We start from the raw sequence: 72,089 nt of genomic DNA, 5'->3' as shown, positions 1-72,089 counted from the left end.
GATCCACAAGGGGAAAGCCCTCTTCTTCGACACGGCAGCGGACGCACAGGACTGGACCGAATTTCACTGCCCGCTGCTCCCTGAGCCCGGACCCCGGAAGGCACGCAATAATGACTCCAGACGATCCAGGAGACGTGGCGCTAACCATGAGCGATCTGGCCACCCCAAGAGCCAGAGGTCCTCCCCGGCAGGCTCGCCCGATCTCACCCAAATCATGCAGGAACGACGAGACGCCCTGCGGGCGGTCACTGAACTACATTCATCACCCCCTGCCTCGGACTTGGAAGGTCAGCCACACCTATTCACCCCGGAGAAAGATCGAGACAGCGATGGAACCATGTCGGGATTCGGCCCGATCTCCTCCCCCCTTGCTGTGGCACGAACTCTGGACGCTGCCCTCACCAACCACCCTGTCACTTCCTCGTGAACAATTGAACTGTCACATGACATATCCTTTTCTTGATTGCCTGTGATGCCGCGCGACGTCTAGAAGCCTAGACTGACCTGCTAGATAAGTGTAAGCGCCAGCGAGCGATAGATATTTCTCCTACTAGAGCCCGACCCGCGCACAGGCCCAGCGAAGACACATGCTGCCACCCCCGCAAATTACTGTTGACCTTCTCCCCTAGTGGGACACTAGTTTGGATATGCCACCCCCAGTGACATATCCTCAGTATTGGGACAGTTACCCACCCGAAGTTCTAGTTCTTGTTCACCTCCCCGGTTCCCCCCCCACGTTTAAGGAAGCTTGGCGCGCAGGAGCATACACGACACACACACGTAGGCGACACGCGGGAATTGTAGAGGGGCCCCTCCCCCAACCACGTCACCCTAGCAATGGCTGTCCCCCACTCTGACATTAGTATCCTTACACTAAATGTACGGGGTCTGCACACACCCAGCAAGCGCTATTCCGTATACTCCTACATACGACGCATGTCGGCCAACATAGCGTTCTTACAAGAGACGCACATCAACGTTACTGAACTCGCTCGCCTACAAACCAAATGGCGAGGGACCATTTGCGCCACGCAATATTCAGCGTTCGCACGCGGCGCATTAATCTGGGTGAGGCCTGGTACTCCCTTCCGGGCGCTCCGACGAGTAGTAGATAGGGAGGGCAGGTACGCGTTTCTGGAGGGAATTCTTGATGGGCAAGGGGTACTACTAGGCAGCATATACGCCCCCAATACAGATCAGGACCGGTTCTGGGATCACCTTACGGGCGTCCTGGCCCAGTTCACCACTGTCCCGTGGGTGCTGGGAGGCGACTTTAACTGCACACTAGACCCCTCACTGGACCGGTCACATCTTCCCCCCGCGCACTCCCCGGCCCCTCGGCAGGCGGCCTTCTTCAGGGCTTGGACCACACACTGGGCGCTCACTGATGCATGGCGACACCTACACCCACTGGCTCGCATTTACTCCTTCCACTCGATTCCGCACAATCTTCGGGTCCGCCTAGACCGTTTCCTCTGCTCTGCTCCGATCCTCCCTAAGGTTACATCTACAGATTATCTGGGGCGGATCCTCTCAGATCATGATGCCCACATACTGCGGCTTACCTGGCGCCCCCCGCATCCGCCGGTTCCCACTTGGCGCCTCCCCAGAGACTGTTTAACGGACCCGGTCTTCAGGGACGCGCACAAAACCAGCATAAGCGACTACTTTATGCACAACGAGAACACAGCGTCATCGGTACTAGTGGAGTGGGACGCGTACAAAGTGGTAGCGAGGGGAGAATGCATCAAACAGATAGTGGGGGTCCGCCGCACCTTGGAACGGTCGCTCTTACAGACGGAACAAACTCTAGCTGCTCTCACTAAACGGCCCGACGACTCGGAGGAACATGCCGTGCTCACGGCAGAGGCCAAAACGGAATACCAAACTGCCTGCGCTGACCTCCGTAAGTATAACTTCAGGGCATATGCCTCGCGGGTGCACAAAGATAGAGACAAAACCGGGGCTCTTTTGGCCTGGATGGCGAAGCAAGACACCGAAATCAAGCCGATCACGGACATTCTCAACCCAGAGGGTGTACTGGTGCAATCGCAAGCGGAGATCCTCCTAGCATTCCAACGCCATTATGCACGAGTGTACGAAGCCCCGACATGCTGTACCGCGTTTACCGTAGATCAGTTTCTGGACCGTCTGACGCTGCCCACGGTCTCGGACTCCGATAAGCGCACACTAGACGCCAAGATAATCCCCTCGGACATTACCCAAGCGATACGCGCCATGTCCCGAAATAAAGCACCGGGACTGGACGGCTTCCCACTAGAATACTACGCAACATTCTCTCCCCTGGTAGTTCCCCGTCTATCACGGGTGTTCGGGGCGTCACTCCACTTGGGGAAACTACCCCAATCACTACGGGAATCCGTGATTGTCACCTTTCTTAAGCCCCACAGAGATCCGCTGCATATGGGGTCATACCGACCTATCACACTCCTGTCGGCTGATTGTAAGATTCTGGGGAAGATCCTAGCTGATCGTTATGCGCAGGTCATACGCCCGCTGGTCCACCCCGACCAATGCGGCTTCGTTCCCGGGAGGAATACCTCCCAGAACCTCCGCCGAGTCTTCCATATCCAAGATCAAGTACGCGACAGATTTCCCCGCGCTGCCTGCCTCATTATGGACCTAGAGAAGGCGTTTGACACCCTCACCTGGCCCTACCTATTTTCGGTCCTGCGGCGTCTTAATCTCGGCCCGACGCTCCTGGCATACACCCGCCTCCTATACACCGACCTCACTACTCGAGTTCGTATCGGGAAACGTATCTCGCCGGCGTTTGCAGTCCGACGAGGCACAAGACAAGGTTGCCCCCTATCGCCCCTCCTGTTCGCGCTAGCGGTCGAGCCGCTGGCGGTTCGACTGCGTCAGGAGGGGATGGACTGGGGAGTGCCGCTTGCAGACGGGACCCACTGTGTGTCCATGTACGCGGATGATCTCCTCATATATGTCCGAGACATTAAAATGGACCTAACCCCCATAGGGGTCACGTTGACGGACTTTGCGACTGCCTCGGGTCTACAAGTCAACTGGGACAAGTCTACGGTTTACCCCCTACACCCGGACCTACCCCCCCGAGACATAGACCTTGGACCGCATAGGCTTTCATGGTCCACGGAGGCTCCCCGATACCTCGGCGTTCGCTTATACCATTCTCCGGCAGACATCTTTGAGGGCAATCACCGCAAGGTACTCGAGAGTCTGCGCCCGACGGTCGCCTTCTGGAATAAGCTGCCGCTGGCCCCAATAGGACGGATAGCCCTGGCTAAAATGGTGATGCTCCCCCGGCTCCTCTACCATTTCACAAACCTGCCGGTGATACCACCCAGATCCTTCTTCCGCGACGTTGATTCCCTCTTAGGAACTCTCATCTGGGGAGCAGGCCGCCACAGAATCGCCCTGAAAACTCTTCAACTCCCCACAACACAGGGGGGACTCGGAGCTCCATCCTTCGAGGCATATTTCCTCGCAGCACAGCTCCAGTGGCTGTCCTACTGGACGGCGGACCGTTACCCTCAGGAGACGGTTACCCCTACCGGTAGAATCGTGACTCCGGAACTCACCCGCCTGCTCCTCCCGGGCACCAAGCCGCGGCGCACTTACCCCCTCCAGGTGACGATAGCGCGCCGCTGCATGCTACGGATTCACCGGCTGTCTCCTGCTAGACCCCCATACTCCCCGCGGCTGCCACTAATAGGCGGCCCCAAGCAGGATTCCTACTTTGCGGCCCCACTACTCGCCGACTGGTCCCGCTGTGGCATCACAGATCTAGAATCACTCTTCGAGGAGGGTCAGCTGAAACCGCTGGACCGCCTGGTCGCAGAATACGGGCTTCCCCCAGGCCAATTCCTCAGGTACAGGCAATTGCTCGACGGATACCGACCCCATTTCAATCTCCAAAATGGCGAGCCAGACACGCATCCAGTAATACATACTATCCTACATATGGGGGTGGGTCGCCACCTGGTCACATGGCTATACAAATCCATCCGGGAACTCTCACACACCCCCCTGACGACCCTACGAGCCACTTGGGAGGAGGACATAGGCCGTGCGCTGCACGACTCGGAGTGGACTAAAGCTCTTGAGGCCCCTAAGCGCGTTTCTAGAAATGCCCGCTTCAAAAATATTCAATATTATTTATTACACAGGGCATATCTCACCCCAGCGCGATTACAAAAGTACTACCCCTCCACGCCATTCCTGTGCCCCAGATGCTGTTCCCCAGTTGCGAACTTCCGTCACATGCTTTGGGACTGCCCCAATCTCCAACCTTTCTGGCAGGAGGTGCACAACACACTACTGGAACTCACGGGTCTCACTACGCTAGCCACCTGGGAATCCAGTACATTAGGCATCCTCCACATCTCTAAACGTGAGCCGGTGCATAGGCGCTTTGTGTCCTTAGCGCTCCTACTAGCCAATAGATGTATAACCATGCGCTGGCGATCCCCAGAGGGTCCCCCCATAGCACACTGGCAGGGGGCGGTTAACAAATGGGCGGCAGCGGAGGAAGACGCTTTAAGGGAAGAAGAAGCCAAAGGCGCGCGCAAGCTTCCCATCTCCATGGAATGGGCCATGCTCCTCCACAGCTTCCGCCAGTCCACACAGGCTGGAGATCCGCCTGACCCTTCCCCTCCCCCCACCCGAGAAGACCGGTAGCCTTCACCTGCAGTGAGCCACCCCAGAATCGGACCCCGAAAAACCCCCTATATCCTAGGCGGACCTCTCGCAGGTCCGGCCATCCATGGGTTTCTCCCCCCCCAACCCCCCCCCCCCCCCTCGACACCCGCCGCCATTCTCTCCCGACTTAGACCCTGCTAGCGCCTACATGCTTCCCTCCCACAGTTTCGTTACCCCCCTGTTCACTGGTAACACTGCTGTGTGCACAATACAAATCTGGACCCGGCGCCGTAACGGCATGAAAGTACCCATCTGATCTTATTCATCGCCCCTATGGCGATACCGCCCCGTCACCTTTCAGCCTACGGGAGCCTCTACATGATTGTAATGCACTGATTCACCGAAGTCATGTATATGTATACCAGTCCTATATAGCAAGAAAACGTTGCACACATAGCTGTTCGTGGCCGAATGTTGAAGCCACGCCGGCGGTCTGATTATTCTGTGCTGAAATACTTTACTGCAACAATAAAAACAAATTTAAATAAAAAAAAACAAATCCCCTTGAAGGCACCTATACCTTTCTACTTACTCACCCAAGCCCTCAAGGGTATTTTGGGTTGCTCACTGTTCCTTAATCACATAGTTATATGCAACATACACTCCAAATACCACTCAGTGCCACATAATTACACACCACATAATTACACTCTACTGAATGCAACACACACTCCAAACAATACCACTCAGTGCCACATAATTGCACACCACATAATTACTCTACTGAATGCAACACACTCCCCATATTACCACTCAGTGTCACATAATTACACGCTACATAATTACACTGCACTCAATGCAACATACACTCCAAATACCACTCAGTGCCACATAATTACACGGCACACAATTGCAATCGACTGAATACAATATACACTCCACATATTACCACTCAGTGCCATATAATTACATGCCTCATACCTACACTCTACTCAATGCAACATAAATACACTTTATCTATCTGTCTATCACCCTTCTATCTCTATCGCCCTCACTCTATCTATCTATCACCCTCACTCTATCGATCTATCGCACTCACTCTATCTGTCTATCGCATCAACACAGCACCACCAGAGCATCACTCAGGGGTACCACAACATCACTATGCGCTACCACAGCATCACTGAACGCCACAGCATCACTTGTCGCCACCACAAGATCACTCCGCGCCACCACAGCATCAATCTTTGCAACCATTCCACAACTGGTTCAAATATGTTCTCTCAATGTTTCAAGCTTCATTACAAATGTCACAAAAATGTTAATAGTTCACTTCTGTTCTTGGATTTTCATCACAATAAAATACAATGAACATAATCTTCACAAAAGTTATTTGCAAAAGCTATTGCCATTATAAATTACAATAACTTTTAAGTATTAATTATTAAAAAAATAAAAGCCATTTTTATTTGTAATATCAATACATATAAGTCACGTAAATACAACACATATTGCATTACAAATGCTATAGGTGTCACATTTGCGAAAGTTAAAACTATTGCCATTGTAAATGACAAAGCTATTCAATTCACTATTTTCCAAACCAACACAAATAAAAAAATGTGTCAATTACAATACCAATAGCTCAAACGTTCCTAATGCGAGACCTATTGCATTGCAAATGCTTGTTTTTTTCTCAGTGTATTTCACAAACATTAGAAATACACGCTTTAAAATCTTACATCAGCCGCACAGCGTTGTTACCTTTTTTTTTTAGGTCGAGCCTAGTCGGTGCACATGTGCTGCTCTGCAAGACTTGTAGTGGAGTATGGACTAGAAGCCTCGCCCACTCTCCACCCATATTTGTTATTGGCTTGTCATTGTCCTTTGTAAATGCTGCCTTCTGGTTCGGAACTAGGCTTGTTAACCTCTCCTTAGTAACGCCTTGTCTTAATCTGTAACCTCCCATGGTGACTGGCCCTTTTACTTCGGTTGTTACACGATACCTTTTCCTAAGTCTGTAAGCTCTATTTGCTTTATTAAGTTTCTCTTACTGCAGGCACAACGTGCTTTGCTTTGATTCGCAATGGCGGCCGCCGCACACACCACTCTCGGGACGTTGACCTTGAGCAACGGCAGCCGCTTTTTTATTTTATTTTTGCGTGCGTTCACTTATGTTTCACAATGCCCTGCTTTCCGGACACAATGAGATCCGGGCTTTAAGCGCATATTCAATCACATTGGGGGAGGTACGACATGCAGTAAGATAAAGTGCCTGGGGATCGGGTGCACAGAGCTGCACAGTCCCGGGGTTGTTTAACTCTAAATGTTTGCACTTTTCTATACTAAGGTGTCCTGTTAGCAGGATTCCTCTGTGGCCTCTTCTGTTTCCCACATGGGATCCCACTCTCTGCACTTGCAGTAAACCCTCCTGCCTCTCAGTGGGTAACAAGCATGCTTCCTATTGGCTTAAACCTTCCCCAACAATGGGGAGAAGGGGAAAAAACTCCCTGTGAGTGTGGTCACTTCATTTCCCAGCACTCCCTTAGTCCAGCGGCCCCCGCACACACCGAGCAACAGTAGCCGCTTTTCATTTTTAAGTCGAGGCAGCTCGCATTCGCTGCTCTGCGAGGATTCTTGTAAGCACTCTAAACTACTATGTGTGGGTCTTGCCTTGTTTTTTGAAAGATTGCTAACACTGACTCATTCGTATACTACAAACCTGTGATGCTGCTATTCCGGCTTGCTCTGCTCGTGGGTGGGCTCATCGCCGAACCACCATGAGGGAGATTTATTTTATTTTGCAAGTTTTATATAGCGCAAAGATTACCACAGAGGGTATTGGCGCGCTTTACAGATTGTGCTGTAGGATGTGTACATGCAAACGCAAATATTCAACATAGCGAAAAGTACATTGACTTAAAATGTTCAACATTCTCGTGAGCCTAGTTTCTAGGACACAAAACAGCATTGATAACAAGTGAGGAAGGCAGACTGATGCAGATCTTTCTTCATCAAGAGCCCTTTCACTTCTATTTTGAAGAGGATAGTGAAAGGGATCACCCTGACTTCGCGGGGAAGAGTTCCAGATCCTTGGCGCCATACCTGAGAATGCTCTATTATAGGTCTTTTTTTTCTTTAATTTTTGTGGTTTGAGTAAGAGGGTGCTGGTACTTCTGGAGGCTCTTGAACCACATGAGAGCTCCAGTTTCTGAGCGAGGTACATCAGGGTCTTGAGGTGGATGGCTTTGGGTGTCATGCATGCAATTTTCAGCTGTATCCAAGCTAAATATGGGAGCCATTTCAGGGCTAGCAGGTCTGGAGAGATGTGGTTGAATTTATTTGTGCCTGTTACGAGCCTAGCCGCAGCATTGAAGGCCACCCTAAGGGGAGCCGTTTTCACTCTGGGCAAGCAACAATGCGTTGCACTGCCATAGTCCAAATGTGCGATCTGCTTGCACTGCAACCCTTAGGTCATGAGCAGGGAGATAGGGTTTGAGCTTTCTTAGGATGCTAAGTTGGAGGTTCGCTCCTTTGGTGAGGGTACTGATGTGCTTGTGCATGTTCAGACTATTGTCTAGTATAATACCAAGCGAGGATGCAGAGTCCACGAGGTGAGGTCTGCAGTTAAGAGCAGTTAGCTGATTCAACCATTGTTCGATGACCGGTGATTGCTTGTGGGGTGAGATTAGGAGGAATTCTGTTTTTAGAGCATTTAGTTTGAGGTGGTTACGTGTCAGCCAGCTTTGTGTTTCCAGCAAGCCTGAGTAGGACTGAATGTCCTCAGGGGAGGCGATCTTCAGGTATAGTTGAGTATCATCCGCATACATGCTATAGTGAATGCTGGATGATTTTTCAGCATTTCTGTTTGATGCTCCATTAACCAGTTAAAGAGCGTGGGAGAGAGTGCTGAACCTGGGGGAACAGCCAGCGTAACCGGTGCAGGATGGGACAGGGATTGGTTCACCTTGAAACGTTAGTATCTATTCAGGAAGAACGAAGAAAACCAATTAGGCACATGCCCAGACCACCCCATCCTGTGTTCCAGGAGGTCAATTAAATTATCGTGTTTGACTGTGTCAAATGCTGACGAAAGGTCAAAAAGGATCAGTAGGCATGATTCATTGTGGTCCAGCATTATCTGAAAGAAACACGTTAGTATTAGATTCCTTACCTTAGAATATCCCCAGGCGTCAGTCTGGATCCGGAAACTTTTGCGTAGCAGTACCCCTGCGCGTCGGTAGGCGTCGTCTGCAGGCGTCCCCTGCGGCTCCGCGTCAGTCGTCGGCGTCGTGCGCCGTGATGACGTCGCTGGAGTATATAGACGCCGCCTCCGCGCGCTGACGTCAGTTCTTATTTTTTCCGCGCCAGTAAGCGCAGATCCGAAGAGCAGTACTCCGGTCTTTGACCAAGTTTTGTCAACTTTCTATATCTTTTTTGTGCCTGGTAGGATGCCCGGTTTTAAGAATTGTGACGGTTGTGACCGCACGATGTCGGTCACGGACCATCACCGACTCTGCCTCTGGTGCCTGGGCCCCGACCACGAAGTGGACGCCTGCGTCGATTGCCGGGCTCTGACTAATAAGGCTAGACGGGAGCGGTCCCGCAAGCTTCTCGAGCTCCGGGTGTCTGCCCGCGTCGGGAGCGGTCCCGGTCCGGCCGGAGGTCCAGGGAGCGTTCGAGGGAGCTGTCGCGGAGCCGCGCCGGGCGCTCCGGAAGTCGTCACCATTCGTCGGGCTCTTCAGGTAAGAAACACAAGAAGTCGGGGCGTCGTCATCGTACCCCCGACTCCCCCCCGACGCTCGCGCGACGCGGCCGGGGGTGCGGGTGACCCCAACCCCGCGGCTCTGCGAGAGTCGCCGGCGCGTCCTGCCCCATACCCTCCGGTCCCTGGGCAAGGTGCGACGCCTGAGGAGATTGAGGCGTTCCTCATGGCCATGAGGGCGCTCACTTCTCCGACGGGGCCTACGGCGCCTTCGGGCCCAGTGCTACCGTCTGGGGGCCCTGGCGGTTCGGGTGTCCCTGACTCGACGCCATCGGGTGCTCCGGCCCCGGTGCCGCCGACGGCTCCGACCCCGGCGCCGCAAGGGCCTTCGGGGTCGACGCCGGGTGGTCTGCCGGCCGCTCCGGCGCCGATTCCATCGGGGTTGCCCCCGACGCCGTCCCCGCGCGGCGCCGGTTCTCCTGTGCCGGCTCCGGGCGGCGTCGTCCCCATTCCCTCCCCGAATCCGGACGCGGAGTCGGACCGACGTCGCTCGACGCCGATGCGGCCTGTGAACCCAGAGGAGCCGGTCTACATCGTTGACTCCGAATATGGAGATGATGAAGAGTATGGGGAAGGTTGGGAGGGGTCTGAGGACCCTCTGTCACGTGAGTGTCAGTTTGACGTGGACTGGACAGGTGATTTGGGGGATGCCAGTGGTCTGGACGACTCTCCTAACCCTGGTTTTGTCTCTCCTCCTTCCGTGGCATCGGAGGAGGGAGCTGCCTATTCAGTGGTGTTGATGAGGGCTGCCAAGGCCTTACACCTTGAGCTCCCCGTCGCGGCCGTGAGGCCTAACATCCTCACTGAGGTCTTCAAACCGCAGTCATGCCCACAGGAGCCACTGCTGCCGTTTAACGAAGCCTTGTCAGACGTTCTGTTGGGCACGTGGTCCAGGCCCTCTTCAGGTTCGCCTGTTGATCGTAACGTGGCCAGACGCCACTGTCCGTGTCCGGACGACCCCAAGTTCCTGTCCACCCATCCCACCCCTGAGAGTCTGGTGATCCAGGCCTCGACTTCCCAGACCGCATTCCCGTCGGCCCCGCCCGACCGGGAATCTAAGAGGTATGACCAGTATGGCAAGAAGGTCTTCTCGTCCCTGAGTTTGGGACTGCGGTCTTGCAACACCGCTTGCCTCTTGGGCCGCTACACCCACTCTGTGTAGGATACGGTCGCGGAACTGCTGCCAGAATGCCCCATGGAGGTGCGGGCGAAGCTCGGCAAGGCTGTGGCTGAGGGCCGAGATGCAGCAAAATATTCCATACGGTGTGGTCTTGATACGACCGACTCGCTGGGCAGAGCTATGTCCACGACGGTGGCGATTCGTCGCCACGCCTGGCTGAGATCCGCCAACTTTTTGGCAGATGTCCAGAATGCCTTGATGGACATGCCGTTTGATGGCTGTCGCCTGTTTGGTGACAAGCGGACCACGCGCTGGAACGCTTCAAGGACTCCAGGGTCACGGCCAAGTCCTTGGGTCTCTCGACCCAGCGCCAGCAAACGGGTTCGTTTCGCTCCTTTCGTGGCCAAGGAAGGGGCGTCCCCACACGTGCTGCCAGCCACGCGCCGCAACAATCTTTTCAACGCGGTGGCGGACGTGGAAACCGCCGTGGAGGCGGTCGGGGTCAACGGCGGGGTTAGGCCACACCTCCCCCCGCAGCATCTGCCTCCAAATCCTCCTAGTCCGTGCTTTCAGGCCCATGTGACGCCAGTGGGTGGCAGGGTTCGCCATCACCACGCCCGCTGGCGCACAATCACATCGGACAGGTCCGGTGCTGCAACTCGTCCGAAGGGGCTACTCCCTCCCCTTCGAGACCACTCCTCCAGCCATGCCACCGCAGAACCACCGTGTGTCGGGGGACCACTTGACACTTCTGCAGGAGGAAGTTACGGCCCTCTTGGCCAAGGGGGCCATCGAGCGCATTCCTGGGCCAGAAGTAGGGCGTGGTTGCTATTCCCACTACTTTCTGGTGCCCAAGAAGGACAAAGGGGGCCTACGTCCTATCTTGGATCTGCGGAACGTCAACGGCTTCCTCCGGAAGGAGAAGTTCAAGATGTTGACACATTAGCTCAGGTCTTGGCTGCTCTAGACCCGCAAGACTGGATGGTAGCGTTGGACTTGCAGGATGCGTATTTTCACATCCCCTTCCTGCCGGCCCACCGGCGTTACCTGCGGTTCACGGTAGGCCAGGAGCACTTTCAGTTTATCGTGCTCCCCTTCGGCCTTACCAGCGCCCCACGGGTGTTCACAAAGGTGTTGGCGGTGGTCGCAGCCCATCTGCGCAGGTTAGGGGTTTCAGTCTTCCCCTACCTAGACGACTGGTTGTTGAAGGCGGGCTCGCCCCAGACAGTCGTCCACCACCTTCAGATGACTGCAGACCTCTTGCACGACCTGGGGTTCTCCATCAATGTGCCGAAATCACACCTGTGTCCCTCTCAAAAGCTCCTTTTCATCGGAGCGGTTCTGGACTCGGCGCAGTTTCGGGTTTATCCTCCGGAACGGCGGGTCCGGGATATACAGGCTTTGATTCCCATCTTTCAGCCGCTATCCTGGGTTTCGGTCAGGTTGGCGCTGCGGCTGCTGGGGCTGATGGCTTCCTGCATCCTTCTGGTGCATCACGCCCGGTGGCGGATGCGGGCTCTGCAGTGGGACCTGAAGTTTCAGTGGGCCCAGCATCAGGGCAACTTGTCCGACCACGTCTTGATCTCGGAGGGCACTGCGAGACAACTGCAGTGGTGGCTTACGGACCGCGATTGGGTCAGAGGCAGATCCCTCTCCAGTCCCCAACCGGAGCACGTTGTCGTGACGGACGCGTCCCTCCAGGGCTGGGGAGGCCACTTGGAAGAGGCGGAGATCAGCGGCATCTGGTCTCCGGCGGAGTCCCGGCTCCATATCAACCTGTTGGAGCTACGGGCGATTCGTCTAGCACTGAAGGCATTCCTCCCCTTTGTCAACGGGAGTGTAGTGCAGGTGTTCACGGACAACACCACCGCCATGTGGTACTGCAACAAACAAGGCGGGGTGGGGTCGTGGACCCTTTGCCAGGAGGCTCTGCGCCTCTGGCAGTGGCTGGAACGTCAGGGCGTGACTTTGACGGTTCAACACCTGGCAGGTTCTCTGAACGCCAGGGCGGACGAACTCAGCCGTCGGTGCTCGATGGATCATGAATGGCGTCTGAACTCGGACGTGGCGCAAGGCCTCTTTCTGCAATGGGGAGAGCCTTGGTTAGATCTATTCGCCACAGAAGAGAACGCGCAATGTCATCAGTTCTGCACGTTGGAGTTTCCAAGACGGCACTCGCACGGCGACGCCTTTCGGCGCGAGTGGAGTTGCGGTCTGTTATACGCCTTTCCGCCTATACCACTTCTGCCCAGAGTGCTAAAGAAGATCAGGCGCGACCGGGCCCAAGTTATCCTTGTGGCTCCGGACTGGGCTCGAAGGTACTGGTATCCCGAGCTACTCAGCATGTCAGTCGGTCCCCCGATCCGCCTGCCCCTTCAGGAGGACCTTCTGTCACAGCAGCAGGGGACGGTCCTCCACCCGAACCTGTCCAGTCTCCACCTCCATGCTTGGAGATTGAGCGGCGGCAGTTGAGGCCATTTGACTTGCCTCCTGAAGTCTGTGATGTAATTCTGCCAGCCAGGCGTTCCTCCACAAAGTCGGTATACGCCTGTCGGTGGAACAGATTTGTGGCATGGTGCACAGCAAAGGCTGTGGATCCTCTTTCTGCCCCTCTTTCCGAGGTTCTTCTTTTTCTTCTCTCTTGCCCAGCAGGGCTCTGCTCTGGGCACTATCAAGGGCTACCTTTCGGCCCTTTCAGCCTTTCTAAGGCTTCCTGATCAGCCTTCTTTGTTCAAGTCCCCAATTGTAACGAGATTCTTGAAGGGCATCACACACATGTATCCACCTGTTCCGTTTGTGATGCCTCAGTGGGACTTGAACCTGGTTCTAACCTTTTTGATGTGTGCTCCCTTTGAGCCCCTTCATTCTTGTCCTCTCCGTCTCCTGACTTTAAAGACGGCCTTCCTGGTTGTCATCACCTCTGCCAGGAGAGTGAGTGAGCTCCAGGCTCTTTCTGTACAACCCCCTTTCCTGTCCATTCATCCTGACAAGGTGGTTCTAAGGACTAGACCTTCTTTCCTGCCCAAAGTAGTTTCTGCTTTTCACATCGGGCAGTCCATCACCCTCCCTTCCTTCTTCCCGCCTCCGCATCCTTCAAAGGATGAAGAGCGGCTCCATCGTCTGGACCCAAAACGTGCGCTTTCATTTTATATGGATCGCACACGCCAGTTCCGGGTGGATGACCAACTGTTTGTTGTCTACGTGGGTGCGAAGAAGGGACGGGCGGTACATAAATGGACCATCTCTCGGTGGGTCGTTCTGTGCATCAAAGCGTGCTACTCTTTGGCTCGGAAGGAGCCTCCGGTTGGGCTGAGGGCCCATTCCACTCGGGCCACGGCGGCTACTACTGCCCTGGGCCGGGGAGTCCCCATGCAGGACATTTGCCAGGCGGCTACGTGGGCCTCGCTGCACACCTTTGCGAGGCACTACTGCCTGGACAGTCAAGTCCGGAGGGATGGCTTCTTTGGCCGTTCTGTCCTCCAGGACTTTCTGGTGTAGGAATGTATTGGATCGCAGACCCACCACCGGGGTTGGTATTGCTGGGGTATCTATTCTAAGGTAAGGAATCTAATACTAACGTGTTTCTTTCAGATGAACAAGTTACTTACCTTCGGTAACGATATATCTGTAAGAAACATTAGTTAGTATTAGATTCCTTACCGAACCCACCTATCCTCCCCGTTCTGCGAACTGATACCTAGGGTTAAGGACATCCATTTCAGGGCCCTAGTTTCAAAATGGCACCAGTGTTGGTTCTCATACGGCTCTGCGTGTTCTGGCGCGGAAAAGCTGTGTACAAAGAACTGTCGTCAGCACGCGGAGGCGGCGTCTATATACTCCAGCGACGTCATCACGGCGCACGACGCCGACGACGGACGCGGAGCCGCAGGGCATGCCTGCGGACGACTCCTACCGACGCGCAGGGGTACTGCTACGCAAAAGTTTCCGGATCCAGACTGACGCCTGGGGATATTCTAAGGTAAGGAATCTAATACTAACTAATGTTTCTTACAGATATATCGTTACCGAAGGTAAGTAACTTGTTCTTTAACGCATCATCGACAATGTGCGTTAGAGCGGACTCTGTGCTAGGCCGGGAGTGGAAACCAGATTGCATTGGTCCAGGAGTTGGTAATGGTCGGTATGGTTGCAGAGTTGGGCAAGCTCAAATTTCTCTAGGATCCTTGCTAAGGTGGGGATGTTGGAGTTTGGGCTGAAGTTATGAAGGTCCGTGGAATTAGCAGTAGGTTTCTTTAAAATCGGGTTGACTTGACCCGATTTTAGGCAATGTGGAATAGCACCTTGCTGAAGTGATGCATTGAAGATCGTAGTCCACAATGTTAGTATGGAAGATCTAACTTCCGGGAAAAGGTTCGATGGCAGTGGGTCGTTGTAGTGGTTGGAAGGTTTCAGAGTCGACAGCGTTTTGCGTATAGTGCATTCATCCAAGGTTTGGAAGAGACTCCTGGATGCATTGTTTTTGGGGAGGTGTGTTGCGCCAGGACCGTGCAATCCCTACCAGGTGGATATAGGGAGGTCAGTGGACTGATTGACAGGTGGTCACGAGCAGATCGTAATTCAGTTTCAATCTTACTGGTCTTATCTGTGAAGAAATCTGCAAATTCTTCGTAATTAGGCAATTTCTCTTGACCCAGTGATGCGGAGCTCGGATGACTATTGGCTTGGGACTTGATGAGTTCGAACAGTTTTTTGGGATGTGTTTTTTGCTTGGTCTAGCTGAGTTCTGAAAAAGGTGGCCTTCGAGCATCTGATGCGTTTATAATATATGCTTCTGAGGGATCTTAGGTGGTAAAGATGCTCAAGGAAGGGACGGGACTGCCACAGTCTTTCAGCAAGACTTAGGTTTCTTCTTTCTGAATTAGGACTATCAGTAAACCATGGTTTAGAGAGTTTAGAGGAGATTCTTTTAAGCTGTAGTGGAGAGACAGAGTCTAGTACGTTCAGCATTGCATGATTATTCTGGGCTGTAAGGTCGTGGACATCCAACATGTTCGGGGGGGGGTTGCAGGATGTTATCACAGAGAGCAGTCAAATCATGGGGGTTGATGTTCCCAGATATGCAACAGAACTCATCCAAGTGAGCACCTGTTCCAGTGGCAGATGGACGCGGATTCTTTTCACTCAACAACATGCTTCAGTCTTCACAGCGCTAATGGTTTGATTAAGGTGTGCCTGAGATGTATTAGCAGATATGATGGGACCCCCTCAAGACTCAATCAGGCCAGGGAAAGGAGGGGTATGAAATATCACAATAAAGAGAACAGATTTCCCTCAATGGCCACACAACTCCAATGGAAATATATCTCTAATTTATATTGTAATATTGGTGACAAATGCACAACAATTTATTTAATTTCCTTCAAAAAGTATAAAGTTTATTTCATTTTCTCTAAATGATCATTTCTTTTTTGTATAGGAATCTCTTATTTTTTCACAAGTAGAAAATTACCTTTTTTTTAAGGAGTTTTTTTACATAGACATTTTTTGATTCAAAGAAAAAAGAAGAAAAAGAACATGGTAAAATACGTACAATACATGACTATGTACAAAAAAATAATTACTTATACAATACACCCAGATCATTACGCCCCTGGTAATAAACAATCTGTCACAACATTCTCACACATTCACACCCTAACTGCATACATCACCACACCATCTGAAACAAGGAAACTGAATCAAGAATGGCAGACACACCCAGCCAATATACAGGTCTCAAGGCTTAGTATGAGACCCCGCACTTGGTCGACGCGCGTTTCGGCAGCTCAGGGCCACCTTCTTCAGGACCTCTTCCTGATAAACAACCCAAGTATCCAGGGGACGTTAAAAGAATATATATATATAGATTCAGGAAGGGTTTCTGTGGTTATATCCTGTACTTATTCTGAGTTTCCTAAGTCAAGCGTCTTCCAATATAGCTTTCCCTAGGGAAGATGCTGAAAGGTCATGCTAAATATCTTCACCGAATCAAGTCATTGTATTCTCTTCAACTATTTGAGCAGGCTGGTATTTTCATAATCATGATATCTTCTGTGTAAAACTTCTTTTCTGATATCGGGTTAAGAAGTAGAAGGACACGTCGACCCGCATTCATTTTGAAATTAAGACACTCGAATATATTTGTAAGCATTTTCTCACAAACGACTGGGACAGAAGATCCTCCCGAAGAGGCATACTGATCGGGGGATCGATCGCCATGTTGAGTAGCTCAGGATACCAGTATCTTTGTGCCCAATCCGGAGCCACAAGGATGACTTTGGCCCGGTGGCGCCGGATCTTCATCACTCTTGGCAGAAGTGATATAGGAGGAAAGGCATACAATAGACCGCAACTCCACTTGTGACTAAAAGCGTGGCCGAGCGAGTGCCGCCTTGGAAATTCCAATGCGCAGAACTGATGACATTGCGCGTTCTCTTCGGTGGCGAATAGACCGAACCAAGGCTCTCCCCACTGCTGAAAGAGACCTCGCGCCACGTCCGAGTTCAGATGCCATTCGTGATCCATCAAGCACCGGCGGCTGAGTTTGTCCGCCCTGGCGTTCAAAGAACCTGCCAGGTGTTGAACCACCAAGGTAATGCCTTGATGTTCCAGCCATGTCCAGAGGCGCAGAGCCTCCTGACATAGGGTCCAGGACACCCCCCCCCCCCTCTGTTTGTTGCAATATCACATTGGGGTGGTGTTGTCCGTGAACACCTGCACCAAAAGTCCCCGGACAGAGGGAAGGAATGCTTTCAGTGCAAGTTGGATCGCCCGAAGCTCCAAAAGGTTGATATGGAGCCGGGACTCCGCCGGAGACCAGAGGTCCCTGATTTCCGCCTCTCCCAAGTGGCCCCCCCCATCCCAGGAGGGGCGTATCCATCACCACTGTGTGCTCCGGTTGGGGAAGGGAGAGGTAGAGGGATCTGCCATCGACCCAATCGCGATTCGTGAGCCACCACTGCAATTGTCGTGCAGTGCCCTCCGAGATCTGGACATGATCGGACAGGTTGCCCTGAAGCTGTGCCCACTGGAACTTCAGGTCACACTGCAGAGCCTGCATATGCCATCTGGCATGTTTCACTAGCAGGATGCAGGAGGCCCAGGTGCTGGAGGGTCATCCTGACTGAATCCCGGGATAGAAGCTGAAAGATCGGAATCATAGCCTGAATATCCAGAACTCCCTGCTCAGTAGGATAAACCCGAAACCGATTCGAATCTAGAACCGCTTTGAGGAAGGGGAGTTTCTGAGAGGGACTCTGGTGCGACATCGGCACGTTGATGGAGAACACCAGCAAATTAAAGAGGTCGGCCGTAGTCTGAAGGTGGGTGACAACTACTTGGGGCAAGCCTGCCTTCAACAACCAGTCGTCGAGATAGGGAAAGACTGACATCCCTGACCTGCGCAGGTTAGCTGCGACCACCGCCATCACTTTCGTGAACACCCGAGGGGCACTGGTAAGGCCAAAGGGGAGCACGGCAAACTGAAAATGCTCCTGGCCTACCATGAACCGCAAATAACGCAGGTGGGCCGCAGGACGGAGATGTGAAAATATGTGTCCTGCAGGTCCAACACTACTATTCAGTCTCCAGGGTCCAGGGCAGCCAAGACCTGAGCCAGAGTCAACATCTTGAACATCTCCTTCTAGAGGAAGCAATTGACGTTCCTGAGGTCCAAGATGGGGTGCAAGCCCCCTTGTCCTTCTTGGGGTCCAATAAGTAGTGGGAATAACAACCATGCCCTACTTCTGGCCCAGGAACGCGTTCGATGGCCCCTTTGGCCAAGAGAGCCAGAACTTCCTGCTGGAGAAGCGCAAAGTGATCCCCGACATGAGGTGGAACTGAGGTGGCATGTTCAGGGGGGGGGGGGGGGGTTGAGACTCGAAGGAGAGGGAGGACTGACCCTCACGCCGGCCCCCGGAGCCGCCACGGCGGCCTCTGCTCCTACGGCCATCCTGAGTGTGGTTCTGCGCAGGCTTTTGGCTGAACGAGCAGGCAGGGGGGCCCCTTCCCTAGCCACGAAAAGACTGAAAGGTGGACGTGCGCATGGCAGAAAAGCCCAATGACTTGGCCGTAGCTCGAGAGTCCTTAAAACGCTCCAGCGCACTGTCGGCCTTATCAGCAAAGAGGCAAATGGAATCGAAGGGCATGTCCATGAGCGAGCTCTGGACATCCGGGGAGAACCCAGTAGATCTCAACAAGGCGTGGCGACGAAGAGCCACAGTCGTAGAAATCGCCCTACCAAGGGAGTCCGCAGTATCTAAGCCACAACGAATGGCAAATTTTGCAGCGTCCTTACGCTCGGCCACAGCCTGACACCGCACAGCCTGAACCTCCTCAGGACACTGAGGCAACACCTGAGCAGCGGTATCCCACACCGCGTGGGAATTGCAGCCCAATAGACATGCAGGCTCCAAGCTGGCCGACAAGAACAACCATTTTCCGAACTGCTCCAGCTTCTCAGAGTCCTTATCCGGCGAAGCCACGGGAAAAGCACTCTGGTACGTCGTAGCTTGAATGACTAGGCTCTCGGGTGTAGGATGAGTGAGCAGAAAGGCAGGATCACCTGGCGCCGGGCGATGATGACTAGCGACGTTCTTATCCACAGGCACCCCTGTGGCCGGCCGCAACCAAGTGCCCAACAAGACATCAGTGAGGGAGTCATTAAACTGCAGCAGTGGCTCCGATACGCCGACTGGAGCACTTCAGTGAGGAGATTAGTCTTCAGGGCCGCCGCAAGGAGAACAAGGTTAAGGACCTCAGCTGCCCGACGGAGCCCCACCGTATACGAGGCACCTTCCTCCATAGTGGACGTGGGGGAAGCAAACCCCTGTTCCGAGGAAACGTCTAGGCTGCCAGCCTCTTCAAAGTCGTCTGCCCAATCCTTATCAGTCGCTTTGACCAGCCAGAGGGTCCTCGGACCCCCTCCCAGTCGTCCTCAACTTCTGCCGTGTGCAGCGCAGACCACGGCGGCAGGGCAGGGACCGGGGGAGGAACACACTGTGTCGGAAACGGCGCCAGCCTGGGCAGAACCTGCACCACGTCCCAATTCGAATCCCAGGTGGGGACAAAACCGTCCGGGAACCGGGGCAGAGCCGGAACCAACTGCATCCACTGCGGCGCTGCAGGCGGAACCGAGGGTGGCGCTGGGGCCGGAGCCGGCAGCGTAGGACCTCTTGGCGCTGTGGCCAGAACCAACGGCGCAGGGTCCTGTGGCACCAGAGCTGCTGGCAGTGCCGGGGCTCGAGCCGCCGGTGGAGTAGCCTACCCAGCAGGATCCTGACACTGGACCGCAGGGCCCAAAGGCGCACCGGCAGGAGCCTGAGGCCTAAACAGGTGGTCCATGGCAGCAAGAAACTCTTGCACCTGTGCGGGAGTAGCCGACAGACCCGGTTAGGCTGCGGGACTCCCAGGCTCTGAAGGAGCCGCATGGGTGGAACCCCTGTCCCCCGCGTCCGGATCCGAGGACCGACTGGGGGACGTCTGAGAGCGACCACGGATCTTCGACTTCTTTTTGTGTTGTCTCTTACCCGAATCCGAGTGAAGACTTGGAGCCCAAGGAGCGGTGATGGTGGCCCCGCTAGCGCTCTCGAGAATGGCCCTTGGACCGCGAACTGCGCTGGGGCACTTCAAGCAACTTCTGCCGCCGCTTCCTCAAGGCCTTCGGGCCCATGGCCCAACAGTCCAAACAGGACCAGGAGTCGTGGTCGTGCTGTAGGCATTAGACAGACGTCGTGGGGGTCCGCCACCGACATATTGCGATGCAGGCCCCACAGGACTTAAAACCAGGCATCCCTACATACCAGAAAAGACCAACAAGAGACAAAAGTCCCAAAAAAGATGGTCAAAAAGTGACAAGTGTATGTGCTCTAACCGGATCTGCGCTTACTGGCGCAGAAAATGAAAGAACAGAACTGACGTCCGCGCGCATGGGTGGCCCTAAGTAGTCTCTGTGATGTCATCTCGGCGCAAATGACGCCAGCGACTGATGCAGAGCCGCACAACGCCACCTACTGAAGCGCAGGGGTACTGCTAGCAAAACTTTCCGGATCCAGTCTGACGCCTGGGGATAGTCTAAGGTAAGGAATCTATCACTAACTTGTCTCTTTCAGATACTTGCCCTTTTCTACACCAACGGGTCCTGTCCGCAAACCATACAGGAAAACCTATTGTTGTAATTTTCAATCCATTCCTTTACTGTTCGCGTTTAGTTTAATAAAATTATTTCTAATTGCATGTGTACAGCACTTACAACCCATGCAGAGAAGTTAAAGCGCTTTTTCGGCTATTTGCATAATACTCAAGTACCCCCAGAGACTTATGGGCTCTAGGCGACTTTTGAAAGGGGCTCGTTTGAGAATAGATGCAAAGTGAGTACTCAGCAGAGAGAGATATATATTTGCCCAAGGTCACACAAGTGGGTTAAAACTAGCCTGGATTGTGTCTCGCTGGTATCCTAGCCCACAATTCAACTCTTAAAGGCATTCCGGATAATGGTTTTGTTTACAGGTGCCATCTTGCTTCATGGAAAGTGCAGACTCTATGAATCTTTCCAGATTTCAGGGCAGCCAGTTTGTTTTGTAGTGTCTTCATCATTTTCCTCTAGTGGGGTCTAGTTGGATGTATTCAAATGTAAAAAAAAAAAAAGAAAATTGAGCTACCTGTTTAACCAAAAGTTGAACATTCTTCGATATGTAGGCAGCATGAGCCTCTCCAAATGAGGGAGAAGTCAAATCCCAATAAATTGCTGAGATTTTAAATTATGTTCTCTCCAGAGCATACTTTATAAACTTCTTCATAGAGAAAAGTAACCTTTTTGGAATAGGTGATTTTTACTAGATGTCTTCGAAATACAAGGATGGTGCTCGGTGTTGGCATATTTTTATTATGCAACAGAACTTCACACTTTTATTCTCAGTTCTGTAGTAGGGGATCTCTGTGTATAGTCATATTCTAGTGAATAGTCCCGCCCATGTGCGGGGACCCCGGAGCAATCAAAAATAATCTCTTAAACTGTCTTTTTGTGCAGTCCTGCATAGACACTTAAGAGAGAATTTAAAGACAGATAATGCAGCCAAGGCTAGACTGTCCAGTACTTCAACTAGATATTCCACCAGATTTAACATCAGCACAGCTTGCCAAGTTTCTTACACAGAAAAAACTTCCCCTTTTACCAAGAAAGCCTCTGGAATGATGGAGAGGAGTGCCCAGGCTACAACAAAGCAAGAAAGAGATGGCTTGTCCAGATTTGCAGGAATTTAGGTAGTAGATGTGTAGAAACTTTTAGGATCTTGAAAACTGATTCCAGGACCCCAATTGTTTATTGTGTAGCAGGGTTTCTTTTCTCAATGTGGTGTACAAGAAGGGCCCTTACATGTTAACAGATAAGAATTGGCCGTTAACTTACACAAATGTAAGTGACATAAGATTCCCCCATGTGTTTAAAAGTTATGATGTACCGTATTCCAAGCTGTTCCAACATGTACATCAAAATTATGGGTGGGAAAAGTAGAAATGATTGTTGTAGAAGTCTAAAGATAGGCTAGTTAATGCATTATGCACTTTATTCTTTCTTAATGAGATCCTATGGCTTACTACTGATAAGAATAATGGGGAGAATGAAATTGCTTGTGATCTCGGAAAATATGGCATTTAATTGACTATGTAAGATGGAACTTACTTAATATGAAACTTTTAACTATTGTACAGGATTTTTATCATTACTTTTATCATTGCGGTTTTTAACATGTAATTTTAACATTGCTGTTATTTATTTTTGCACTTGCTGGGCCATGTTGGCCGTAATAAAAATCGACTTGACTTGATGGAGAGGAAGGGGTGGACAGACAAGCCCCATAGGCTGCCATTATGTGGCTCAAAAAGGGATACTGTGCCTTTAAGGAAAATTTCTAGAACTCTGTGTCCCAGAATGCACAGCAGGTCCCCTCCACTTTCAGTTCTTTTTTCTGGCTCCTGCTGGCATTGGGGCATTGAGCTCTCCCTTTTTAGGATTTATTTCAATTTTTTGCACAAGTGTGAGAGTGTGTTCGCTCGACGTGTTTTTGTGCTTTCTGTTATTACTGGAGTTTTTCTAGTAATTCTGAGCCCTCATTTATCAAATATGCCTGCCTTATTTGATAAATGCTTTGAGTGCTCGAGAAAGAAGGCCAAATACGATCCACACAGGGTGTGTATCCTATGTCTTCCTTCTACTCATGTTCCTGAGGAGTGTGAGATCTGCCAATCTCTCTCCACCAGGACCCTGAAGGACAGACTGAAGATCAGGCTCCAAGGACTGGAGCAAAGGAAGCAGCAAGGTGGGTCTGGGCATGCTGGAAGTACTTCATCTGCCAGTGAAAAGGCCAGAAAACGCCACCGGTCGACGTCGATAGCCTCGACGTTGGCATCGAGAGGGATGACCACGGTCTGTTCCCCGTCTCCCCAGGGCTCTGGGTCGAAGCGGCGTCTACGTTCGACGTCGAGGGGACTGACGTTGAAACCTCCGTCGAGGTCGACGTCTAGGACAGTGTCGTCGTCATCATAGTCGTCGTCGAGCCATCTACGTCGAGAGGTCACGCCGGCGCTCGCCGTCGAGGCGACACCGCCGTTCGCCTTCAACATCGACTCGCGTTCGTCTAGAAAGTAGACGACGTCAAAGATCGACGTCGAAAAAAAGGTGAAGAACTTCGACGTCAAGGTGGCGATAGTCGACGCCGAGGAGAAGGACTCCGACATCGAGAAATAGATCATAGACGTCAAGACGCCGTTCCGCGTCAAAGGCGTTCTTCAACGCCGAAGAGGCGTTCGGAGCCTAAGAGGAAGGAATCGTCCTCCAGGAGGCGTTCTGGCGCCAGAAGCTCCTCCAGATCATCGGGGGCACGATGGTGACGTCGCTCACCGACAGGGGGCACGGCCTCTCGGTCTCCCCAGTCAGGTCAGGCGTGGAAGAAGAAGAGGGTAGAGTCTCCGGGCTCGGTGTACTCTGTGGTATACTCCCCACCCAAACCGAGGTCGCCTTCACCACCGCCTCTATTGCCGAAGGATCCACCCCCTCGGATTCCGACGCCACCTCCGCCGCCGCCTCCTCTTCATCATCCTCTGCCTCCTCCACCTCATGGGCTGCCTCCGACTCCGACTCCGCCTCAACTGCCTCATGGGCTTCCACCTGCACCACCGAGGTCGGTCTCGCTGCCGCACTTCCCATCTGAAAGAGACACGTTAGTGATAGATTCCTTACCTTAGAATATCCCCAGGCGTCAGACTGGATCCGGAAATTTTTGCGTAGCAATACCCCTGCGCGTCGGTAGGCGTCTGCGGCTCCGCGTCAGTTGTCGATGTCGTTAGCGCCAGAATGACGCCTCTGGTCTCCGGCGGAGTCCGGGTTCCATATCAACCTTTTGGAGCTGCGGGCGATTCGTCTAGCACTTAAGGCATTCCTCCCCTCTGTCCGGGGGAGTGTAGTGCGGGTGTTCACGGACAATACCATTGCCATGTGGTACTGCAACAAACAGGGCGGGGTGGGGTCGTGGACCCTATGCCAAGAGGCTCTGCGCCTCTGGCAGTGGCTGGAACATCAGGGCGTGACCCTGGTGGTTCAACACCTGGCAGGCTCTCTGAATGCCAGGGCGGACGAACTCAGCCGTCGGTGCATGATGGATCACGAATGGCGTCTGAACTCGGACGTGGCTCAAGGCCTCTTTCAGCAATGGGGAGAGCCTTGGTTAGATCTATTCGCCACAGAAGAGAACGCGCAATGTCATCAGTTCTGCGCGTTGGAATGTCCAAGGCGGCACTCGCTCGGAGACGCTTTTCGGCGCGAGTGGAGTTGCGGTCTATTGTACGCCTTTCGGCCTATACCACTTCTGCCCAGAGTGCTGAAGATCAGGCGCGACTGGGCCCAGGTTATCCTTGTGGCTCCGGACTGGGCACGAAGATACTGGTATCCCGAGCTACTCAGCATGTCAGTCGATCCCCCGATTCGTCTGCCTCTTCGGGAGGACCTTCTGTCGCAGCAGCAGGGGACGGTCCTGCACCCGAACCTGTCCAGTCTCCACCTACAAGCTTGGAGATTGAGCGGCGGCAGTTGAGGCCATTTGACTTGCCTCCCGAAGTCTGTGATATCATTCTGGCAGCCAGGCGTCCCTCCACAAAGTCGGTATACGCCTGCAGGTGGAACAGATTTGTGGCATGGTGCACAGCAAAGGCTGTGGACCCTCTCTCTGCACCCCTTTCTTAAGTTCTACTCTTCCTTCTTTCCCTTGCCCAGCAGGGCTCTGCTCTGGGCACTCTTAAGGGGTACCTTTCTGCTCTTTCCGCCTTCTTACGGCTACCTGATCAGCCTTCCTTATTCAAGTCCCCCATTGTTAATAGATTTGTGAAGGGCAGCACACACATGTTCCCTCCTGTTCCCTTCGTGATACCCCAGTGGGACTTGAATCTTGTACTCACTTATCTAATGTGTGATCCCTTTGAGCCGCTCCATAACTGTCCTCTCAGTCTTCTCACCCTGAAGACTGCTTTCCTGGTTGCCATCACCTCTGCCAGGAGAGTGAGTGAGCTCCAGGCTCTTTCTTCTACTCCACCTTTCCTCTCTGTTCATCCGGACAAGGTGGTGTTGCGTACACGACCTTCCTTTCTGCCCAAGGTTGTCACGGCCTTCCACATCGGGCAGTCCATTACTTTGCCCACCTTCTTTCCGCCTCCGCATCCCTCGAAAAGAGGAAGAGAGGCTCCACCGTCTGATCCCAAAACGTGCGCTCTCTTATTACCTAGATCGCACACGCCCAGTTCCGGGTGGATGACCAACTCTTTGTTGGTTACGTGGGCGCGAAGAAGGGAAAGGCAGTACACAAGAAGAGCATTTCACGGTGGATCATCTTGTGTATTCAGGCATGTTACTCCATGGCCAAAAAGGAGTCCCCTGCTGGATTACAGGCTCATTCCACTCAAGCCACGGCAACAACAACTCCCCTGGGCCGAGGAGTCCCCTTACAGGACATTTGCCAGGCAGCTACGTGGGCCTTGCTGGACACGTTCGCTAGACACTACTGCATGGACAGTCAAGTCCGGAGGGATGGCTTCTTTGGCCGTTCCGTCCTCCAGGACTTTCTGGTGTGATATTGGTTTGCAGACCCACCACCGGGGTTGGTATTGCTGGGGTATCTATTCTAAGGTAAGGAATCTATCACCAACGTGTCTCTTTCAGATGCACAAGTTACTACTTGTGTAACGATATATCTGTAAGAGACATTAGTTAGTGATCGATTTCTTACCGACCCACCCATCTTCCTCGTTCTGCGAAACGATATCTAGGGTTAAGGTCATCCCTTTCAGGGCCCTAGTTTCATGGCACCAGTGTTGGTTCTATCATGGCTCTGCGTATCTGGCGCGGAAAAGCTGTGTATCAGAACTGACGTCAGCGCGCATGGGCGGCATCTAAGTACTCCGACGTCATTCCGGTGCTAACGACGCCGACGACGGACGCGGAGCCGCAGACGACGCCTACCGACGCGCAGGGGTATTGCTAAGCAAAAATTTCCGGATCCAGTCTGACGCCTGGGGATATTCTAAGGTAAGGAATCTATCACGAACTAATGTCTCTTACAGATATATTGTTACACAAGTAGTAACTTGTGCGACTCCGCCTACAGGGCTGCCTTCCGAGGATCCCGGTCAGGCCGCCGCAACTTCCGCCGCAAAGACCTGTGGAACGCCCAAGACCTAGGAGGTCTCGATCTCGCTCCAGACGGAGAGGGAGGTCAAGGAGTCGCCGTCGTTCATAGTCAAGATCTAGACTGCGCCACAGGAGGGACCGGTGTAGGTCCCGTACGGACTCGTCCAGCGCCAGGGACTACTCGCCGACCCTGTCGGAGTCCCCTCGGACGAGGGTGTCGCCTGTGGACGATATCCTATCCTTTCAGGATGTGCTGCTGAGAGGGGCAAACAAGCTGGGCATCACGCTGACGGTGTCCACGCCTACGACCTCAGTCATCTTTGAGATGCTTCACAAAAAGCAATTGTCTCGACCTCTGTTACCGTTAGTGTCGGGATTGGTGGAGCCCGCCATGGAACTGTTCCTCACTCCGGCGACTACCAAATCTGCCCCCTCCAGGCTACAAAAGAAATACAGGGCTCCCTGACTCGGACCCGACATTTCTGAGGGTGGATCCTGGACCGGATTCCCTGATAGTGACGGCGGCACGAAAACATGCCACCACCCCATCATCTACAGTGCCTCCAGACAAGGAGAGCCGCTGGATGGGCTCGGCAGGCAGGAAGGTCTGCGGGACGGCTGCCACCTCTATGAAGGCCGCAAGTGCCACGGCGTTGTTGGGGAGGTATGATCGAGCGCTGTGGGAGTCCCTCCAACAGTTCGCTGACCTCCTTCCCAAGGAGAAGAAAGAGAATTTCATGGAAATCTTGAATGAGGGGCTGCTGGTCTTTAACCAACTGATCAGCGCACCAGCGGATTCGTCACTCCTGGCAGCCCACGGATACTGCCATGGGGTTATCCAGAGACGTCATGCCTGGCTGAGGCTTACGTCATTGAAGCCGGAGGCTCAACAGAGGGTGGCCAACTTACCATTTTTGGGAGAGACCCTCTTTGGTAAGCATGCCGACGATGAGATTGCCCGTATGAAAGCTGAGGCTGAAACCCTGACGGCTGTCGGGTTGGAGAAGCCCAAGGACCAGAAAAAGACCTACCGCCCGTTCCAGAGACAGTACAGGGCGCAGGGAAGAGAGCGAGGCCAGAAAACTCGACAGCAACAACAGCAGCAGTTCCAGAGGAGGCCCTTCCAGAAGGGCCGCGGTGGACAACAATCTGCCACCACGACCAAAGGCCCGGCCGGGTCTAGGCCCTGAGCTGGTACTTCCCCCGTCATCCGTTACCCACTCCGGTGAGGGGAAGCGTCCAATACTACCTGGCAGAGTGGAGAAAAATTGCTCGGGACAAGTGGGTGCTGAATATTGTTTGCAATGGATACAGTCTTCGGTTCATCAGTCCGCCTCCAGCAATTCTACCGGTTTGCTCGCAGTTTCAGCTGCACGAGCTCCAAGCGGAGGCCAATACCCTGTTAGGAAAAAGGGTGATAGAAGACGTCCCTCTGTCTCAAAGGGGAAGAGGTCTGTACTCCAGGTTCTTTCTGGTACGCAAGAAAGAGCAGAACGAGTTCAGGCCCATTCTGAACTTGCAAACAAATGGATTCGCAGGGAAAGATTTTGCATGCTGTCTTTACACCAGATTTACTCTCAACTGCAAAGGAGAGACTGGCTGTGTGCGATAGACCTACAGGATGCATACTTCCATGTGCCCATTGCACAGAAACACCGGAAGTTCCTGCAATTCCAAGTCGGCGCCAATCACTATCAATACACAGTATTACCGTTCGGGCTAAAGTCTGCGCCCTGGACCTTTTCTAAATGCATGGCAGTGGTAGCGGCACACCTGAGAAAGAACAAGGTGTTTGTCTACCCGTACCTGGACGATTGGTTGATCAAGGCATCCTCCTTCTCGGAAGCTCAGGTACACTTCCAGAAGATGTCCGTGCTCTTGAACAAGCTGGGGTTGCACATCAACATGTCCAAGTCTGTCCCGACTCCGGTCCAATGCCTACAGTACTTAGGAACCTCCATCAATACGCAGTTGGCAATCGTGTCTCCTTCGGAGGAACGACGTTTATCACTCTTTCGGAAGGCTCAGGCTCTTATGACCGCTCCATCTACAACAGTGAGGACGGTGTCTTCTCTCCTGGGGTCGATGGCACGCATTCCACACGCATGGCTGCACATGAGACTGCTGCAGGAGTGTCTGGAGGATCAGTGGGACCAGAGCCGAGGGAACTGGGATGCCAAGATACGGCTGTCTCTGCATGCTCTACAATCTCTGAAATTGTGGTGTTCAGCGGAGAATCTCCTCAAGGGGGGTTCCCTTCCACAAGGACATTCCCACTCAGACTATCGTGACTGATGCTTCTCTCCACGGCTGGGGAGCGCATTCCGGAGAGTTAGATACAAGGAACGCGGTCCCTGACTGAGTCCACCTATCATATCAATTTCCTGGAACGCAGAGTTGTTCACTTGGCGTTGAAGGCCTTTCATCCAACCTTTCAGACCAACTCTCTGCATGTACAGACGGACAATACGACCACGATGTATTACCTCAACAAGCAGGGGGGCTCAAGATCACGCACTCTGTCACAGGAGGTGCAGGCGATCTGGCACTGGCTTCTAGCCAGAGGACTGACGATAACGGCTACCCATCTACCAGGTGTGCAGAATGTTCAGGCGGATGCACTGAGCAGACTGATTCAGGAAAACCACGAATGGGTCATAAACGATGAAGCACTCGGCAGACGTCTTCGCCAGGTGGGGCACTCCAGACGTGGATCTGTTCGCCACTGCCGAAAACAGCAAATGCCGAGACTTCGCATCCAGGTACTACCAGCAAAGGTCGCTGGGGAATGCGCTATGGATCAACTGGTTGAACAGCTTTCTGAACGCTTTTCCACCCATTCCCCTGATTCCGACGGAGCTCATAAAGGTCTCCCAGTCCAGGGCTCGGATGATCCTTATTGCCCCAGAATGGCCCAGACAGTGGTGGTTCACGGACCTGCTTCACCGGTCTCTTCTTCCTCACATACGGCTGCCGTGCCGGCCGGACCTTCTCACGAAGTTCGGGGGGCAGATGGTACATCCCAACCTCTCGTCTTTGAGTTTGGCTGCATGGCTCCTGAGAGAGTGCAATATGGCCATTTGAATCTCCCTGCAGATTGTATGGACATACTGAAGGAAGCCAAGAGACCTTCCACTAGGACTTCTTATGCTTACAAGTGGAAGAGATTCTGTATCTGATGCAAGTCCAAGAGCTATGATCCGATGACATGTAAGGAAGATGTCATCCTTCTGTACCTTTTGCATTTGGCGCAGTCTGGCCTTAATTTTCAGTCGATTAAGGTTCATCTATCTGCTCTGACTGCCTACAGGAAATGCCCTTCACAGACTTCCTTTTTCCAGATTCCAGTGATAAAGGATTTTTTGGAAGGCTTGAAGAAAGTGTTTCCTCCTGTTAGTCTTCCTTCACCTTCACGGGAATTGAATGTGGTGCTTTCCAGACTGATGAAGGAACCTTTTGAACCTATTCATAAGGCTTCGCTACAGCACCTGTCCTGGAAGGCGGTGTTCCTTGTGGCCATTACATCGGCCCGAAGGGTGAGTGAAAGTCAGGCGTTATGTTGCCAAGAACCTTATACTGTATTTCATGCTGTTAAGGTTGTGATGCATACTCACCCTAAATTTCTTCCTAAGGTTATTTCTGATTTCCATGTTAACTAGACTATAACGTTGCCTACGTTTTTTCAGAATCCTTCCACTCCAGCGGAGAGATCTCTTCATTCCCTGGATGTCAGGAGGGTCTTGAAATTCTATCTGGATAAAAGCAAAGATATTCGTAGGTCAGACCAATTGTTAATCAATTATGGGTCAGTCAGGACTGGTCTTGCTACCTCTAAACAGTCCATCTCGAGGTGGATTGTGTACTATATACAATTGTGTTACCAAAAGGCTAATAAGACCTTAGGGGGTAAGCCTAAGGCTCATTCCACCAGGGGCAAAGCGGCCACGACAGCTTTGCTCCGTAATGTTCCCATTGCAGAAATCTGCAGGGCTGCCACTTGGAAGGCTGTCCATACCTTAGCTAAGCATTACTGTCTGGACTCTGATGCCAAGTAAGATGCTCAGGTTGGGCAAGCTTTGCTGCGAAATCTGTTCGCACAGTAGTGGTGTTGTGTGGTTTCTTCTTCTCCACTGCCGCTTTGGTGTGGGGATGGGCTTGCCATTCTATTCACTAGATTGACTATACACAGATATCCCCTACTACAGAAGGAGTAGTTTCTTACCTGTAACTCCAGTTCTGTAGTAGGGGTATCTCTGTTATAGGCATAAGCGCCCGCCTCCCCGGTGGCCTCCCCGGTGGAGAAAGATGTTTATATACTGAATGCTACAGGTCTAGCTGTATCCGCCTCCAAAAAGAACTGAAAGTGGCGGGGACCTGCTGTGCATTCTGGGATACAGAGAGTTCTAGAAAGTTTCCATAAAGGCACAGTATCCCTTTTTGAGCCACATAATGGCAGCCTATGGGGCTTGTCTGTCCACCCCTTCCTCGCTATCATTCCAGAGGCTTTCTTTGTAAAAGGGGAAGTTTTTTCTGTGTAAGAAACTTGACAGGTTGTGCTGATGTTAAATTTGGTGGAATATCTAGTTGAAGTACTGGACAGTGTAGCCTTGGCTGCATTATCTGTCTTTAAATTCTCTCTTAAGTGTCTATGCAGGACTGCACAAAAAGACAGCTTAAGAGATTATTTTTGATTGCTCCGGGGTCCCCGCACATGGGCGGGACTATTCACTAGATTATGACTATAACAGAGATACCCCTACTACAGAACTGGAGTTACAGGTAAGAAACTAATCCTTACTTTTAATGTATCATTCCATTTAGAAATATAAAAGTATCTTTTTGATTATATGCTAAACAGCTCTAACTTGTCTCGATTTTCTTACACAGTAATTGGTAATATGGCCAGCTTGTTAGCGAGAGCCTAGCACCACCTCCACTCCAGCACAGCACCACCTCAACATCTGCACAGTATCACTTCAAAATCAGCACATCACTATCTCTGCATCAGCACAGCACCACCTCCGCATCACTGCACCACCAGTGCAGCACCAACGCAGCACCACCTCGGCATTGGTGCATCACCTCAGCACAGCACCAGCTCCGCAGCAGCAAGCACCACCACAACAGCACCACTTCAGCACCATCTCAGCATCAGCACAACACCACCAGCGCACAACCACCTCTGCACCAGTGCAACACTAGCGCAGCACCATCTCGGCATCAACATAGCACCTTCTCAGCCACTGCACCACCTCTGTATCATTGCACCACAACCAGCGAAGCCCCATCATCACCAGTGCAGCATCAGCGCAGCCCTACCAAAGCAGCAATTCAGCACCAACGTAGCACATCAGCCCAGCACCACTTCAGCAGCTTCACTTAGCACCACCTGAGCATCAGCTCAGCACCACCTGATGACCAGTGCAGCACCACCGCCTTTGCATAACTCCGCATCACCTCCGCACCAGCACACCTTCACCTCAACACCACCTCAGTTTGCCCTTGGAATCTGGCATCTGTTGATTCTCCCCGGGTGTTCGTCTGCTGCTCAGGTTTGTAATTTGGGTACTATTTCCCAACATCCACCTTCCCGTTGTTTATGTATCTCCCCATAACAAACAATAAATATATAAGAAGCAAGTATTAAAACAGGCTAGAAGAAGTTTCCAGCACTGCAAGAACAAAACACTAGATATTTTTTTTTGTTTAAATTTCTTTTATTAATTTTCAACAGAGAGAAAGACTAATGAGCCATTGTGCTCTATGGTCAGCGGGGAACAACCCGGAAGTCGTATTGTTATGCTTGACAATCAAAGGCAAGGTGAAAGAAACACTAGACATTTTTTATGTCCTTTTAATAGGGTTGTTCAGCTGTCTATAATGTCTTCTTGGTTATTTATAAGATAACAAAAATGCTCAACACTTTTTTATAATAATTTCTAAACAATCTGAACAGTGGCAACACTGCTCTACAACATAGTTTAAAGACTTTGACACAGCCAATATCTCTGGATTAACACTTATACGGTCCCAAAGGCGAGACCTATTGGCTATGCCTATGCTTGTTAAATTGCGTGATGGGGGTTGGTGTGACCACCTTTCCGCATATCCTTCCCTCCTTTGCTCAGTGCCGACTGGACTCAAGACTAGAGAAATTAGGTACCAATAGCTACATAATTACCTATCTGTCCAACCTCTCCAAAAAAGTGAATACATCTTTGAAACATAGACTACTCAAAGCTTACCCAGAAACCCTTATTGACCCCCTATTTCTGTCTAAAAAATTGTGCTATTACTAGTGACCTGATCTTTCATACTAAAAGAAGAGCTCCGTGGAGAATGACCAAACCCATTCCTGTAATGCCGGAGCACTGGTTATCCCTAGCCCTTATCACCTCTCCTACACCTCCCCCACTCCCTTTCAGCTCTCTCCTATATAATTCCCTTTCTCCAACACTGGCTCGCCCAATCGATACCAGATAAGCAGTTCCCCCTAACCTCGCTTCTAGCGTCCACTTACCTTGCTCTCCTGCACATCAGAGACGGAAATCCTCCCCAGGGGTTGTACCCCCCTCCCCTTCGTCCCCTTTCCCTGAACTTGCCTACGCCCAACCTAGTGTACAACACTCCTCCTCCCCTCCACAAGAGCCATGATCCACAAGCGGATTCTGCTGCTAAGCTCAAGGGAATAAACAAGGAACTTCTAAATCTCAAAACTATCATTCAAAATCTCATTAACACCACTGCGGAGCTGGCCCTTGATCTCTCTGCCAACAAGACCTCGCAGGAGATCCTGCCTTTGATCCAACACCACCACAATCGACCATCTCCTTCCACTTTGCTAGATTGACCCCGGGCAGAAACTCCCAGGCCAGAACTGGAGTACCACTCCCTATCCTAACGACCCATTTAGACCCACCAGATCCAAAAATCATTTATCTGAACCAGATATTCTCTCCCTCCTCCGAGCTTACAACGCTACTTTAGATGCTGCTGGGACGACCAATCTCAAGCATGGCAACACAGAGGCTATCCATCACATCTAACCCGCATAGAGCTCTCAGACTCCGTGACAACGCCTTAAACACTAATAACCTCATGCAGATCTTCATTACGCAGCCCTCACTCACTAACCATAAATCACACCTGAAAAGCTTGTTACTCAATTGTAGATCAGCTGTGACACATGCCACAGACCTTGCAGATCTTATCCTGGTTCAGGAACTTGACCTCATTATCCTCACTGAAACGTGGCTCACCGACTCCTCAGGCCCCATCCTTGACATTCTAGTCCCTCCCAACCACAACATTATCAGACCTGATAGAGTTAAGAAAACGGGAGGTGGCATAGCCTGTATCTACCACAACTCTCTCTCAGCAAAACAGTTCCCCTCAGCTAATCTCTCACCCTGTGAATATCTATGCATGGTCATCACTAGCAAGCAGAGACCCTTCTGCAGCCTGCACATTTTCTACCACCCTCCGGGAGACAACCTTCCTCTAATTGAACAAACTATGGAAATCATCTCCTCCAACCTGGGCTGGCACTGTCCACAGATATTTCTTGGTGACTACAATCTCCATTGGAATGACCTGCATGATACTCTCAAAACCTTCTTAACTGACCTCTTACTGACCCAATTCTGGGACAGTCCCACCACAACTTAGGCTCGACCCTAGATCTAATTATCTCCAATCCCAACTTCATCCGGCTGGAATCCATTCTCCCCAATGACTGGTCGGACCATCACTATATCACATTCCGTATCCTTGAAAGCTGGAACTCCAAAAGATCTCAACCACTAAAATAGTGGAAAAGATCGCTCAATAATACAAACCTAAATGAGCTAATTTCTCACGGCAATATCTCTCCTATTGCCGCCTGCTAACATGGCCAACATTCACGACCTCACTGAGCACTATAACAACGCCATGTTGTCTGCCCTGAATGCAACTGCCCCCCCTTCAACTACAAAGAAAAACCATCAAAGACTCCAAACCTTGGTTCAGTAACAACCTAAATGCTTACAGACCCAGCCTGAGGTTAACAGAACGTGCTTGGAGATCCGCTCCATCCACTGGTCTACTAAAAACCCTAAAGGACTAAAAAGGAGTACATACAACAAACTCATCAGAACGGTGAAAGCAACCACCTTCAAATCCTAACTTGACAAAGACAAAAATAGCCCGAAAAGGCTATTTGAGCTGATTAAGCTACAATCCAATAACATTTCGGGCCAATCCGCACACATCTGCCCTCAGCCAAATTGCCATGCCGTTGCTGACTTCTTCCGTGAAAAGACGAGCAAGATCGAATCTGACCTAAAGTCTGCTCTAATCAAACTCTTGCCCTCTCCTGACTCCTCCTCACCCTCATCCCCTCTTACGCCGCCCTGTCACTTACACCCCTCAACGGCACTGACATCCTCAGCACACTCTCATCCCTGAAAACCTCAAATCACTTCAATGACCCCCCCCCCCCCCCAACTTCTTCAAAGAAATAAGAGGATCACTATTCCCAATCTGGTCCGAGATTATCAATGATTCTCTTCTTCAAGGTGAGATCCCGGACATCTTGAAGGCGGGCCTAATTCTCACTATTCTCAAAAAACCCATGGCTGACCCAGATGACCTGAATAGCTATTGACCAATCACAAACATCCCTACCCTGGCAAAACTCCTCGAGAAATGTGTACATGAACAACTGCGTGAGCACATTGAGCAATTCCAGCTTCTCGACCAATTCCAATCTGGTTCCGCTCTGGCCACAGCATTGAAATGGCCATCACTCATATTGTGGATGATGCTTTCACTCTGCTGGACCAGAATGAAGACTGCCTACTAATACTACTCAATCTCTCCTCTGCATTCAACACGGTCAAACATGACAACCTACTCTTAGGCTGCTGGATGGGGCTCATGGGCACTGTCCTAAAATGGTTTGCCTCCTTTCTCAACGCAAAGAGTCAAATCCAATCAAAATGTATCCAACTCCAGTCCCTGCAAGCTCAGTGTCCCCCAAGGGTCCTCACACTCCCCCACGTTCTTCAACCTTTTCATTGAACCTCTGACTGTAATCTGCAAAGCTTCCAATATCACATGTATGCGGATAACACCCAACTATACATGAAAATATCTTCCCCTGAAGATATCCAGTCACTCCGATACCCTAATCAAAACCTCAAATTGGCTAACCTCCAACCATCTCAAACTAAACGCCCTTAACCTCTTTGAGGCTAATGACGAGCTGAGCTCGTCATGAGGCACAGTGAAGCTGTGCTCGTCATAACGGCCATGGAAGGCCCACATGGGGCTAATTCCCCTCCTGTGACGGGTGTACCATTAAGTGGGCTGAGTCATGACAAGCTCAGCTCGTCATGAGCAAAGCTCCACTGTGCCTCATGACAAGCTGAGATCTTCATGAGTACCGCAGTGCCGCGCGTGCCCCCCCCCCCCCCCCCCCCCCCCATCTTCCCCAGAGGAACTAAAACAGAATTCCACCTCAACTCACCTACTAAGCAAACCCCCACTGTGGTCTTAAAAAAAAAAAAAGAGCGCCTTCTCCTGAGTTTTGTGAATCGTAGATGGTGTTAAAATCCCAAAGGGGACGTTTACATCGATGAGAGGGATTGCAATATTGCACGGGTCACCAAATTTACAACTAAGTATATGTCGGGCCCAAGAGTACCATGAAGAACATCATACATACAAAAAAATTCTTTAAAAATTTCATTCATTTATTTGTAAAGTTTTAAAATGAATAACACATTTTTGTATAAAACCATATACACATTTGTTTTTGCAGAAGTTCAACACTGTATAAAAATCTTTCAATGATTAAAAAATGCTATTTTAGCATTGTTTACACAAACATACAAAACATCATATTTGTTAATCAATAGATTGTTATAGGAACAAACTGTCGATGCGGCGTTTCGGTGCCTCTTTTGATCTTGCACCTTCTTCAGGACTTGTTCACTGTTTTATCATATCTATAAAAACATATCACAGTACATTTCATTAGGTGAAATATCTAAGAAACCCAGCCCTCAAGGAGCACAAGCACACTGCTCCGGAAACGGAAGAAATGCAAAAAACTGAAAACCTACAAGCGCACTTTCTCTTGCATTGCCCCGAGAATTTGGAACTCACTACCTGTGGAAACCAGGCTGATTCCCTCAACAGTGGCCTTCAAAAGGGAAGTGAAAGCTCTACTGTCGTCTATCCTGTTTAGCTGATTTAGCTACTACCTAGCCTTTGTTACGGCCCAGTGTCGCCGACAATGTAATTTTTGTTCTTGAAGTTGATTACTTTACTTTTCTCCCGCAACTATCTACCTATGTCTTCCAAAACCCTTATGTAAAGCGCTCTGATGCCCGCTTGGGTCATTTTTGTGTGATACAAAACTTTAAATAAATAAATAAAAATACAGTCCCAACGGCGAGAACTATTGGCTATGCCGATGCTTGTTAAATTGCGTGATGGGGGTTAGTGTGACCACCTTCCCACAAATCTTGGTACCAGGTTCATGAATTAAATGGTAGACGGTCAAGGAATGTATTCTACCAGAGTGTCTTTCATTTATAACTTGTTAAATAATAGTCTTTTTACCTCACTGATTTATTAAGGAGATTCAGTATCATGCAGTCCTTTCAGGGGCCAAGACCACTATTAGCCATCAGTTTGATGACCCAGTAATATGACCGTCATGGGATTTTCTGATATTCAAACACTGTAGAATCTCGCTGCACATGTGCGGGATACTGAAACTTATTTTTAAATGTGTACATATTGGATGAAAATAATGTAAACAAAACCTATCTTTTAGTAACATTTTCAGGTTTTTTTTTTTAACTATCAATTCATGTAATTCAGTCGTGTGCTGTACATTCAGCCAAGAGTAACACTTTTTCTAAAGCATTTTCCACTGGAAAATGTTCCTTTTGTGCACTGTAGGTTGTAACATGAAGGAAACAAAATGGCACTTCAGGTGCTCTAGAAGCTGCGCTATACCACAATCCCTGAGAGAGTTTGTTTCATACACCCATGAAGTAACTTTCCCAGAACACACCTGCCTATTAATAGGTTTTGATGACTGAAATCAACTTTTGTGTTCGTGTGAATTCTGTCTTTGAATGTTAAACTGTTTCTTTCCGTTTCCAAAGAAGGGCTTGTTAGACCTGGTACCTAGGTGTGGGTCTTCATTCCACTTTTTGTTGCTGTGCCTCATATGTTTTTGCTGGTGTTAGATACTCAGAGCACTGTACCACTGCCAACCAGTGCCACAGTGCAAGTGCTCCCTGTGTAAATTGATGTATTGATTGGTTTCCATGATTGGCGTATTTAGTTTACTGTCAGACCCTAGTACAGTGCACCAGGAGTCCCCAGGGCTTATAACTCCAACTGCTGCGAGTGGACTTGCAGCACTGGTTGTGCCACCCACAGAAGCGGCCTTTTAAAATGTGTCTAAGGTCTGCCATTGCAGAACCTGTGTCCATCTGGTACTGTCATGCTGACTGGGCAAGTGCACTCGCTTGCCAGTCCCTAAACCTTCCCTTAATGTTAGTCACCCCTATGGTAGGCCCAAGGGCAGGGTGCATTGTAAGTATAAGGTAGGACAAGCCCTGATGTGTGTGGCATGTCCTAATAGTGAATTACAGCCATTTTCGTTTTTCACTATTGCAGGGCTACCTGTTCTCATAGGCCAGAATGGGCTGTTAGAATTGTTACATTCTATAATCCTAATAGACTCAGGGAACATGGTGGAAATTCGAATTTAGTATGCCTAAACTCAGAATAATAAAATACATCTTTTAGTAAAGTTTATTTTAATATTCTGTGTTTGCAAATACCCCTTTTAGAAAGTAGGTATTTGCTTGCCTAACCATTTCAGCCCGCCTCTGCTAGGATGTGTATCTGCTGTCTGGTTTCTGTGAGTGACAGGGCTGGGGAATTCCAGAGGGCAGGGCTAGTTAGCCTGGTGGTGAATAGAGAGATTTACCTCCAGATGGGTCGGAGGAGTGCACCTGGGCTCTGAATAGGACTGTGCCTCCACACCACAATGCTGGCTCCACCTCCTGTGGAGGTTCTGATGTCTCTAGTCTGCTCCCTGAAGGAAAAGTCAGAGTCATATCAACAAAGTGCTCACAAACTGGTTTTGGCTGGGCAAAGGCCCCTCTACCCCAGAGGAACAAAGGATTTAGGGGTATAAGTATTGGGACCCTGCTCCCAAGAAATTAGATCCTGCTTTGACGAGAAGAAACCTCTGCCCAACGAGAAGGAACTGGGAAAGCTGAAGGAGGAGTACGGTCCCTGACCTGGGGGATTGGCCTGCAGTGGTTGCCTTGCTGCTGAAGGTGAGGAGAAAGACTTCAAAAGACTTTACTTTCAACTTGTGCTTAAAGATCTCCAAGGGCTTGTCCGTGAGCTTGCCCCCTGAACGGACCAATGGACTTCACCCACCTTGAAGAGAGCTGTTGGAATCGCTGATTTTCCTGTAGTGCTGAGGCAGGGAGCTGCGTGCGCCTCGGAGGATCGACTCGTACGCTGGGAAGCCCCGTGCCAGGCTCTCCGCCTCGAACAACACGACTCTGCCCCAACGAGCCGTAGCTCTCACCATGAAAGAAGGAACCTGCACCGCTTTGCCCCCCCCCCTTCGAGACGCACTGATCCAACGCGCACCCTGCTGCTGATAACTGCAACCACGTCGAGAGGCTGGGGTACGCTTCGCACATCCGCATCGTACCGACCACCTCGCACTGCGCTTGACGACTGAAAGGCGCCAGCACTCAAGGTACGGCTTGTACACCGCAACGAACATCGATCCCACCGCACAAAGCACTGTCCCCTCGAACAACGCGACTCTGTGCCCCACTGAGCCGTTGTTCGCACCGTGAAAGGAGGACATCACTGCGTGCAACGCTTTTGTTTTCATCGCCCCGTCCGTGCCGGACACTTCAAAACAAAGGTACTGTGTACGACTCGCACTGCATTTGTGTGCGCATCGGACCGGAGTGTCCGCTGCGCCTGTTTGACTCTTTTGGGTATTTTCATCACCGGTAAGCATGGGCGAATTTTGCGAATCTCGCGTTCGCGAATTTTGCGGATTTGCGAATTCGCAATCCGCAAAATCCGCGAATTCTCGCGAAATTGCGGATTTTTTTTTTTGTGTGTTCGCAAGTGTTTCTGCCAGTTCGCGAGGATTTGGTACTAGTTCGCAATTGCGAACTTACTTGTCGGCTCGCAACGGTCGCGACTATGTTGTTTCTACGTCTGGTTCATCATCACAGCCTCCCAGCACCCTCTGTTTCACCACTGGCACCCTCTCTTTGACCCATGCCACCCTCTGTTACATCAATGCCACCCTCTGGTTCATCATCACTGTAGAAGATGGGGGGGAAAAGCAAGCCCACCTGCCCTGCTTGAACTGACATGAATTAATTTGGGGTTAGTTTATTAACAACACCTGCCCTGCCCCAACTGACAATAATGAATTAGGGGCTAATTAATGTGTCACTGAAAGAATTTGAAGTTCCAGCCTGGCACCTGCTTGTCTGCTCCTTTAGCTGTAAATCAGGACCTTTGTGGCATACAGTTAAGGTCAGAGCAGGGTCACACAATAGTTGCAAGCAGGCAACCGAATTCTGGAGGGCCCCCTCAGGAAGCACTACAGGGAATCGTTACAAATCATGAGGTTGACCTTTTGCACCTGCTCATTGCTTTTGCTAAAATCGTTTTTCGGTTTTTTCGCGCTATTCGCGGGGCGCGGCGTCGTGCGAAACCGACCGCGGAAGCCGCCAATTCGTGCGAATGAGCTTTTTATTTTTTTGCGGCTTGTTGTTTCGCGAGTTTTTTTGCAGTATTCGCGAGCCGCTTGCAGCGCAACACGCGAATTTACCCCAAGGTCGAGTACGGGCGCGGCCATTTTGTTTGCGTGACGTATTTCCGTTTCCGCCCGCTATGTATAATCTCGCGCAGTAAGCGCATTGCGAGTAGAGGTTCGCACGAGATCGCAAGGGAAATCTAGAGGTTCGCACGAGATCGCGAGGGAAATCTCGCGCGAACTTACTTTCGCGCTCGTGAACGGGCGCCGGCCATCTTGTTTTTCATTCATTTCCTGTGTCTGGGCATGGTGTTTAATCCTCTTGGTATCTTTGCCATCCTTTGCTTGTTTTCAGTTTTTTTTTTAACGATTTTGCTTCTCATCTATCCCTCTCTTTTCCTAGCTGTATATTTTTGTCTTTTCTGCTATTTTTCTTGACTTTTAAACTACTTTTTTAAACTCTTTTCTTTTCTTCTTCCCTATCCTATTCTTTCTTAATTTTCTACTTCTTCCTATCTTACCTGCCCAGACCATGGCCAAGCCAGGCGCCGTGAAGCTGCCCAGGCACTTGAGGGCCGCAGCGGCGGCGGGGAGTAGTACTGGACCCAGTGCCAGGACAGCATGCGGGAGATTGAGGGGGGAGCAGGTGACGCGACGGGAGATATTCAGCCCGGAGGAAGTGGGCGCGCTGGTCTACTTCGTCCAGCGCCGCCTGCCCAGGACCATCGCGGGAGGCGGCAGGATCGCGGCCGGCGGCTACAACATGCGGGAGCGCCGGAAGCGGTGGGAGAAGGTGTGCTGGGCCATATCCCACCTCTACGGGGTCCAGCGCACCTACAGCCAGGTCACCCATCGCTGGACGGACCTCCTGGACCGGGAGCGCGACCTGCTGGACCAGCTCGGCTTGGAGATCCCTGGGCTTGGTGAGTAGTAGTAGTAGCCATTTCATCACTCACTACTATGATGTTTTCTCCTGCTCTGTGTTGTTGTATTGCAAATATTTGTTTTTTACATGGAGCAAGCCAATAATGCCGCTGATGACGATTACATTGTAGTTAAATTATATTTCAAAATCTTCTGTGCATTTCAGGTGCACTGCTCTCCTTCTCAGTGGCGTTGCTACTATGCTTATTTGTTTTCTATTTCGTGGTCTCATTGGCCTGAGTAACTATTATGTATGAGTGTACTTTACAGAACTGCGTAATGCTAGACACTAGGGGGCAGATTACATTTACAAGCCCCTTGCGCCACGTTTACGTTGCCTTGCGTGACGCAACAGCGGCGTAAACGTGCCGCATCCCTGCGAGTCATTTACAGCATGACGCATCTAGGGAGATGCGTCACGTTATAAAGCCATGGGCCTGCACCACAATGGGTGCGTTCCTAGTACGCAGGGTGGGCAGTCCGGCGGCTGTGCGCCTCGCAAAATTGCCTGCGTGAAATCTACAAGATTTAACGCAGGCACTTCTGCGACGCTGCTACGTCAATTCAATTCCTTATGCCTGCTTGAAGCAGGCGAAAGGACTGACACAGCATGTTAAGTATTGGGTGGCCCTGAGCATTACTGGAGTTGCATTGCGTTGGCGACGTGACTCCAGCGATGCGCCGCTCTTACGTGACGAGATGCGTCACGCAAGTGCCTACCCTTGCGCCAGGGCGCGCCGCATTGTAAATGAGGCGCATCTGCCGTGTCGCAAGGGTAGTTTTGCGTGACGCATTAGATCTGGCGCATCTCTGGAGATGCGCCAGAACGCGTAAGTAAGTATGCCCCTAAGGGGCAGAATTGCAATTACCGTCGCATCCCTGCAAAGTAGCAGGGATGCGCCATTAACTGTGCGGCCCGCTACCACCACCAAACATGGTGCGCCGTATTTGCAATGCGGCGCACCATGGGCCCAAAACGTCACCGAAGCTTTACTGCTGGAGTTGCGTCGCAACGATGGCGCAGCTCCAGCAATGCTCTGGGGTACCCTATCTCCCCAATGCTGGGTCAAGCCGTACGTCTGCTTCAAGCAGGTGCAGGGTTTGTGTGACGCATCATTGTCCTAAAGGTGACTGATTGAAATTTTGTAGATTTCCCTCAGCCACTTTTAGGATGTGTTCCAGTGCAGGAATGCCCTCTCTTGCGCCGGAACGCCCCCTGATGGCGCAGGGCTTTATAACGGGATGCATCTCTCAAATGCGTCACGTTGTTATAATATTATACGCCGCACCATGGCGCCCTTTTTTGTTTAGCTGCTGCGTCACAAAAGTCACGCAAGAACGGAGCAAAAGAGCCGCAAGGGGCTTAAATCTGCCCCTTCCTTTGTACCCCTGACAATAAGAAAAATAGTGGCGGTGGATTGATAGTTTGACTATTTAAATGACTGGTAATGTAGCAGGCAACTGTTAGTGTTGTCACTGATCTGACTGAAATCACAATGGAGTTTGTCTGTCACTTTGCGTCTTGCCTGCGGACTGCTGCCTGCCAGTCCTAGGTGAACCTTTCAGTACTTTGTTTAGTGAGTTACGTGACTTTCGAAGTCACAGGTCCGCAAATAAATGAAAACTAACCCTAATCAATATAATTTCGCGGAAATATTTTGTTATTGTTCTTTTGAAATGTTTGATTTAGTTGACATTGACAAGCAACAATCATCCATGTTTTCTGTTCTTTCTTTCATGTTGTACGTCAGCTCCCCCCAGGGGCGAGAGGAGGACACAGGAGCAGCAGGCGGCGGATGCTGTTCAACAGGGCCAGGATCGGGCAGGCGAGGGCTCCTTTGCTGGCCCCAGTAAGTTTTCATTTTAGACTAGTACCTATTTTTCCTAGCGTTCCTCATTTGACTTTTTTCAAAATTCTCTTTGATCTTCTTGTAGACTGTATCTAAATTCTTATCCTGCCTCTACTATGACTCCCTGTGGTATTACTAGATTATTCTTATTAGTCTGTCTGTGTAGCTAACTAAGATTGCACGGTTGGCGAAACTCCCATGATTCTAGTCCGCAATAGCTCTATCAACTTAGTGCAGTCCTCTGGGATTGTCCATAATGTCTTTTGAAGTGTTCTATCTGGACTCATGCTTGCAAAAATTGCAAAACCTTTCGCTCAGTCACTCTAGTCTGGACCAAAAAACACAGATTGTATTTAAGTTTAAAAGCTTTATTAAAAGTAAACACATTTATTAAAATGAAGTCATAATAAAACTAAACGTTTAACTGATAATGGAAAAGTGGTTAGTGCTGACGATTAATTGAAGACATTTCTTGTGGTCGAGCCGAGCTCTCACCTGGTTTCAACTTGATCTTGTTGTTAGAAGTCCATCTTCTGTCTGTGTGGAGAAAAATGGTGCGTGTTAAAAAACCAGCCTTCATCAGTTGTGCCAAAAAGTGCAGCAAGACAACCTTCCCTGGAAAAAGGGACATTTTTTTTAACTTTAAAGTAGACAGTCACAAATTACATTGTTTTCACATGTCTTCATTCCTAGACCAAAGACTAGTGAGTGCTTTATTCTAACATTCTTCAATGTACTTTGTAGGTGGAACATCTGGTGGCGGGGCCAGCGTGGAGGTGGTGGTGCTCGACACGGAGGCGGAGGGCAATTCTTCAGGGGAGGAGGCGGCGGCTGTGAGAGTTGAGACGGTGGTGGTGGCGGCCAGAGGTAAGCTCTTATATATTCCTTACTTATTGAGATTGAAGACTAGCTGGGAAGGCAAGAATATGAGATGCATGGCTGGGTGAATGATGAAGCAATGATGGGTGGAAGGACAACAGCCTGGGTGGGTGACACAGAAACTGTATGTGTCCATATACCTGGATCATGCTACTATCTGACTCTTAGATAGCATATGTGTATCTAGAGCAGGGGTACTCATAGTACGGCCCGCGGGCCGGTGGTGGCCCGGCAAGCCTTCCTTGGCGGTGCGCAGACCTTGCAGACAATCACTGCTCCCCCGGCCCCCACAGAGCAGAGGCTTTTTTGTATTTCACCTGTTAGCGCCCCTGCATCTCCACTCTGACAATCACTGCTCCCCCGGCCCCCACAGAGCAGAGTGGAGATGCAAGGCCACAAAGAGGTGAAATAGAACAAAGCCTCTGCTCTGTGGGGCCGGGCAAGCAGTGATTGTCAGGGTGGAGATGCAGGGGCGCTACAACAAACAAAGCCTCAATAATATGTTAATGGTCTTTTAAAGACCTGTTAAGTACTTTGGTGTTGTTGTCTGTGTGTGCGCGTTGAGGAAGCGGTCTCAACCCGGGCTGAAGGCTGACACAGATAGACACACACACAGTGAGATGGCAGAGGGGGAGGGAGAGGGAGGGCAGGAGGGAGAGAGAGATGGAGAGGGAGGGCAGGAGGGAGAGCAGGAGGGAGAGAGATGTATGTAAATGCTGGGTCTGGTGGCTCAGTGGATGAAGGCATCTGCTGCAGGGACCTGTGTGCAACCTCATGGTCACAAGTTTTCGTTTTGCTTTAGCCCCGCCCCCTCTGACTCCGCCCCCACCAGTGCGGCCCTCGGCCACAAACTACACTGTAAATTTAGCCCCTGAGAGAAAGTTTGTGAGTACCCATGATCTAGAGAGGGTAGACGGTCAGTGGATGAACTAAGTGTAACTTTGAAGAGCATGTAACACTGCACCCGCACGTCCGTTCCAGTGTAGGAAAGGCAAGGAAAAGAAGTTTTAATTTTGTCCAAATACTACCATCAATAGTAGCAGTAGTTTGTATTGCAAGCACAGCATAGATCCGGTTATTATGGTGGCCACTCCCTACCTCTCTTAATAAGTTTAGTAGTACTCAGTCATTCATGTGTGGATGTATCACTGGTCACTCAATAAAAAGCAAAGCACCTAAAGTCATCCCATATATAAGCAAAAACATCCCATGTGAAGTGATGGATAATCAGATTATTTATCTTCTTCAATTTTCCATTTCTAGTACTCATTTCCACTGTAGGGTGAAAGTTAAATTAATTAAGCAGTAGCCCTTGAGTTGTAACAGAGTATTCTCAGTGCCACCCGTAATAGAAAAGTAAGAGCTTCACCACCTGCATGTACTGGCCGGGTACAGTAACGCAACGCAAGTCTAGGTCACTCCTCATGGCGTGCGTCTTTTTCTCGGGTGCAAGTTTACTGCGCTGGCATTATGCCGGCTTGCAGAAGATAACGTACCAATTTTCCTAAACAAGAGACAAGAAGAAGAATAAGACTGGTGTACTTTCATAGTCGACTCCAATGGAAGTCCATAGTGCTCGTAGAATTTGTTCCTTAAACTCCCACTAATGTTAGAGCAAGGATGAAGAAGTGTGAGGTTAGATAGATACTGGCCTCAAAAGTTATGTAATGCGCTTGCAATTAGCTAGTTGTAGTGCAACACAAATTTCTGCTGAATGATTGAGTTAATCTTAAAGAGCATTGGTTACAGACTATGTCTTTCTTTCTTCATATAGGTTCTCCTTCCAAACGAACAAGGAGGAAGGAGCTGGCTAGAGCGGCCCGGCAACGGAGGATCGATGCCACTGTGGCCGAATATCGGCGGCTGGTGGCCCTGGAGGACGAAGAAAGTGTGCAGTCGACCACAACAACTACGTCGTCTGCATCGGCCTCCGTGCCCCCACGGGCTGCCAGTGCCACCCAGCACAGTGGTCCACCCAGACTGAGCCGGGCTGCCAAAGCCAAACGCCACCGCCGAGTAGCAAGGACAACAGCTTCCTCTCACAGCCGTTGCACCTGCAAGGCATTGAAGGCACGCCTGCGCCGCAGTACCCTGATGGTGTCCCGCCTCCAGCAGGAGCTCCACCACTTTTCAAACCAGTTGGAGGGGCTCCGCGTAGAGCACGCCTTGCTCCGCCAGGAGCATGATGCCCTGGCCCAAAAAGTAGACAGCATCCACCCATAGTGTCCCTTGCCCCTTTTTTAGAGACTTTTGGGGGGTGGGAATTGGGAGTTGGGTTTTTGGGGACTTTTGAAGGACAATCGTTGGGGTTAGGGAGGGTCTTGCGGGAGATTATTTTGTTAGGGATATAAATATACTTTTTCAAACTTTATCTGAGCATACCCGTTTCTTACTGCTTGCCTGGTGGGTGGGGGTTTAACAGTGACTTTGTTTTCCTGAAAGTTTAGTTCCATTTTCTTCCTTTAAGTGTAAATGCCCAAATGTTTTCAACACTAAGTGCCTCTCACAGAGTAAGTGAAGTGAATCCAAGAGTCCTAGGACTTTAGTAGTACTACCGTCAGTCTCTCGTCTCTCCTACTAATACTCCATTATACCCCCAAACCACCAAACGCTTATCTTACCTGTAATTTGTGTTTGAAAGTAGGGCTAGACCCAGGGCTGGCTCCACGATAACCAGCGAATAAGGTTGGCAATCTTGGTCTGATAAAATTTCCTCATAGCGGTGGTACTAGTGGTGAGACACAGTGGCAGTTGCATGCCTATGAAAAAAAAGAAAATTAAATCAGGTTTGTCCTCCTGAGCAATTCAACGGTACAACTGTCCATCGTTGGCATCGGACCTGAACCTGAGCCTGGAACCGTGCTGGGAGCGCCGGGGAGGCTCCTGATGGACGATTGCATTCCGCTGCCCTCTTGAGTGCGGAGGCGCCTGGCTTGCCTGTGGATACCGCCTGCAGTTACCCTGTCACGGGAGCCGCCGGGGCGGGGGACAAGCGGTCAGGAGCTGGCGCTGACCGATCCGGTGCAAGTGACAGAGGGCGTCCGGCGGGAGGCTCCCCCCCTCCCTCCCTCCCGGTGGATCAGCTAGAACAGAACAGTCGGCATCTGGAGTGGATTTCGGTGTGCCCTGTTGGTGCGTTTTGGGCAGCATAGGCTGGTGTGCTTTGGGCAGCGTTCCCGTGGGAGACCTCCCCCCCCCCTCCCGGTGGATAAGCGAGCCCGGAGTGGTGGGCACAGGGAGCGGCTCCGGTGTGCCCGGTTTGTGTGCTTTTGTACTTGGGGCAACGTTCCGACGGGAGGCTTCCCCTCCTCCCCCCCCCCCTACAAGTGGATCAGCGAAGCGGTGGACGCCTGGAGCGCTGCACCCCGGTGGATCACAGAGAGGGTAGCGCCCTGCTGCAGCGGAGGCTTCATCATCGCCCCCCACTACAATCAGTGCCACTTAAACCGCCGGAATGGGAGACAAGCGGACGGGAGTTTGAGGCGGACCGACCCAGCGCCGGGGATAGAGGGTGCTCCCCCCCCCCCCCATGATCATTGAGAACGAGGCAATCATCGGCCTCTAGAGTGTCACCAGTGTGCCCTGTCCTGTCTGCGTGTCTGGGCGGCCACAGCGCCGTTCTGCTTTGGAGGTGCCTGACTGGAGCAGCGTTATTGCACACTGACGCCGCGGAAGGTAACTGAACACAAAACTATATGCCAAAGCTACTGCATTATATACTCATGCCGATTTTTCACTATTTGTCCCTGAATTCTGCACGAAAAACTACCATTTTAATCACTCATGCTGGTTTCTCACTTTAACGCCGGAATGCACTGTAGGCACTGCATTTTTTTGCATTTTCGCGGGCTCTGTGGTCTCCTCACTCACCATTGGCCAATATGGCTAGGGCCATAAACTGGAGCCATAAATCGCCCTTCTGCTCAACAGATGACCATGAGGCTTCATACCAGTGCGGTCAGGGATCAGCAAAAGTGAGATAAGACTCCCTCCCAGCAAGCTAGGACCTGGGCTTGCTCAAATAGAATCTGAAACTGCCCTCCCCTGCTCTGAAAGCAACAACAACTAAAAGAGGACTATCGTCTCGATCTCCCTATTTGGCGGCCATCTTGGCCAGGTCTCTCTCTCGCCTTGGCGGCCATCATGGACTAGTCATTCCCACTAGCTGAACACACCCTTAGAGCTGGCCTTCTTAGACTAATCTCTCCTACCACAGACTTTACACAGCTTGGTATCTAAAACTTCGTGTGATCAAGTGTCTGCCTTTTATTACAGTATTATATTTCTACTTGTATTTTATACTTCTTGTGTACCCAGCACCCATTCACTTTTCTCCACACCGGTAGTGCACCGATCGCTACCTCATATTTTACCGGTTGCTTACTAGTGTCATATTTGTCGTTAGTAGCCTTTTGTTTGCACCTATATTGGTTCTATTATATCTTTAGTATTTTATTCATATTTGCATGTTATATTGGTTACAGTATTTCTTCAGTATTTTATTCTTATTTGTATACTGTATATTGTGTAAGCTGCACCAAATTCACTTTTATCCCTATTATGCACTGACTGTTACCCCATCCTGTTCATTCTCGTAAACTGCACCCATTCACTTTCTATTCCTGGATTGCACCAATGCTACTTTCTACGTTCTGGCTATTTCTGGCCACTCACTAATGTCACTTTGAGTCCATTTACCTCATTGCTACTGCACATATCTTGTACATTTTTGCAAGCTGCACCCACTCGTTGATTCCTGGTCCGCACCGATTGCTACCTCTCTTATTTTGACTATTCGGCCACTTACTAGTGACACTTCTGTGCCATGTAACCTACGGCTGACAGTTGTTTTTGCACATATGTAGCCTTAGTGTTCGTCATCACATACCCACCTTTACAGCCTTCCCAACATGGATCTCATCGGCAAGCACACATATAGAATCAACTACCCAACCACTCTCACCAAAAAAGCCGCTAAACGCTTTAAACACAACCTCCTGAGGGCCCACCCTGAAACCCCCTTTGCCGACACCTACTTCTCACCGGTCAATGGAGCCGTGAACATTGATATCATCTTCCACACCTCACGTAGAGCTCAATGGAGAAACGTGTTCCTCACCCTGCTCACCGTCTCCACCACCAGAAAAACCGCTCATGGCCTAACTCTCTCCATTTCGCCATCCCAACTCTTGCCTGGCAGAATCACCATTACTATCTACAATAACGGGATTATCCTAATTCAATCCACAGACAAGAACTTGGAACTACTTGACAACTTGTTCCCCAAGTTCAAGGAGCACCTTTCCAAGCTTCGGTCCTCTATCCATAACTCCTCCATCACTATCATTCATGACGTCACAGCCCCCACCCACAACTTATCTCAGCATCAGAATGGCACGCACCTCACCTCTACCCCCAGCACCCCAGTCAATCACCCACCTGCTGTAACCACCCCACACTCCTCAATCACAGTCACAAATCTCTCCCCCTCATACACTAGCCGCCCCTCTAACACTAACCCCTGGACCCCCACACATACCACTCCCATTCCTCCCTCCCATGACATCACAACTTCCACCCACAACCCATTTTACCTTGATCAGCTCCAGAACGACACGCATAACGACAAGTCCCACCCTCTGTCCCCCCCCCTCTCTGTCTCCACTACCACCCGCTAACTACCCACGCAGAGCGCACCACATCTACTATTATAACCCCCCCTCCCCACGACAGGACCATTTCCAACCCCATCTCCCCCCCCACTCTCAGTCCACACTACCCTTCAGGCTCCCCCATCACCACCATCATACACTCCACTTCCTTCCCGCTCTCTACACCTGCCACCAATTCCCTCCTCTACACCACCAACCTCGTCCGTACTTCAACCACGCCCATCGCCCCCATACCCTCTCCCCTCCCTAACACTAACCCGCACGCCGACTCTGCGGAGCCCGGCATGAACTCCAACCCATCCCCCCACCCGTGCGATAATTACCTGGTCAGCCACTCACCCATGACTTCCACCCCCAGCACTAACACTCATCCCACGCTTGACAAGATGATGTCCTCCCTCCTCCAACTCAAAGAAGACATTCACACCATCAAAGAAGAAATTCACACCATCAAAGAACTTCTCATCACAACCCCTAGAAACACCTCGCCCACTACCACCCCCCCTCTCAACCTGCTCTCCACCCGTCCTTATGCCGCCCCCAAGCTACATCCCCCACACAGGACTGTTATCCGTGCCCACAACCGCAACAACCGCACCCGCCGCCCACACTGGACCTCGATCCCTGCCCACAATCGCAACAACCGCCCCCGTCGTACATGCAACCCTCTTTCGGATCTTGACACTCTCACTCTCCTCCGCTCCTACGACCCAACTCCCCTAAACGACACAACTGCCTCGCATCTGCCCATTCCCACGATACACTCAAATCCCCGTAGACCCGCCACACTAAACAACAGAATCTCCGTCCCGAATAACCTTAGAAAAGTCCCCCTCTCCCTAGTACCCTCTACCTCCCCTGACACACCCCGTCTCAAATGCATTCTCCTAAACTGCAGATCGGCTGCTAGACACTCCCCCGCCATCGCTGATCTCATCCTAAAATTGGACCTTGACCTAATCTTTTTGACTGAAACCTGGCTAACCGAATCTTCTACACCTATAATGGACATTCTGGTTCCCCCCAACTATCACATAATCAGGCTTGACAGGTCTGGGAAGATAGGTGGTGGAATCGCTTGCATATACAGGAACAGCCTTTCTGTTCTGAAAGCCCCCGCACCTTCCCTACCCTCCCCAACTTCCTACGAATACATCTGCCTCGATATCATCAGTGAGGGCAAACCGATATGCTCTCTTCACGGCATCTACCACCCACCCAGAGACAAGCTCACCTTCGCCCAACAAATCATGGACTTGATTTCAACCAATGCCGGACGACAGCTCACCCAAATATACCTTGGAGACTTCAACCTTCACTGGAACGATCACTATGATGCGGTGGTAAATAGTCTTAAAAGCTTTCTCAACGCCCTGGACCTCACACAAATATGCAACAGCCCAACCCACGAGAAAGGTTCCACCCTCGACCTCATCATCGCCAAAGAGGACGCTATTCAACTTGAGTCTATCCAACCCTGTGACTGGTCAGACCACCATATTGTCACATTCCACATCAATGAAAAAGTCAAACTCAACGCGGTTCAAACCTCCAGACCTAAAGTCTGGAAAAGAGACCTGAAAAAACTCAACCCATACTCCTTACCCCCGAACAGCCGCGACCTCCTGCTCCCTCCTACGGGCGCTACAGATGTCCAATCCTTGACTGACCACTATCTCAATACCATATCCTCAATAATTAATGAGGCTGCTCCCATGCAGCTAAAAAGAGTCTCCGCTAAAATCTCCAATCCATGGTACGACGGGAGTCTCAATGAAGATAGACGAGCCATGCGTATGGCAGAGCGCACCTGGAGAACAGCTCCCTCTGCACTGCACCTGAAAACCCTGAAGAAAAAGAGAAACGCCTACTTCAGGAAAATAAAGCGGTCAAAAGCAAACTTCTTCAGCCTCCAGCTCGACCAAACAAAAAACCGTCCAAGAAAACTGTTTGAATTAATCAGAACACAAGCCAAGGATCAACCACAACCTATCAGTACTTTGTGCAAAGCACCCTCTGGTGATGACTTCGCCGCTTTCTTTACCCAAAAAACTGACAACATAAAGAATGATCTCCGCACTGACGTAAGCCTCTACACCACACCTAAATGCATAACACCCACTGAACCAAAAAACAATGCAACATGGTCATCCTTTGACACCTACTCCGAAGAAGAAATAGGCAAACTGCTCAGCACCTTGAAACCATCCAATCACCTCACGGATCCCCTCCCTGCTAACGCTGTCAAAGATCTCACCCCACTGATCCTCCCACTCTGGACTAAAAATATCAACAGTTCGCTCCAAGAAGGTATCATCCCTGACTCCCTCAAAGTTGGTCAAGTCACACCCTTACTAAAGAAACCTACTGCCGACCCATCCGACCTAAACAATTACCGCCCCATTACCAATATTCCCACTCTCGCCAAACTATTGGAAAAATGCGCACAACTACAACTGACTAAACACATTGATCAGTTTGATCTCCTCAACCCTCATCAATCAGGCTTCCGAGCAGGACACAGTACTGAAACTGCTATGACTCACATAATTGACGACGCCCTTCAAATACTAGATCAAAATGATACCTGCCTCCTCATCCTTCTTGATCTCTCCTCAGCATTCGACACGGTTAAACATGAGAACTTACTCGATCTTTTGAACACAAGAATGGGTCTATCTGGAACTGTTCTCAAGTGGTTCACCTCCTTTTTACACAACAGGACGCAGAAATTCAAGAGTAACAACCAGATGTCCGCACCAGTACCTGTTTCGTTAGGCGTCCCCCAAGGATCCTCCCTATCACCAACCTTGTTCAACCTAGTTATGGAACCTCTCACCACCTTGTTACAAGCATCCAATGTACTTTTTCACATGTATGCAGATGACACCCAACTATATCTCAAACTACAATCCCCCAATGACATCTTACTCCTGAACTCAACGCTCAGAAGCACCCAATCTTGGCTTGCCGATAATCATCTCAAACTCAATGCCCTGAAAACAGAATTCCTTCTGATCTCACCTCCCGCAAAGATCTCTACCACTCAAACCTGGCTTAAACAGCTAACTGCACTCAATGTCCAACCCACCATAGTGGATTCAGCAAAATCTCTAGGCATAACCCTCGACTCCAATCTCAACATGCAGCATCAGATCAGCAAGGCTACCAAGGGAGCGAACTACCAAATCAACACCTTGAGGAAACTTAAACCCTTCCTACCTGCCAAAGACTTCCAAACTGCAGTACAAGCGCTAGTAATCCCGCGAATTGAATACGGCAGCACCGCCCTCTGCGGTCTCCCGTTAACCACTACTGCACCCCTAAGAGCTTCTCTAAACGCTGCAGCGAGACTCATCACTGGGTCAAAAAAACACTCACATATCTCCCCTGACCTGAAATCCCTGAACTGGCTGCCTTTTGAAGCCAGAATACATCTGAAAATCGCCTGCATGACACACAAGGCTATACACCTGAGCTCTCCCGGATACCTCACTCAGAAGCTGTCAATCTCTGGCGGCTCTAGAAACACTAGAGGAGAAAACAACCTTCTGCTAAAACCTCGAAGATTCCGGAAAGTAAAAACTTATAAACGCTCCTTTTCGGGAATGGCACCCAGGATCTGGAACTCACTCCCGCCTGAAACCAGGCTCATCTCCTCCATCACAATTTTTAAGAAAGAAGTAAAAGCTATTCTCATGGCCAAATGCACGTGACCTATGAGCTGTAAAGTCTCTTCACCGATCTGTATTATGTTGCTCGAACTCTACGATTATGTTTATTATTTGTATTATTGCTTTACCTGACTTTTTATGCGCACATTTATCTGTACTATGTTGCTCGTACTCTAAGATTATGTGTTTTATTTGTATTATTGGTTCACCTGACTATCTATGCGCACATTTATCTGTAATACTTGCACTATTGATGTACCCGTTCCACTTTGCTCCCCCACGTATAATCTCACTCTACCTGATGACCTGCCACTCACTCTCTTGCTGTTATTCCTTGCATTGTAAAGCGCTCTGATATCTGCAAAGATCTTGTTCGCGCTATATAAAACTTTCAAAATAAATAAAATAAATAAACTGAGAATATAGCAGGTGACAGAAGTACACTAGAACAGTGCCACATTGTTGCCTAACAAATGGTAAAGTATAACTACTAATTCGGTTGCAGTTCTTTGACATTAGCCATGGGTCTTTGTCAAGCAGAGTAAGAATATATCCTCGGATTTCTTCACCAGCCTGTTGCTATCACCTTATCCTCCCCAGCAAGTGTGTGGATTTATTGCTGTAATTTAGTCACAAATCAATCAAAACCACACAGCCCGGGGGAAGAGGGTTAGGGTTTGAAAAATGGATGGGTACGGGGGTTTTTGGGAAAGGTTTTGGGAGACAAGAAAAAAAGCACAGCATAGACAAACAATTGAACATAAACAATTCTTTGGGTACAAACCTATCCATCAATCTTTGAAAGTGCATGCACTACTGCATGCATGTCAGTGAAAAGTTAGTAGTACTTTCGACAACTGTGGAAGAAAGAATGCGACAGTACAGGGCCTGTGTGGAATTATTGATAACGATATTCAACATAAGGTCTCTGTACTAGCCAGATACCCGAGAGCCTTGCTGGTCACTATAAATCCATTCACAACAACACTCAATGGGGTTGGTCTGGAAGGTATAGTAGATAGAAAAGGAGAAATTGCTTTTTTTCTAGGTGTCCCCTCACTCACCAGGGTTGCCCCTTGGTGACATGCTTCATCATTGGGGCCATCCCAGTCCTCTACGGCCTGGGGCGTGCTGCGACTTGCGAATTATGTAGGAGCACTTACAAATGACTATGTGTGGTGCAGATGTGATAGTGGAGTGGACTAAGTGATGTGTTAAGGGATCAATTTAGAAGTAGAGAGAGATCCAAGAAATGCAGTCACAGTCAGAGAAAAAGGCAAGGGATACTGTATCTATGTGGTTGTAGTTGTCCTGTTGGAAGTGGTAAGTAAGTTGCCTGCAGAAAAAAAATCCTCTTATTAGCGGCACTCCTCCATTGCAGCCGACGCTTCGTCCATCGATGTTGGTCACCAGAAGACACCCTGTCCACTGCCTGCCTGATGCTGAATTGTGGCTCGCTACTGTGAAGCCTGACTCCATCCTTTTTTCCCCATTGCAGAGACTGAAACCCGGCCTGTAATTATTCAACGAAAAACAGGAAGTGATATAATATTAAAAACACCACTGATAAATAAATATAAGGTATGTAGGCTGTGGAGTGCAAAAAGTCACAATTTGATTTTCCTAGTAGACAGTACAATATTTTTGAAAGTGCGTACTCTGTCTGAGTCACCTTTTGAAGGATAAATAAGTATGGGCAAATTAATGTAGCGGATCTTTCCCCTCAAGCTAGGTGTACTGTAAACTGTGTTTTAGAACAAAATTAGATCTTCCTAGCAGTGCTCCCACCCAGACCCTTACTAAAGCCAGTCGCAAAAATGTAGAAGACCCCCAATCAAATCTCAAAAAACGAGGCCTAGCAGAAAACTGGTGACAAAACTTACTTTGAAAGTAAAAGTAGGCCGAAGTACCCCTTCCTAATTACCCCTTACCCACCGTGGATTGCATTCAAACCACTTGCAAGCAAAAGTAGCCATAGCCAGCATCGCTCTAAGACTCGAAATCCCCCCCACTCAAACACATGCAATAGAAATACTGCTAACCCTAACGAACCCTAAGTTAAGAATAGTGGCAAAGGCTTTCTTTAACTATGCCAAATCCCCCCTTTCCCACCATGGATTTTCTTCAAATGACTTGCAACCAAAATTACACATTCTCACGAGTGCTCTAAGACCCCAGAACTCAGTTGCAAAAATCTAGAACACCCCGAAACACATGCAATCCTGCTGCTAGGGCTAACCCTAACGAACCCTAAGTTACAAAAAGTGCCAAAAGGCTTTTCCGCGAGGATTTTGTCCCAACCACTTCTACCCGTTATTAGACCTTCCCAGGAATGCCCCAAGACCCGCCAACCCAACCCACCCGCCAAGAAGCATAACACCCCCAAACAGGCCAAAAGCAAAATCTCATACTTGCAATATTTCTCGGCCTTCGGTCCAAACGCGCTGCGTAGCTAGGCCATAAGTCGGGGTTGCCACGACGGATTTCCTGAAAAGCAAATGCAATCAAGATTAGAGTGTCCCAGCAGTGCTCCCAGACCACGAAACTCACCCACAAACAGACGGAACCCCCCCTAAGAGCACCTCAAAGGCAAGCAAGTCATCAAAAACACAAAAAAATTTCCGCCTGGGATTTGGTCCAAAACACTTTTATCCGGTATTAGAGCTTCCCAGCAATGGCCCTAGAGCCGTCAACTCACCTGCAAAGAGGTACAACAACACCCCCACAAGTGCTGAGTCTTTCTTCATTGGGTGTAAACCAGCCCTCTGGTTTGATGGAAATAGGAGTCTGGAGGAGGAGGATAGAGGAGCATGTTCTTCTGAACTTGTGAACCTGAGGAATGCAGACTGCGGCAACTTCAAATCAATTAGCAAACCAGTGAAGACAGTTCTGCTGATGGGCTTGATTTTGTGATTATCTGATTAAAGTTTGAAATATATTAACTGTGCACAACAAAGAAAGACAGACACACAGGAATAAAAGTGAATAAGGACGAAAAAGAAAGTTATTGATTCGTTGTCTCATTTTCAGGGCTCGGTATCACGGTCCAGGAATAAGAATAAGGCTTCGTCATCATACTCTGCGAATTCAGGCAGGGTGAGCTCAGTGTCACCTGACAGAGTAGAAATTCCCTCATCTATGTTGCTGGCCACTTCCTCTTCATCCGGCACGCTTTCTCGTACTCTGAAATCTGGTGGTATGAGGTGCTGATTCATCTTGATCATTGTTAACCTCTCCACATTTTTGGGCGAGAGGCGGCTCCGTTTGGGAGTTACAATGCCACCAGCAGCACTGAAAACCCGTTCAGAAGACACGCTTGCGAGTGGGCAAGACAAGTAGTTTAAAGCCAGGTTGGTGAGCTGTGGCCACCATTCTTTTTTCCCATGCCAATACGCCAATGGGTCAGAATTAACATAGACCTCTGTTGAGTCATTCAGATAGTCCTTCACCATCGACTCAAGGTCCTCATCCAAGGTTCCTCCACTTTGCTTAGCTCTTGCTGTGCCTCTGACCTTTTGAGAACCAAACCCACGCAGAGCTAGCCAATCCTCTTCAGCCTCCAATGTTTCTGTTGTGTCTCGTGCAGATGATCCGGTTGCCGGTGTCTTTAACGGCTGAGAGGTCACTTGTGCCACAGCCACAGGTGCAGAAGTGGATTGTTTTGACTGGGGATGGCCTGCTGATGTACTGCCATTTCCTTCAATTTCCAGCCGTTCTCTTTCAAACCTCTTGGCTGACAAGGCTAGCCAACGTTTGTACTTTGGAACATGTTGATCATCAAAAGGAAAGAATGCTTGGCCTGCCAGCGCCTTTTTGTAGCGTGGATCCAGAATAGTAGCACAAATGTAATGCTCTTCTGAGTGGATCTTTTTAAGACGTTCATCACCTTGTAGGAGCTCTAATAATTTCTCAGCCAGAAGCAAAGAGTCTTGGTTTTTGTCATCTTTTTCAAACACAGAACACACCTCCTTCAGTTGGTCCTCCAGCATGTACAACAATGGGATAGCTTTTCCCAAATTAGAGTCCTCCCTGCTGACTGCACGCGTGAAGAACTCAAAAGGACGAAGCATGCGTGTCAGGCTTTGAACTATGTTCCAATCCGCCGCACCCATCCTCAGCTCCTCTGTACCCTCTGTAAGGAAATATTGATCGAGTTCCGTATACTGCTCATACAGACGCTCAAGCATGTAGAAGGTTGAGTTCCAACGTGTTACCACCTCCTGGATGAGTGCTTTCACTGGCATTTTACGTTGATATAGCAGGCTCCTCAGCTGCTTCCGGGCCTTAAAAGAATGGCTGAAATGGTTGCACATTTTTCGGCAGGTGTCCAATACACTGTACGCTGCACTGCCTTTATTACCCAAGAATTTTTGGACAACCAGGTTTATACAGTGCACGAAACACGGCACTCTGAAATAGTAACCGTCCCTCATGGCCTTAACTATATTGGCGCCATTGTCCGTGGAAACATAACCAACCTGGCGTTTTAGTGGGGACAGCCAGTTAAGGACCTTTGTGTTAAAGACATCCAAAATGTTTTCTGCTGTGTGACGTTTCTCCAAACCAAACATGGCTAGTGTTGCATGTTTCCGAGCACCTTTAAAAACAATGTCCGCGTCAACACCTGCGTTTAGCTTTGCTTTAGCCCCTGAAAAAGAGACCCAGTGTGCAGTGATGCACATGTAATCAGCGCCTGCGCCACTGGTCCACATGTCTGTTGTCAGATGTATAGTGTGAACAGCACTCTTCTGCAAAGCTGCCCCAATCACCTTCAGAACATCTTCATGTAGTGCTGGAACCGCAACTCGGGCAAAATAGAACCGGCTAGGAACCTTCCATTTAGGGCAGAGCGCTGCCACTAATTCTAGAAAACCAACCCCTTCTACAAAAGAAAAAGGGAGAAGGTCCAGAGCTAGCATTTTAGCCAGCTTAGTGTTATACAGACGCGTCAGTGGGTGGTTGCGTTCATATTGCGCTTCTGTAAAAAACATCTTTTTAATGTTGCCCTGGACCAAGGATTTACGGGATGATGATGATATCTTCGACCCAGTTACGCTCGCTGATGAACTTTTCCGCATTGATGTCTCACTCTCTCCCACACTCTTAGTGTGCCTCACATGGGGTGTGCTGCTGACAGGGGTACTGGGTGTAAGTGAAGTGTTTGAATCGTCTTCTTCCTCCTCGTCATCATCAGAAGAAAAATCAACGTTTTCATTACGTGCTATTCCGGCTTGCTTAAACGCCTCTAGGTGCGGAAACCATTGGACAGGGTGCGCTCTCTTAAGATGACCTCTCTGGCCTCCGGTACCATAGTTAGAACCAAGCTTACCACGACCAACTCGAACCTTACAAATGCTACAAATGGCTACGTTTTCAATTTTTGGGCAAACACTAAAGAAGTCCCAAACTGGAGACTTGAAATGTCTTTGGGGGGCCGGAGGAGGCGGCGATACTGGTGGTGGTGGTCCTGCTGCTAATGCCAGATGAAGTGGAGGATGTGGATTGCCGAACTTCAGTACGTTTTGCACTTTCACCACCACGAATTGAGGTCGAGGTGGGTACCTTCTTGCGAGGAAGAAATATGGAAGCGGTAGGTTTTGGTGTACTACTTAACTCCAAATCTAATGATTCCATTTCCATTGCCTCCTCGTCGACATCATCATCACGCTCAGCAGCTTCTCGGGATAGGGTCAAAATGTCTCTTTGCTGCATGCCCGGTGGGGCTGCAGTGACCTTTGTGATGACTGGCTCGTCGTCATCGTGAGAGGCTTCATCACCAGCAGTATCTGTCACTTCTTGTTGAGCCTCATCACACTCCATAGCTATGAGTTTTTCGATGACCTTCCTTTTACGCTTAGGTACCTTTGTCAGATCATGGTGTGCCTCACTCTCAGGCTGCGGTGATGGTACCCAATCGTCATCCAGATCATCAGTAGGAGGTGGGCTTGAAGAAGATGTAGACACCCCCCTTGATCTTTTCCTTGCTGGGGATATGGAAGACAGTGAATGATCATCAGGAGGAGTGGCTTCCAATGATACCTCGGCTTCATTGTCAATTTCCTGATGTGCCCCTACTTCGGGAGGAACAACTATTGTGGGCACTTGTGAACCTCCATGCACCTTTGCTTGCGCATCTCCTTTTGCTGCCTCTCCTTCCACATGTACTTGGGCGTGTACTTGCACATGGTGTTGTTGTTGCGGCTGTGGTTGTTCAACACTTGTCAGATGAGTTACAACAACCTGTGTTGATTCAGGGACATTGCTGCTACTTTCTTGCGATGAGCCAACATCACTGGTCGATGGTGATTGGAGAAGTACACTGACTGCCTCTGAAGCACTCAAGGGCTTTGACTTAAGTTGGCGTGGTGGTGGAGGCACTGAACCCAATGGAGCAGGGGTGCTGCTCCCAGCTTGGTCCCCAGCAGATCCTGCTGCTGCAGGCGTACTTTTTTTTTTGCTCCCAAAAAACGTGGCGGGTGGCACACCAGCCTCCTTGGTAACTTGCTTCTTCTGCTCCTTACTAGCAAATTTCTTGCTAGAGGAGCTACGGAGACCTTTTTTTGGGGCCATCTTCTTCAGAGCAGGTCAGACAGCAGGCCGCAGTTGCACGAATTGTAGAGTTGTCTGAGGCCAGATGTGACGTTGCGTGACGTTATGCTGCACACACACACCGCTGCAGGACTTCTTCCTGGCACTGGTGGTTCTCTTGAGTCTTGTGCACCTAAAAACAATGGAAGACCGAGGAACATCAGTTCAGTTATACAGCACAAAAAAAATCGAAAAACACTGCAAAATCAGCACAATCCCATTCCATCCATGCCCTCCATGATGTTTAAGTTCAAGACAACCCACAGAAAGACTAGGCCCATGCAAGACTCACTACCCCTGGGCATAAATAAAGGTTGAAAAGTAGGCAAAATGGTTGCAGGCCTAACAACAAAGCCTGCATTCAAAATGGCCACTTGCCTGCCAGCACATGGCCAGTGCCTGTAGCTGCACTCAAAATGGCCACCAGCCACATGGCCTGTCCCTCCCATGAACACCCCCAAAAATCGAAAAACACTGCAAAATCAGCACAATCCCATTCCATCCATGCCCTCCATGATGTTTAAGTTCAAGACAGTCCACAGAAAGACTAGGCCCATGCTAGACTCAAATACCCCTGGTGAAAAGGCCACAAGTACAGGCCCAAAAAACGAAAATGACTGAAAAATCAGCACAATCCCAATCCATCCATGCCCTCCATGATGTTTAAATTCAAGACAACCTACAGAAAGACTAGGTCCATGCTAGACTCAAATACCCCTGGTGAAAAGGCCACAAGTACAGGCCCAAAAAACGAAAATGACTGAAAAATCTGCACAATCCCAATCCATCCATGCCCTCCATGATGTTTAAATTCAAGACAACCCACAGAAAGACTAGGCCCATGCAAGACTCACTACCCCTGGGCATAAATAAAGGTTGAAAAGTAGGCAAAATGGTTGCAGGCCTAACAACAAAGCCTGCATTCAAAATGGCCACTTGTCTGCCAGCACATGGCCAGTGCCTGTAGCTGCACTCAAAATGGCCACCAGCCACATGGCCTGTCCCTCCCCATGAACACCCCCAAAAATCGAAAAACACTGCAAAATCAGCACAATCCCATTCCATCCATGCCCTCCATGATGTTTAAGTTCAAGACAGCCCACAGAAAGACTAGGCCCATGCTAGACTCAAATACCCCTGGTGAAAAGGCCACAAGTACAGCCCCAAAAAACGAAAAACACTGCAAAATCAGCACAATCCCATTCCATCCATGCCCTCCATGATGTTTAAATTCAAGACAACCTACAGAAAGACTAGGCCCATGCTAGACTCAAATACCCCTGGTGAAAAGGCCACAAGTACAGGCCCAAAAAACGAAAATGACTGAAAAATCTGCACAATCCCAATCCATCCATGCCCTCCATGATGTTTAAATTCAAGACAACCCACAGAAAGACTAGGCCCATGCAAGACTCACTACCCCTGGGCATAAATAAAGGTTGAAAAGTAGGCAAAATGGTTGCAGGCCTAACAACAAAGCCTGCATTCAAAATGGCCACTTGCCTGCCAGCACATGGCCAGTGCCTGTAGCTGCACTCAAAATGGCCACCAGCCACATGGCCTGTCCCTCCCCATGAACACCCCCAAAAATCGAAAAACACTGCAAAATCAGCACAATCCCATTCCATCCATGCCCTCCTTGATGTTTAAGTTCAAGACAGCCCACAGAAAGACTAGGCCCATGCTAGACTCAAATACCCCTGGTGAAAAGGCCACAAGTACAGGCCCAAAAAACGAAAATCACTGAAAAATCAGCACAATCCCAATCCATCCATGGCCTCCATGATGTTTAAGTTCAAGACAACCCACAGAAAGACTCAGTCCACCCACCACTGAGTACCCCTGGGCAAAAGGCCCCAAAACAGCCCAAAAATCGAAAATTCCAAAATTTTAGTTGCAGCAACTGTAATGCCCCAATCAAACTTACTTGTAAAATTTCTAATCCAACAGTGATCCAAAGAAAGTCAAAAAGGCCTCAAATCCAAATATCCAGCAGCATCCACAACAAGCATTTACAATGCAATGGTTTTGCCTTTGTTAAAGTTAGAGCAATTAGCATTGCTCTTGACATTATTTTTATTTATGTTTTTTTTAACATAAATAAATGGCATTGTCATTTACAATGCCACTAGCTTTATCTCTCGCAAATGACACACACAAACACACACAGAGCCACCCCACACACACCCCCACACAGAGCCCCCCACACACAGCCACACAGAGCCCCCCACACACACAGCCACACAGAGCCCCCCACACACACAGCCACACAGAGCCCCCCACACACACAGCCACACAGAGCCGCCCACACACACAGCCACACAAAGCTTCCTACACACACAGCCACACAGAGCCCTCCACACACACCCACACAGCACAAGCAGGCAACAGGGGCACACGGAGGCACAAGCAGGCAACAGGGGCACACAGAGGCACAAGCAGACAACAGGGGCACACAGAGGCACAAGCAGGCAACAGGGGCACACGGAGGCACAAGCAGGCAACAGGGGCACACGGAACAGGGGCACGAAAACGGAGGCACAAGCAGGCAACAGGGGCACGAAAACGGAGGCACAAGCAGGCAACAGGGGCACACGGAGGCACAAGCAGGCAACAGGGGCACACGGAGGCACAAGCAGGCAACAGGGGCACACGGAGGCACAAGCAGGCAACAGGGGCACACGGAGGCACAAGCAGGCAACAGGGGCACACGGAGGCACAAGCAGGCAACAGGGGCACACGGAAGCACAAGCAGGCAACAGGGGCACGAAAACAGGCACAAGCAGGCAACAGGGGCACAAAAACAGGCACAAGCAGGCAACAGGGGCACGAAAACTGAGGCACAAGCAGGCAACAGGGGCACAAGGAGGCACCAGCAGGCAACAGGGGCACACGGAGGCACAAGCAGGCAACAGGGGCACACGGAGGCACAAGCAGGCAACAGGGGCACACGGAGGCACAAGCAGGCAACAGGGGCACACAGAGGCACAAGCAGGCAACATGGGCACACGGAGGCACAAGCAGGCAACAGGGTCATGAAAACAAGCACAAGCAGGCAAAAGGGTCACAAGCATGAATTGTAATTTAGACAGGGCTGAAGTGGAGAACGGTCAGTAGGGAAGTAGTGCGGTTGGTGCAGTGGTACCAGGCCGAAAGGTGAGAGGGGCTGTCTGCACCCCAGTTTGGACAGTTTCCACTACCTAACAGGGATTGGTGGGAGGGGGGGCGTACATCTTGCTTGGTTTAGGGCTGTTACTTCGGGGACGCAGTGCACGCTCCTGCCTGCTGCCGCCGGGACACGACAACAGGCAGGGAGAGGACAGGCTGGGAGAGGGCAGGGAGGAGACAGGCTGGGAGAGGGCAGGCTGGGAGAGGGAGGGGACAAGCTGGGAGAGGGCAGGCTGGGAGAGGGCAGGGAGGGGACAGGCTGGGAGAGGGCAGGTTGGGAGAGGGCAGGCTGGAAGTGGACAGGCTGGGAGAGGACAGGCTGGAAGTGGACAGGCTGGGAAAGGACAGGCTGGGAAAGGGCAGGGAGAGAACAGGCTGGGAGTGGGCAGGCCGGGAGAGGACAGGCTGCGAGAGGATAGGCTGCGAGAGGACAGACTGCGAGAGGACAGGCTGCGAGAGGACAGGCTGTGAGAGGACAGGCTGGGAGAGGGCAGGCTGGGAGAGGGCAGGCTGGGAGAGGGCAGGCTGGAAGTGGACAGGCTGGGAGAGGACAGGCTGGGAAAGGGCAGGCTGGAAGTGGACAGGCTGGGAAAGGACAGGCTGGGAAAGGGCAGGGAGGGGACAGGCTAGGAGAGAACAGGCTGGGAGTGGGCAGGCCAGGAGAGGACAGGCTGCGAGAGGACAGGCTGCGAGAGGGCAGGCTGCGAGAGGGCAGGCTGCGAGAGGGCAGGCTGCGAGAGGGCAGGCTGCGAGAGGGCAGGCTGGGAGAGGGCAGGCTGGGAGAGGGCAGGCTGGGAGAGGGCAGGCTGGGAGAGGGCAGCAAACAGCTGGCCTGGGAAAACAGCACAGGGATCCTTGAAACCAACGCCAGTACTTCATAACTGTAACCAGTCCCTATAAGACCAGGGAAGCAGTGCTTGGATCCCTGAAACCAGAGGCAATTCTCTGTGTCTGAAGCCTGTCCGGTAGCTCTAAAAAATATATCCTTCCATTTTTTCCATTATTGGATCCCACATTTACTCCTGTATGGATTGTTTGGAACTGTAGTCGCATACCGCCTATAACCCACGTACTGTAGATCACCTGCTTGTAATCCTTCCTAGGTTGTATCTGTAATGTGCTCATACAACTGTTTGGGGACTGTTTTCTTGTAAAGTGCTCTGATACCTCCAGGCCATGTCCACACTATATAAAATCAATGCCAACATTCGCAATGGCCGTAGGAAAGTTCTCAATCTACTGTGGTTGTTGCCTGCCTCAAAAAGTAACTTATAAAAAGGTAAGTTACATCTTTCATTTTTCCAAATTTAAAACTACAAAAAGCGTGTATATAAACTGTCTTTTAAAAATGAAATGTTTATTTCATGCTCACTCCCCCCGCCCCTTTAAAAACGCTCACCTCACGACTGTGTTTACATTAAACAAATAAATACTCCCACTTCAACCCCTCATTAGGAGCCACGGGGTGCATGGTGTCTGAGTGGCCGGTCAGTGGTGAGGCAGGGAATTTCTGCTGTACAAAGGGTCACCGCAGCCACTTACACCGCAGGTATCTTGTTGAGCAGGTGAATCGTAGTGGTAACAATTGCACTTTTGCCTGCCTCCGCTAACGTTTGTAAATTGAGCGAGTGACATCAATAGACCCTCCGAAAGACATCGCGCTACACGAGTGTTGCCAGCTGCCGGCGTACCTTCCCCAATGACCCTGTGCAGATGAAAGCCCCATCACCTAACTCACATCTACACTTACCTTCGCTCAGCTGCAGAGCAAACAGTCCGCTTCAAAAAGTAACGCTCGGGTGACCTGTGCTGCTGGCAAGTACTTCCGGCGGGTTAGACGGGACAGTCCTGTGCATAAAAGATTCCAACACCTCCCTGGGTTAGTGCACGTACTCTCTTGTGACGTTACTTAGAGTCTCCCTGCCGGGATCGCGATCCTACACATACAAAACACCCTATTTAGTGACGTAACGTCTCTCCTGCCTCCTCGCGCTCACCCTGCCGCTTCCCAAACGGCAGAGCAGCAAGTTGCCAGTTAACATTCTCAGGAGGGGGGGGGGATCCATCGGCTGCACCCGTGAGTACGAAATAGATTGTACATTTGTATACTTATGAACACAGGCCATCCCTGGGCTACCCAGTCTCCTCTCACCCGTCATAGCCGAATGAAGGACTTCTTTGCTATACATTGCCCAAACTATCTAGCTACCTACAATGACAATTGCCTAAGCCAGGAAACTCAAAATCAACTGCTTTTGAATAGTACATGGAGCGATATTGGCAGGCTCTGGGACACCTCAGGCCTCTCTCCGCAAAGGACCTTATTCGCCCCTCTCTACCCGGACGCAGTCCAGAGCAGCAGCGAGGGAAATCCAAAAAGTGTTTGACAGGAGGAGAAGGAAGTTTGCCGGCGTGGCCCCCCGCTCACCTTAGAGAAGCCTCCCAGGGTAGTGACCCGGGTCTAGAGAGCATGCAGGTCCAGCTCCCTGCCCGCCACAGCCGGCAGCTTTCAAAACCGGGACCTGTGCACAAAGAGATTGTTAGAGAGATCCGACAGATTAGGCCGGCGATACCGGACCCCTGGCAAAGCTACCCCTCCACCACCCCCGTGTCTTATAGGTTTATGGCTAAATGGGTCTTCTCACCCTCTGCTGTGGTGGAACTGCCTCAGCTCGTCCAGGAAAGCTTGCCCTTTCCTCCGCTGGTACTCTTGAGGTTTCCCAGTCGAGTTTGCCATCCTTTTTGGTTTGGGGGATTTTAAAAACAATATCTATTTTTCCCCCTTTATATTAATGTTTTTAATCCTCTCTCGCCGTGTTAGGGAACCCGAGTCCCCATCGTCGTCTTCGGGACAGAAGGGTCCGGAGAGTGGTCTCTTTTCAAAGAAAAGATGGGATTTAAAGAGGGGGGTGATAGCAGGGCCGTCGGCGGGCTGAACTGGGGGGGGGTCTGGGATCTTCAGCAGGGCCAACGGAAACACGGACCCGGCTGCCCCGCGCCCCACTCCATGCCTCTGACCAGCTTCGGCAACGTCGGCGGGCTGAACTGGGGGGGTCTGGGATCTTCAGCAGGGCCAACGGAAACACGGACCCGGCTGCCCCGCGCCCCACTCCATGCCTCTGACCAGCTTCGGCAACGTCGGCGGGCTGAACTGGGGGGGGTCTGGGATCTTCAGCAGGGCCAACGGAAACACGGACCCGGCTGCCCCGCGCCCCACTCCATGCCTCTGACCAGCTTCGGCAACGTCGGCGGGCTGAACTGGGGGGGTCTGGGATCTTCAGCAGGGCCAACGGAAACACGGACCCGGCTGCCCCGCGCCCCACTCCATGCCTCTCACCAGCTTCGGCAAGAGAGATCCAGTGTTTATTTCCAGGTTTATTTGATTTTTAAGGGGTTTTTCTGTCGGTTCTTTCGGGAGACATCCAGGGGAGGTGTATGTGTGTATGTATTGCACGGACACCGCAGCCACCTCCACGGGCGCACTTACCACATTCGATCACACACCGGCCGCTCGCGCCCGCTTACAGGACGCACTCGCGCTCTGCACACACTCACACACACAAAAAGAGCCCGGGATATGAACGCCATCTTGAAGAGAACGACCTCACGACCTCACTGCTGTACCCAGTTGTCTCTGTGGTTTTCAATAATAATGTCGGCGCATGGGTTAAAATTGAGGCTACGGGAGTTCGAGGCAGTCACGTTTTGCACGCCTCCTAGCCGACTGTGTTCAAGCAGGGAAATGTCATAACAAGGAAGGAGCTTTGGAGAGCAAACACCAACACTGACTCATGGAACGGACACACGGAGAGGGGGCGGGGGGGTGCGGGGGCGGGAACGGATACACGGGTAGCGGGAGGGAGCCTCCCCTAGTCCCAGCAAACAAAGCACTCACCTGGACTTCGTTCCGGGGCCGAGGCGGGACTTGCTCTTTCCCCGGGGCTCCTCCTTCGCTCGGGAGCCTCGCAGAAGTGCCGGCAATGCCGGACCAGACACGGGGGCGTTCCCGGCGTCCCGTGACGTCGGCAAAAGCCAAAGAATGTCGGGAACGCCCCCGTGTCTGGTCCGGCATTGACGGACAGGCCCCTCGTCCAATGGCAAGGCTCCGTTTACGGAGCCAGCCAATCAAGGACGAGGGCCGAACAAAAGCCACACTACAGTTCTCAACAGGATTTCGCCTGCGCGGAAAAGCTGCGCAGAGCGCAGCTTCCGCTAGGCAAAACCTAAAAAGTAATCCTTCCAGCTCCAGATCCAAATGAAAAGTGACCAGGAGATGGACAAAGCACTGGGAGGAGCCTGCTGAACAGGAACAGGAAGTTGAAGACTGTGGGGCACTTCCTTCCTCCCACCCCCCTCCCCAAAATGGACTCCTCGCTAAAAAAGTGCAGGCAAATGTCAACCTAAGGAGTTATTCAGATAAAAATCATAATTTCAAGAAGGTTTATGCTGCTTGCTGGTGGATTTCTTGTGCAGAATTGCAAATTTTATATTTTCGCTTGTGCGAGATTCTTGCTGCTCGCCGCATCTCAAATCTCGCAATTGCGAAGTACCGCGAGACGTGATCTCGCCGTACTCGCGTTGACAAACTATCGCTGGCAAGCCGCGATGACGTAATCGCGCTCGCCAATTCCCGCGGGATCACGCAGCAAGATCCAAAATGGCGCAGCACTCGCAAACTATCGAGAAAAACAACCCGGCAAACGATGATAAACGCCGCGCGCCGCAAAAATTGTATCACCAACGCCGCGCGCCGCAAAAAAAATCCGCTGCGTGCGAATTTGCGGATTTTGCGGGAAATTCGCAAATCTCGCGGATTGCGGATTTCCCGAAAATCCGCAAAATCCGCGAGCGTAACGGATTTTCCGCCCATGCTTAATCACCGGGAGAGCCGGACAGAGGGTGCGAAGCGCACAGAACTATCAATTACGCATTTTTTTAAGAACTCTTGATTGCTAACAGTATTGTGGATAATTTTTGTCGTTATTTGGTCTTGTGCTAAGCCTGATATAAAAGATAACTATTTTTGGATATATTCCTAGTGGAGTTTCCATTTGTGATAGTCACTTAGTTACTGTATGTGGTTACAAATGCTTAACCTGCAAACGTCTCTGAGATAAGCCTTGACTGCTCGCGCCAAGCTACCTCGAGGGTGAGCAGGGGTTATTTTGGGAGACTACCTACTTATCCTGACTAGAGGAGAGGGTCCCTGCTTGTCACAAGTACCTACCTGGGCCAACCAGAGACCCCCAAATCTAACCAGGCTTCTTTTTGTGGTCTCTGCCTGCCAATGCACTTGCGCATTGCTGGCAGAGATTATAGTAAGGGCAAAAGAACAGTCTACCACCGGCGGATTAGCCACAGTTCATGTGATCTATGGGCCTGCACAAACCAGCCATGTCACACCACCATTTGTCTGTGCCTCACATCAGACTTCAAAGGCTGCTGCTCCCTCCCCCCAATCACACTTCAAAGGCTGCCGCGCCCCGCCCCCCACATGCACATCGCACACCAGCACTCTCCTACTTCCCATTCATGCGCTCTGCAGGTCACCATTTGCCAGCATTCGGCCCCTAGCACTTTCATTTTTTTCTCTTTTGCTCTGTTTATCGTGTCCATCGCTATCCCTCACTGTTTCCATTCCTTATCTTCCCTTTTCTGGTGATCGTACTCTCTTCCATTTTGAGTCTGTCTTTCTCTATTCTCTTTCAGTAATTTAATGAAATATTCAGAGCAACGTCCTACCCCTCAAAGCGTCTCTTCAACGCCACTCAAACCCCCAGCTCATTCACCTGGGCTATGTGTTTCTTGAGAATGACCTTCGAGTGAAAATGTGCAGTTCAATAAAGCAACATTCGTCATGCTCACGACCCAGACTGAAGACCACTGAAAGGCTGCGCTTATCAACCAACTGTAACGATGTTAGGTCAGATCGTGGGTTTGCTCAATCTCCTTTTGCTCACACCGTCATCCCCTACAAGACCCCCGCTTGCCACCCATTCTCTCAGTAGGGCAGTCGCACAAGGGCGCATCATCCCCTCTTCCCACCCCTCTGCTCCTGTACCCTTTTCTTTGTTTCATTGCAGCAGTGGCACGTTCTCGTGTTTTTTTTCTTTTAGGCAACATCTCCCTTCCCTCCCCGAGGACCCTTCGAGTCTCTTGAACTAACAGCCAATCAGCCCCTTCCATTTGTACTTCTAATGGCCCTCCTCTCTTAGCCCTTTTAACTGAACCAACAAGTCCTTTGTGAGCCAGACACAAGAGTCCTATTCTTACTTTCTTCCCAGCAATATTCTGCCTACTAGGTGTTAGTTTGAGAAAAGCCTACAATTACCTTCTTTTAAACCTTTTTTTTTCCACAGACTGCGTGCTGGAAATGTTATGCAGCAGAATGAACTTGCTTGATTGCAAAGTCTTCTAACTGTAGAACCTAATGTGTGTTTTCACCTCCCATCAGTCCTTGATCAGGACACAGGGCTGCGACCATGCGATGTGTTTATCTTATTCACAAATGGCCGCTTGAGGCCAAAGTATGCACACCCTCCTTCATTAATGGGTTCTGTTACACAGCCTGTAAAACGCGGCAAACAATGCCAGTGGGAAGGAATGCAGTTGAGTCAGGAAACTATGTTCCACATGTGGTTTTGGTGTTCTGAAAATACAGCCTTAGTAGGAGTGCTAATTATTAGTTTATAAGTTGCGACGAGCTTCATGGTGGAGAAAGTGTATGCATGTTTTCAATGAAAAGACGAACTATATATTTTGAAATGCAAATATGCTCTCTGGATTGTTGACCTCGTAGGAAATACTTTACATAGAAATGCACTGCAATTACATATTTGGATACGAAAAGGACGCATTTATAGAAAATAAGTAACGTTCTTAACTGGAGTGGACCTAAAGTATCGGGGTCCTTTTGTCCGTTTTTTTTCTTGTAGGCAATATCTCCCTCCCCTCCCCGAGGATCCTTCGAGTCCCCCAACTCCACACTATAACTACAACTCCACCCTCCTACTCCACCCTCCAACTCCACCCTCCAACTCCACCCTCCAACTCCCAACTCCACCCTCCAGCTCCACCATCCAACTCCACCCTCCATCTCTCGGGGGCACCGCCACATCACTCGGGGGCCCGACACATCACTCGGGGACCCGACACATCACTCTGGGCACCATCACAACACTCGGGGCACCACCACATCACTCGGGGGCACCATCCCATCACTCGGGGGCACCATCCCATCACTCGGGGGCACCATCCCATCACTCGGGGGCACCACCACATCACTCGGGGGCACCGCCACATCACTCGGGGGCACCACCACATCACTCGGGGGCACCACCACATCACTCGGGAACACCACCACATCACTCGGGGGGCACCACCTCATCACTCGGGGGGCACCACCTCATCACTCGGGGCACCACCTCATCACTCGAGGGCACCACCTCAACACTCGGGGGCACCACCACATCACTCGGGGCACCACCACATCACTCGGGGGCACCACCACATCACTCGGGAGCACCACCACATCACTCGGGAGCACCACCACATCACTCAACCCAACCACCACATCACTCAGCCCAACCACCACATCACTCAGCACCACAACAGGACTGTCCTTGCTTGCTACCAACAAGCATTGCCTTAGCCAATAGGACTCGCATTAGGAAAGTGTAAGCTATTGGGTTTGTGAATAACAATGCTATTAATTTATATATTTTCAAAGCCAACACACATTAAAAAAATTTCATTTAAAATACCAATAGGTCACATTTTCCTAATGCGAGACCTATTGCATTGCAAATGCTTGTTTTCTATGAAGTTATTTCTCCCGCCGGTGATATTTAAGATGGACCCAGTATTGTTTGCCTGCCATACTCTTGCTCTTTCAGGAATTTCACGATGTCTTCGCGGTCAAGTCAGACAGGAAGACTGCCTCAAAGCCAGCCAGGGGGAGCTTGCCAAGTGCTGCTTCGCCTGAATGTGAAAAGGTGCCTAGTTAATCCTCCTGTTCGAACACTCCCTACTTTTGGCATGAAAATTATAATGGTAATCCTCCTCAAAACGGAAATCTAGGACTATGGTGGAGGTTAGAAACTGCAGGTCCCTAACCTTGCTAGAAAAGAGAACTACAGTAACACCAGTCATAACAGCTGAGGTCTTTTTACCACTGGCAATGGGCAGCTTGAAGGGAAGTCATCTACTGCTGTGAGGCAGACTCCTCGTCTCTAAACCATGAATAGCTATTATGCTGACCCCACCACCTAATACCCAACTTGTAGGAGACATTTCTCCACACAATGGTAGCGGCTGCAAAGGAGCTGGGTGCTGCTGCCTATTGTGCAAGATGGATGAAAGGTCAGATTTCACCTAATACTCCACCAATGGTGCCCTGGCGTGTTCCACTCTAGCTTAGCTATCAATCAATCAATCAATCACGGCATTTGTTAAGCGCGCTACTTACCCGGGAGGGTCTCAAGGCGCTGGGGGAGGGGTAAGTTACTGCTCGAACAGCCAGGGCTTGAGCTGCTTCCTGAAGGAGAGATGGTCTTGGGTTCGCCGAAGGTGGGTGGGGAGGGAGTTCCAAGTCTTGGCTGCCAGGTAGGAGAAGGATCTTCCTCCGGCGGTGGCTCTGCGGATGTGATGTGGCGAGGGCGTGGCTGGTCGATCGTAGCTGGCGGGTGGGCGTGTAGAAGGTCATGCGGTCGTTGAGGTACTTGGGGCCCAGGTTGTGGAGAGCCTTGTGTGCGTGGGTGAGGAGTCTGAACGTGATTCTCTTGCTGACGGGGAGCCAGTGCAGATCTTTCAGGTGTCCGGAGATGTGGCTGTGTCGGGGGATGTCGAGGATGAGTCGTGCGGAGGCGTTCTGGATGCGTTGGAGTCTTTTTTCAAGTTTGGCTGTGGTTCCGGCGTAGAGGGTGTTCCCGTAGTCTAGTCGGCTGGTGACGAGTGCCTGGGTGACGGTCTTCCTGGTTTCCTTGGGGATCCATCTGAAGATCTTGCGGAGCATGCGCAGGGTGTTGAAGCATGAGGCTGAGACGGCATTGACTTGTCTGGTCATTGACAGGGAGGAGTCCAGGATGAAGCCCAGGTTTCGTGCGTGGTCCGTTGGTTTGGGAGCGGGGCCGGGGGCCACCAGGAGTCGTCCCAGGCGGAGGTTGATGATCCCAGGATGAGGACTACCATCTTGTCTGAGTTCAGTTTAAGGCGGCTGTTTCTCATCCAGTCGGCGACGTCTTTCATACCTTCGTGTAGGTTGGCTCTGGCGGTGGTGGGGTCGTTGGTGAGAAAGAGGAAGAGCTGGGTGTTGTCGGCG

The 72,089-nt window shown here is 50.6% G+C and overlaps 1 protein-coding gene across 1 annotated transcript; it reads left to right on the top strand.

Annotated features, from left to right (window-relative positions):
- The first annotated feature begins 49,624 nt into the window (after nt 1–49,624).
- LOC147749037 (uncharacterized) lies at nt 49,625–70,776 on the top strand. Its single transcript, XM_086929410.1, has 3 exons — nt 49,625–51,407; nt 51,684–51,898; nt 70,666–70,776. The coding sequence occupies exons 1-3, from the start codon at nt 49,625–49,627 to the stop codon at nt 70,774–70,776; spliced, it is 2,109 nt and encodes a 702-aa protein (XP_086785536.1).
- The last annotated feature ends 1,313 nt before the right edge of the window (nt 70,777–72,089 follow it).

Source organism: Lissotriton vulgaris, chromosome 1_1 (assembly GCF_964263255.1).
Source record: "Lissotriton vulgaris chromosome 1_1, aLisVul1.2, whole genome shotgun sequence".
Lineage (NCBI taxonomy): Eukaryota > Metazoa > Chordata > Amphibia > Caudata > Salamandridae > Lissotriton > Lissotriton vulgaris.
Note: the sequence above shows the minus strand (reverse complement) of the source record. Positions and strands in the feature narration are given on the sequence as shown.

What these genes read in the sequence shown, in the direction of transcription:
- LOC147749037 (XM_086929410.1), top strand. Translation starts at nt 49,625, where the DNA reads ATGAACTCCAACCCATCCCCCCACCCGTGCGATAATTACCTGGTCAGC. An exon ending in AAAAACTGACAACATAAAGA is followed by an intron (nt 51,408 to 51,683) that starts ATGATCTCCGCA and finishes AAGTTGGTCAAG; the next exon opens with TCACACCCTTACTAAAGAAA. An exon ending in TGACTCACATAATTGACGAC is followed by an intron (nt 51,899 to 70,665) that starts GCCCTTCAAATA and finishes TTGCTCTTTCAG; the next exon opens with GAATTTCACGATGTCTTCGC.